The sequence below is a fragment of the Marmota marmota genome, unplaced genomic scaffold, assembly GCF_001458135.2.
Source record: "Marmota marmota marmota unplaced genomic scaffold, marMar, whole genome shotgun sequence".
In the NCBI taxonomy this organism is placed as follows: Eukaryota; Metazoa; Chordata; class Mammalia; order Rodentia; family Sciuridae; genus Marmota; species Marmota marmota.
The window spans coordinates 11584993-11656598 of NW_026000241.1; the positions used below are offsets into that span (position 1 = coordinate 11584993).

The 71606-nt window shown below is 45.5% G+C and overlaps 2 protein-coding genes and 1 pseudogene across 5 annotated transcripts in view; 1 reads left to right on the forward strand and 2 right to left on the reverse strand.

Annotated features, from left to right (window-relative positions):
* Positions 1 to 25819: 25819 nt before the first annotated feature.
* Positions 25820 to 50286, forward strand: Pomgnt2 (protein O-linked mannose N-acetylglucosaminyltransferase 2 (beta 1,4-)). 2 transcript variants are annotated; one of them, XM_048794706.1, is made up of 2 exons: positions 25820 to 26022; positions 47990 to 50286. In XM_048794706.1, exon 2 carries the CDS (start codon positions 48094 to 48096, stop codon positions 49834 to 49836), a length of 1743 nt encoding a protein of 580 aa, XP_048650663.1. In that variant the 5' UTR covers positions 25820 to 26022; positions 47990 to 48093; the 3' UTR covers positions 49837 to 50286. The 2 variants fall into 2 exon arrangements, with proteins under 2 accessions (XP_048650663.1, XP_015344898.1); XM_015489412.2 differs by lacking the exon at positions 25820 to 26022 and adding an exon at positions 27411 to 27939.
* A 2017-nt stretch (positions 50287 to 52303) lies between these two features.
* Positions 52304 to 52740, reverse strand: LOC107145450 (annotated as a pseudogene).
* Positions 52741 to 59742: 7002 nt separating this feature from the next.
* The window catches only part of Gask1a (golgi associated kinase 1A), a 57272-nt gene continuing 45408 nt past the window's right edge, over positions 59743 to 71606 (reverse strand). The window contains exons 3-5 of one of the 3 annotated variants that reach the window (XM_015489413.2): positions 62357 to 62479; positions 61078 to 61181; positions 59743 to 60484 (exon numbers count right to left, since the gene is read on the reverse strand). In XM_015489413.2, the coding sequence (XP_015344899.1) occupies positions 60274 to 60484; positions 61078 to 61181; positions 62357 to 62479 (438 nt within the window). In that variant the 3' untranslated portion in view covers positions 59743 to 60273. Of the gene's footprint in view, positions 60485 to 60544; positions 60739 to 61077; positions 61182 to 62356; positions 62480 to 71606 lie in introns of those variants that run through there. The other 2 variants (XM_048794767.1, XM_048794768.1) reach the window with 2 other exon arrangements.

Genomic DNA, 71606 nt, shown 5'->3' on the forward strand with positions numbered 1-71606 from the left:
TATTGGAAGCAAAATTTTCTCCCTGCTAGCAATTTCATGCCTCCTCTTGGGGTCATAGGAAATGTTTTTGGTTGTGCCATTGTGCCATCTTAGGAATCTTGGGACAGTGTGACAGAGGGTCCTCAGCCACAGTAATACCACTGACATTTCTGCTATGCTGCAGTTGGTCTGATCTTCTAATTCTCTAATTTTCCCTTCAGCTTTGTCCTTTCTTCTATTTAGTCCAGATAGTGAATTTTTTTATTTTGGCAGACAGGTTCACTTTTCCTTCATTACTATTTTTATTTATTTTTGGTACTGGGAATTGAACCCAGAAGTGATTTACCATTGCACCATACCCCCCAGTCCTTTTTTTATTTTTTATTTTGAGACAGGGTCTCAGTAAGTTACTGAGGACCTCTCTAATTGCTGAGGCTGGCCTCAAACTTGAAATTGTCCTGCCTCAGCCTCCCGAGTTGCTGGGATTATGGGATACACTACCATGTCAAAACAAAACACTGTAGACAGAGTTGAAGCAGCATTGCCTTCTTTGCTGATTCCTTTCCTACCCTGTCTCCAAAAGGGAACATTACCCTGAAATCAATTCATCTTTGCTCCACATGGGCTTTTAAAACATGAGTTTTAACTTTAAAATATGTGTGTTTGTCTCCATCAAACTTTATCTACTATTTTAAAAATATTTGTTCTCTATATAGAATATGTTAAATTGTCTCAAAAAGAAACTCTGTTGAGAAAGTTTGTCTTACATCTTTATCAGGGGAGAAATGACATCTTTATATTTTCCTGTTCATGAACATGGTATAGTTTTCTGTTTACTCAATTTTTCCCCCCAATGTCTTTCAATAATCTTTGGAATATTATTCATAAGTCTTATCTTTCTTCTTTTGGTTTTACTTCTGTTTTGTTGTTGTTGTTTTTCCTACTTAACTAATTTCTTTTTTATATTACATTTGTAAGAGTTTGTTGCTGGAATATATAGATGCACTCCTGATTTTCTGTGCTGGGTGAATCTCCCACAGTCTTAGAAGCATGTCTAATTGTCTGCCCAAGGCTTTTCTCTTGGGGACTTTTCTGCTTAAAGTCCTTCAGTGGCCCCCACTTTACCCAGAGTAATATCCAAAGTCCTGATCATGGTTTATAATATCTCTCAGACCTCCTTTCCTAATCCCTCAGCCTCCTTTTCCTTACTCCAGCCACACTAGCTTCTTTACGATTCCTTGAAGAACACCAGGCATGTTCCTGCCTTGGGGCCTTTGCACTAACTAATTCCTTTGCTTGAAATGTTCTTCCCTAGATACCTGCATGGATAGTTCTCTCAGTCCCTTTAAGTTCTCAACCTAATATCACTTTCTCAATGAAACAGTTTCCACATTTAAAATTTCAATTCCACCCCACCACTCCTTGAACATTCTTTATTCCCTTATTCTGCTCTACTTGTTTCACATAGTTTTTATCACCTTCTAACATATGACATCATTGATCTGTTTATTGTGCTTATTGCCTCCTCCACACCCTAAAGAAGTATAAACTCAAAGAATTTTATGTCTGGTTCACTGACATATCCCAAGTACCCAAAAGATGGCCTAGCACATATTAAGAGTTAACTAAAATTTTAAATAAATGGATAGATATAACATATTAGGAGAATGAACAAGCCTTAAAGAAAACTGTCTGCCTTTGTTTAACCCAATGTTTTACAAACTTATTTAACTAGAAATTACTTTTTAATTTTTTGCCTAATACCCACTATTATCCCATGGGGATATTTTAAAATATCATGCTATGATATTTTTCAGTCCACTTGACAACCATTGTTTTTCTTTTTTTAAATTTCTTATTCACAATCATTCCATTGGCCCAGTGTTGGAGAAAAAGCAAGGACATTCTTGGAACTCTAAGGACTATACAATTTGTCTTGCTTGGTGATGTCATAGAGTGAACACAGATATTAGTTTCCGCAACTGAGAAATGGACCTTAAGAATCAAATGGTTCTTCATCAGAGTGCCCATGACACAGGCTGCCCCAGGTCAATCAGGGCAAGTGACTTTTGTAGAACTTTCAGAAAGTTAGATGGCAAATCCCAAACTGTACAGCCATACCAACCATAAGAAAACATGCTTTGATGGCTCAAAAAAAAATCACAGTGGGATATGACAGTGACTCAGGATTTAGTGACTTGGATTTAGATGTCATTAACATAGCTATGCTTGGAAAGGCCTCACCTGGGTTGCACAAATGCTGGCTGTCAGTAAAATGCGAGGTTGTACCTCACAGAGGCTCCAGTGGCATGCAGGACATCCATTCCTAGTTCTGTTGCTAAACAAAGTTGGCAGATACTTAGGATTGAATGAGATCATGAGGGTTGAGTTCTAGAAAGTAGGATTAGTGTCTATTATGGTTCAGATATGAGGTATCCCCTCAAAAACTGTGTTGATGCAGGAGGTGAAACAATTAGATTATGAGAGTTATACCCTAATCAGTGGGTTAATCCATTTGATGAATTAATAATTTGAATGGATTACTGGGTGATAACTGTAGGTGAGTGGGGCATGACTGCAGTAAGTGGGTCACTGAGGCAAACCTTGGGGATTATATGATTTCTTTCTTGCTCTTCACATGCTGAGTGCACTCTCTGCTTCACTGAACACCTTTCTCCACTACACCCTTTCACCATGATGTTCTGCCTCACCTTGGGCTCAGAGCAAGGGAGTCAGTTGACCATGAACTGAAACCTCTGAAACCATGAGCCAAAATAAAACTTTCCTCTTGCAAGTTGTTATTATCAGGTGCTTTGATCACAGTGATGAAAAACTAACACAGTGTCCTTCTAAGAGTTATGAGGGAGTTTATTTCCTCTCTCTGTTCTGCCATGTGAGGACTTTAGCAATTAGACAAGCATCTATAAACCACAAAGTAGATCTTCACCAGACATCTATCTCATTTGTCAGTACCTTGATTTTGGACTTCCCAGACTCCAGAACTGTGAGAAATAAATGTTTGTTGTTAAAGCCACCCAGTCTGGTATTTTCGTTATAGCAGCCCCAATGAACTAAGACAGACACCATGAAGTATATCAATATATGCATAATGAGAGTCACAAAGACAAAGAGAAAGGGTCCTAAAAATATTTGAGGAAATGATAAGTTAAAACTCCTTAAATTTGATGAAAGGCCATCTATACATCCAAAAAGCTCAGCAAACTCCAAGAAGGATAAACTCAAGGAAATTCACACCTACACATGCTGTAATCAAACTGTCAAAAGCCAACAATGAAGAATCACCACCAAGAAAATAAAAAGATAACCCACAGAATAGGAGAAAATTATTTACAAATAATCATACCTTAAAAGGGTCTAGTAGCCAGAATGTATAAAGAATTCTTACAACTGAATGATAAAAAGACAAATGATGTATAAATGATGTATATATATATATATATATATATATATATATATATATATAATGACAAAAAATATGTATATACATGACCAAAAATAAACACACACACACATACACACACACACTTCTCCAAAGAAGATATGCATATAGCCAATAAACACACAAAAATATGCTCAACATCATTAGTCATTAGGGAAATGCAAATCAAACCATAATGAGCTTCATACCCACTTGGATAGCTATAATGAAAGAGATGGAAGATACTACGTGTTGATGAAGGTGTGGGAAAATTGGAATGTTTACACAGCTGGTGGGAATGTAAAATGATGCAGCACCATAGAAAAACAGTTTGATAACGTCTCAGAAAATTATACAGAGTTTCTATGTGCTCCAGTCATTTCATTCCTATATACCTAAGAGAATTAACATAGATCCACACAAAAACCTGTAGACATTGCTTATAGTATCATTATTCATAATAGCCACATGTAGAAATAATTTGAATGTCTATCAACTAATGAATGAATAAATGAAATGTGGTATAACCGTAAATAGAATAGCATTCAGCCACAAAAAGAATCAAGCACAAATGCACTCTGTTACATGGATGAAACCTGAAAATGTTATGTTAATTGAAAGAAGCCAGACACCTAAGTTCGTATATTGAATGATTCCACTTATACAAAATATTCAGAATAGGTAAATTCATTTCTTAAAGTAGGTTATGGTTACCAAAGCTGGGGTGGAGGAAATGAGGAATGATTGCTAATAGGTACAGGGTTTATTTTTGATGACAATGTTCTGGAATTAGTGCAGTGAATATATTACAGCCACTGTTTGATATATTTTTAAAGCATGAGTTTTATTGTATATGAGTTGTATATCAATAAAAATTTTAAAAAATATTAAGTTCCAACAGAAGGCAAATATCCCTGTAATATAAGCTTAAAAAAATAGATCCAAAGCTTCAAATTCACTACAACTATTACAGCATATGTTCACGAGGGGCAAACAGAGTAAAATTAGTAGCTTTAGGGTAGAGGAATTAAAGGAGACTATTTTGGACTATTACTTTCAAAATAGATGGAAATTGAAAAAGGAAATTAAGCATTGCTCTAATTATTTGTTTTGATTTTCTTTGAACATTGCCACGTCATGGCATAGATGCACGATAGTCTTGTATGACTCTAGTATTCGTTGGGATTAGTAGTCAATACTAGCTGATTGTTGCCCTGTCAGATATTTAATACTAACCAGGTTATCAGAAAAAAAATTAAATTAAATAATTAAATAAATCACTTGAAAATGATGTATCCTTAAATGTTTTGCTTATTCAGAATCAGACATATTCTCTAATATCAGCCAACAGTCTTTTAATGAGCCCTAGCTCCGAGTGTACACATGCAATCAGAGACTAGATGGAGAAAAGAGAAAAAAGTGAAAAATGAGAGAGGCAGGAACAACTAAGAAAAGCTCTCAGACTTCAGGTGCTAATTACATGCTCGATGAAAGGTAAATTCCGAGGAACGACTGTGATGAGAACCTGCTGGTGGCTCACTTTTTGCTAAACTAGAGCATCGGCGTGAAGACTCTGGACAGCTCTCATAACCAACATAAAATGCAGCTGCTTTTTATTCCTTTTGGAGCAAAAAATAATTGCTTCCCGTCTCCTAGAACTGTGTAGCCCATATTTCATTATGCAAATCTTCAAACACTCATAAAAATAGAGAGGATAACGCAGGTCCCTAACTACCCAATTTTCGCAGTTATCAGCATTTTGTCAGCCCTGTTTTATCTACACATCTTTTTGGGTGTTTATTTATTTGCAAGAGTAACTTAGTGAAAATGCTAGGTATTATGCCACATCACTCCAAATTACTTCAGAGTGCATTTCTAACGGATAAGGACATTTTAAAAAAATATATGAACATCATGCCATGATCCTACCTAATAAAATTAATTCAAAAAAATTTAAGGCAAATGTTTGGCTGGATTCTAGTTAATTTTTTAAACCAGAATGCCTCCAAGATGATGCTGTATAGTTCCTGCTGTCAGTAAGCACAGGAGGTCTTATTGTTTTAATCTTAGTCTAGCTAAGTTCCATCAGTGGATTTAGCTGATCTAGCCTTATGAAGTTCCTCAACAACATTTCACTCAGGGGTTTCAGCATCCATTGCTGATTGTTACCTAAATGCATTGCTCTGAAAGAATAAGAGTATCCTCCCATCTGCATTTATTAGTAGGAATTGTCTACAAAGAACTTGGATCAACTAGTTGGTTACCATGAAAAGTTGCTATACAAAAGAGACAGGACAGATACTTGATTTTTTTCCCTTTCTTTATCAAGATCCCTAACAATATCCAAAAAAAAATCAACCACTGAACTTTTTTTCCTTTAAGTATCAGTAGAAACTTAAGGATTCCAATTTGGTCAATTGCATTAATTTTTTATGTCCAAGTTGTTCTATTTTTAGCAGTAGGGGACTATTCATACTGATCTCCTGGGGTGCCTCTGATATCACCCTATTAATGTTTGAGAGCTTCTTCCTCTTCTGCACAGCCAGGTCTCCCAGGACCACCTTGTACATTTCCTGCCTCAGGTGTAGAATCAGCCATTTGTTAAGAATCTCTGAGAAACAGTATTTAGAGACTTTAATTCAGCCATGAAAGCTGCTCATTGCTATAAAGAGTTCTAAGAAACGCATATTTCTTTTAAGAAACAAAAGTAATAATGAGGTACGGATATTTCCTATTTAAAGTTAAGATTATGGGGTTTTACCATTATTTGAGTCCCACCTTTTCCTTCTTACCCTTTTCCAGTTTGTTCAGCCTTCCTGGATTTGATAGATGGCCCTAGACCTAAATCCAGTGGGTTTAACTCCATCTCTTATTCCCTTCCCCGTTTTCTCACCTGAACTCCTTCTAGCTCTGAATTGTAATAAGAGTCTGGTTATTCCCCTCCTGAGAACTAATGCAGCCGAAATAAGATGAAATTAAGAGGACATGGTAAAAATCTTCTATCACAGACTAGCCCAAGGTCTTGTGAGCCACTGGACCTCATCACACCCATCATTTCCATATAAGCATCTCTAGCTTTCCCAGGAAATCACTCCTGGCAGAAACTCCTCCCCAGGGAAATCACAAGAAAAAGTAATTAAATGAGCAGGATAGTTAAGAGCATATCACCAGAGAGCCCATCTCTGATGGTCCCCTGAGAAGACAAAATTGAGTTTTTTCACATTCATTTTTTTTTTTTAAATCTGGTCCGGGTTAAATTATGCTCCATGGCAACTTGCGCCAATAGAGTTGTCATGGTTACAGGTGTACCAGAAAGTGAGCTGTGACAGGCTGGACACTGAGTTCCCTGGGCTGCATGTAAGATGCATCCGTTTGTCTTCTTGTCCTGGCTAGAAAAGTAATGAGAATTAGCAGCATTTCCCAATAATATTAGGTTGTGAAAGGATGCAGGACAGGAAAGGATAGAGGCACAGGCATCTTTAAATAAATGTTTTCCAACTAACTGGGTATTTTTTAATTTCAGGTAGTGGGGATTGAACTCAGGGGCAGTTGACCACTGAGCCACATTCCCAGCCCTATTTTGAATTTTACTTAGAGACAGGGCCTCACTTTTGGTGAGGCTGGCTCTGAACTCGCGATCTTCCTGCCTCAGCCTCCTGAGCCGCTGGCATTACAGGCGTGCATCACCATGCCTGGCCTGAGTATATTTTAAATTGTAAATGAGTTAAAACAAATAACATTTAAAATCTTGGTCTTCCATCTCACTAGTCACACTCTAAGGGTTCACTGGCCATATGTGGCTGGTGACTCCTATGATGGACAAAAGGGATCTAAGGCTCTACTACTCAAAGGGATGGTCCATAGACGAGTGTCTAAATTCCCCAACCTATGGAGTTCCTGTGTGGCTGGCTGGTGAGCCTCATCGCTGTGCCACAGATACTGAGATTGCTGTCCAGGCTGAACAGGGGAGGATGCTCTAGACTTTTGTGGTTACTGGATAACCCAACAGGAGCGGCCATCCCAGTCATGCAGGTGGTATCTCAAGCCATTAGAATACAAAGTTCTTAGCTACTCAGGTCACCAAACCAGCTCACCTGGTTCCCATTCATTTGGATGCTGTCCCTATGAGGAAATGACATTGGCCAAAGGGCACAAGTGTCCAGGCTCCAGCATTTATATTTCTCCATGTACGTTATAAAGCTGATCCATGGCTTGTAGACATAACAAGTCATTTATAGGTAAAATTGGTCAGTCAGCCTCTATCTAGTTGCTCATCTCTGGGGCATGAGCAAGACAGAGTTTCTGGACCAGAGGCCTGTGCGGCAATCTCAGAATGTCGGAAGCGTCTCAGGACAGCAAGGACTCTGGCTGTGACTCAGCCTCTTGCTCCTAGCACCCACTTCCCACCCATGTGCCTGCTTCCATGTTCCTGTAAACTCCTGAGCTTTATTTATTTTTTTAAAAAGCTCATCAAGTTTTCATAGGTTAAAACAATAGGATTTCATGAAAGAGCTTGAGAATCTTTGTAAACACACAAAGAGAAACTATTTATGTGAAGAGGCTACAGGTTCCAAGTCACAGTACCACGTCCAAGTGAGAAGTTAGAACAACTTGCAATACTGCAGCTCTGGAACCAAAACACAGAAGGCATAAGACATGAGGGACAACCTGATAAATCACACGATGCAATTACGTTGAAAAAATCTTTCTTCGCCGAATTCTTTTATTTTGACCCCAGACAATGAATGAATACAGATACAAGGTTTAAAAGCTCTTGTGCTATAAGGAGGAAAGCAGTACAAGGGAATGGCATGTAAAATGGATGAGCCAACAAGCTCACCTTTCCCTGAGGTCTGGGCTATCTATGGGAACTAATTATATGAAAGAACAGTGTGGTAGTCTGTCTCCTGGGATTCATAGCCTTGTGTAATCCCTTCCCCTCCAGTGTCTCCGACCTGGTGACTCACTCCTAAACAAGTTAAATAAAACAAAAGTTATGGGATGTCACTTTCTAAATTAGGTTACAAGGATTCTCTCAGAGCCCTTTCCCTGGATGCCAGATGCTAGCTGCCTTATGTAGTCCCAGGAGGCAGAGAACTGATGTCTTAGGACCACAGCTAGAGGATCCAAGACATCCCAGCAGCCACCTGGTGAGCAGGGAAGTGAATCCTCAGTCAAGACTTCAGATCAAAGAGTAAACCCTGGTTCAACACCCCGGAGTCAGAGCCACCAAGCTGCATCCAGATTCCTGTCCACAGACACGAGAGATGATAGATGTGCATTATGTTTAACTGCTCAATTTGGGGGTGATTAGTTATAACACAGATAACTAATACAAATGGTGATGTGAAGGCCAAGACAGTTCTGCCTGCTTCTCAGGCTCATAGTACAGAACATTTATCCTGTGCTCCAGCCATGACCATTTTTTTTTTACCATTTCCTAACAGCTCATTGCTGTGATTCATTGACAAGCTTTTGCCTACTCTGTTCCTTGTTCCTGACACACTCTCCTCCACCACCATCCTTCATCTGTTCAATTCCTACAGATTTTTTAACTGCAGTTTAAATGTCAATTCCCTGGGGAAACCGTCTCCCCCCCACACATTTTTTTGGCACTGGGGATTGAACTCAGGGGCACTCTACCACTGAGCCACATTGCCGGCTCTATTTTGAATTTTATTTAGAGACAGGGTCTCACTGAGTTGCTTAGTGTCTCACAGTTGCTGAGGTTGGCTTTGAACTTGCAATCCTCCTGCCTCAGCCTCTGGAGCTGCTGGGATTACAGGTGTGTGCCACCGCACCCAGCTGGGGAAGCCCTTTTTGACCCCCAAGGTCTGGTTTAGTGCCCATTACATCCTGTTGTATTTGTTTAGCAAATTGTCTGTCAATCAACCCCCCATGGGCAGTGCTCTCTAGGATGGTGGGAACCATTCTGTCTTGTTCACTGTGTCCCCTGAAGCATGCACAGAGCCTGGTATATGGCAAATAGTCAATAAATATTTGTCAAACATTCTTGAGAACCAGGAAAAGAGGACTGTAAAGAAAGAAGGACTGGTTGACAGCTGGGGTAATGAGCCCCTAAAAGCAGCAAAGGAAACAGCTTAGTATATGACTGTAGGTAGACCTCATAAGATAGGAGTTGAGGAGATTTAGCTGTCACTAGAGCAGTTAAAACTGCTCTCTATTTGCATAGGGAAGGGGATTGCTTTCCATGGACTCCCAGGAGGGAGAGGAAACTTAGCCAGATTGTCATGGTCAAATGTGAGGGGTTGGAGGGATCTGCCACAGACCATGTAGCTGCTGTCCTTTAGCCTGACTGTGCATCTCCAGGGGCCTCCTCCTGAACCCCTTCAGAGGTTCTGAGCCTGGTAGAAAGGAGACAGGAGTGATATCCAGAGAGATCAAGAAAAAGAAAGAAAATGAAATAGGTAGTCAGAGGAGCTGCTGAAGATGTAGATCTGCTAAGAGATTGCTGGGGGTGGGAGGTGGAGAAGAAAGGTGGACCTCTGTTTTCACGGAATTTTCAAATAATTGTAAGAAATGCAAGCTCCCACCAACCACTACTGGAAGTGAAAATGCTGAAGGTGAGCAAGATACCTGTGTCCCGAGAGTGTGCCCATGAGACGTGCCTGTTGATGAGAAGGAACAAGTATAGCAAGCACCAGCTCAGAGCTGGTGACACCCCATGTCCTTGACACTCAGCCATGCCAGAGTCTGGGTTTCCTTCAGCTGATAGTTTCTACCTTGATGAAATCTTTGTGATCTTGCACATTGTTGTAGATGACATACCTCCATAAGTTACGATCTATAACTTACATGGTTAATATCATATACGTTTTACGTGACTATCATTCATTCGGAGCTGTGTTTGCCTGCTAGGATGTCGCTCCTCACACACTCACACCTTGGATACCTCTTGCTCTCTCCCTGTGATACCCATAAATCCCATAGGTTTCGTCAAAGGAAAACCCACCTGGCTGGAAGGAAGTGGAAAGTAATGAGCCAGGAAGAGGTAAGGAAGAGACATGAGAAAAATGAGACACTTGGAAATCACTGTGTTATTTATTCTCTTGGTTATAAAGAGAAGTGATCCCCTTTAGTCTCCCCTACCATAGAGGGAAACTGGAAGAGAGATGTCCTAGGAAAGGCTGGGGACCTCAGGCAAGAGCCTCTGATGAGCACAACATTGACCCCCACACACATACACACCGTCCAGCCCTGCCCATTACTCCACCTCAATGGGTCTTACACCTGGTAGCACATTGGAATCACCCGTGGAATTTGGGAGTAGAAATGATAGATGTGATCCTTCCCCTGACCAGTGAAATCAGAATATTTGGGGGTGAGCCCCAGATAACAGATATTTTACAATGTGCCATCCTGGGTGGAGAACATTGAGCTGGACCAGTGCTTCTCAAACTTGTATCCCAACAGAATCACTTGATGGGCTTGTTAGAAAAACAGGCTGTTGTTTTCCAAAGCATCTGGTTCAGTAGCTCTGGGAGGGAACCCAGGTTCCCAGGTAGTGCCGAGGCTCCTAGCCAGAGGGAAACCCACTGAAAATCACTGATGTAGAGATGCATTTCTACCCCTTCCTCCATACCTCATCCCTGGCCTTGCCTGGTGCCTTTCTTCCTGTTTCAGTGGTCACAGGCTCCTGATCATTGGTTGCTCCAGTCTCACCCTCAACATACCCTCCTACGCATGACTCTTAACTGCCCTGCTCCCTCTTCCTCTCTGCCGTCAGCCCCCATGGCCAGAGTTCCCACCTGGTTGTGTGGGTTTCTGCAAAAGCAAGGTCATAGCTAAGGTAGACATGAACAGGATGTTCAACCAAGGCCCCCTCTCTCATCACAGTGTTACAACTTTCTCACATCTTCCCACAAGTTGGAAGCATTTGGAAAACATGCAAAGTTTTCCCGAGGTCAGAAGATGTTGTCATTTGCTAGGTTTATGACCCTCATCCAGTTTTGTCACCTAACTTAGACTTTAATTCTCTGATCCATGAACTAGGGGGATTGGACCAAATCATTGTCAAGGTTCCTTTAACCTCTGTAAAATAAATAATTTCTCTACGATCCCCAAGAGTGAGCAATTAGCTCACTTCACTGGTATAATTAGAGACTCACCTCAATGGAACAAAATACAGTAATCATGAACAAAGTGAAAACATGCACCCATGGCAACAAAGAAAATTATGGGCTTATTAAAAATAGAAAACGATAATTTTAAAATGTCTGTGCTCATTTCTAAGGCACTTAAAGTAAAAGGGTTTTGGCCGCATAGGTGAGTCAATGCCCCCCACTCCCACCCACCTGTGATTCCCATGAGAACTGCTGTCACCCCCAAAAGACCCTCTTGCCTACGCAGCTACCTATTGAAAAGAGGAAAAGACAGATTACAAAAGAAAGCGCACAGTGTGACCTCGCTTTGCTTGCTGATTCGCCCACACAGAGAAAACCTCCTGGCGGAGGTAGACCAGAAGGCTACCTGCAAGACTCTAGAGGGTGAAATGAAGGGAGATCTCAATTACATTTTTACTTTTGTCCACAATGAAAAGCATATTATTACTGCTTCAATAAGAAAACCACAAAAGCCTTTTCAAAACACCTCTTCTTTCCAAACTTCCACTTCCTGAGTAAGTATAATAAGCCTTTCAGGAAGGGACTGTGTCACAGATGCCATCCTATCAGCAGACACCCAGCAATCTCTGATGCTGCAGCCTGGGTTCCCTGGGAATCTGTGCCCAGGTTGTGGTTGCCTGCTCAGTATGGCATCTGTCCACACTGCCCATGGGAGAGTAGAGGGATTATTTTCCTGTTTTCAGGTTTCTGTGTATATGGAGACTTTGATTAGGTGTGGGGGAGGGAGACTTTTTTCAGCTTTTATTATTACGGCACCCTGTGCCTTGATCCTGCACTCAACTATGTGACATTCTTTGGCCAGTGGAATTGCTAGCCGACATGATATGAACAAAGGTGTGTAAAAGTGTTCAGGGGCCTGTGCTCTTGCAGTTTGCCATGTCCATGAAAAATGGATGCCACTCCAAACCTGCTGGACCCAGGAGGAGGGTGAGAGGGTAGAGCAGGGCTGCCAGCTGCACTGCACCTGGGGACACACAAGCACACACAGGGATCAGAGGAGCAGCCCCTGCTGACACAGATGCACAAATCATGATAATAATAAGTGACTGATATTTTAAGCCCCTGAATGTTGGGATGGTTTGTGATGTAGCAATGACTAACTGATAGGAAGTTTTCATTTTGTATGTTTTATAGAGGAGAAACTGAGACTTAGTTCTGACAAATTGATAGCCAATCTCTGTTGCCCACTTCCTTTTCAACAGGCACCTTTCTAAGCATAAAGTTTATGTTATCATATTAAGTGCCCCCCTCCAGTGTCATCTGTGAAATTGGTCCCATTATTATTATTGTTGCCATATTACAGAAAGTAACTTGCCCGAGTTCATGCAATTAGTCTGTGGTGAGTCTGGCATTGAAGCCAGGCTCTTCTTATTGTAAATTCTATTCATCATGATGCTTCTGCTAAAGTAACTGGAATGAGATGCATGTGACATGGATAGAAGGACAAGTTGAAGACCCTGAGCCCATGGAGCTTATAGCCTAGATGGAAAGATAAAGTGCACACACCCAAAATGTGTAAGGTCATCTCATGGTCAGTCAGCACCAGAGGTTTTCAAGGACCTCTCTCCAGCTTAGACCTTTCCTCTGAGTTCCAAACATGGTCATCTGGGGCCTTGGAAGGTAGCTCAGGTGTAGAGTGCATGCTTAGCATGTGTGAGGCCCTGGGTTCAATCCCCAGCACCCCACAAAAAAAGTTTAATTAAAACATGGTCATCTACAACTTCCTGCTCACGTCTCTCTTTCCCACGCTGATTCATCCTCTGTCCAACAGCTATCATATAGACATCTATCTTTTAAAACTCAAAAAATCTCATCATATCGAACCTTGAGGACATTGTGCTAAGTGAAATAAATCAATCACAAAAAGACAGATATAAGTGCCAGATATAAGAGCCACTTATATGAGGCACTTAGAGTAGTCAAAGTCCTAGACACAGGAAGACTGGTTGCCAGGGGCTGAGTTGGAAGCAGGGCATGATGGGAAATTCGTGTCTAATGGGTACAGAATTTCACTGGAGAAGGATGGTTGCACATTATGAATGCACTTAATCCATTGAACTTACCAGTTATTGAGATGGTAAACTTTGTTATGTGTAACTTACCACAATATTAAATTGGAGGAGTAAAATTGAATTATATGAGTTCCTAGCTTAACACCCTTCAGCAACTTCCATTGCTTTAACAACAGAGCCCCAAACCTTAAGCACCACTTACGTGGCTCTTTGCACTCGGTCCCACGTTCACCTCTTTAGTCTCATTTAAGCTAACACTCCCTCTTGCTCCCTGATCATCTCCAGCTTCATCACTGTGATCCCATGTGCCTCAGAGCCTTTGCAAATACTGTATCTGCTTCCTGAAATATGCTTTCCATCTCTCTCCCATCTCTACTGGTGTAACTGCCATGTCTTCCTCAAAGAAGCACTCTGATACCTCCAACTAGAATATGATTTCCTGCCATCCTTTCCCAAAGCACTCAGTTCTTGCTGTCCCTGATTTCATTATATACTCGTGTGCTTATGTGAATATATCGGTCTTACCTCCTACATTCTAAGCTCCAGAAGATCCCAGAGAGCATCTATATCATTCTCCTTGGCAGCTACAGTATCTGTCACAGGGCTTCATTCAAGGTGATGCATTCACGGAGGAGACAGAGTAGAGCAGATGCTGTTGGTTTCTGACCCCACCCCCTCAGCCTTCTGTATGCTCAAGGCTTCCTAAGGCAGACACCAGGGGTTCTTCACCTGAGCCTGTCTCTGGTGTGGGGAAGAAAGAGTTGCTGATGCTCCCAAAAATAGCTTCTGCTACTCCTGCCTGCCGGGTAGAATGCTTCTGAGGAATGGTCTATGTAGCCTCCCCACTGGCACCAAGCCAGATCCCCTCAGGGCTAGTGTCACTCACCTGCACCAGTTTCCTTCCCTTCTTATCTCCCTTCTCTCTCCCTGGTCAGAGCTTTCTGGTACCACCTCTCAAATAAACCCAACTTAAAAGAGCAGCACACCAAATGGAAGTCACAGAGGGGAGAGCACTACCTACAGGTGGGAAAGATCTGGTTTCAGGCATATCTATAAGGCTAATTGGGTTTTGAAATCCTGGAATTGGGGGACATGGAGGGAGCCCTAGGTGCAACGCTTCAAAGAAGTGTGGGAAAATGAGCAGCTCGTGTTGAATTTCCTTCCCTGTCCCAGGGAAGGAATGACTTTTATTGCTCTAACAAGCCGTCTTTGGTCCGATAAGAATTCTCCTCCCTCATCTTCGGGAACAATTTTCCTTTACTGAACTGGTGAATCTTAATGCACGGGTGAGATCATTTGCTCTTTAGGTCACATTGGCAAATCAGCCTTATTACTATTTTTTGCTTTTACAAAATGTCTCATTCACAATCCAGGATCAAGTACTTGACAGAAGAACAAAATATAGGACAGAGCAAATTAAAGAGCCCGGTCTCTGCATCCCCCAAAGTCAAGCCAAGGGCTGGCAATTTTCCCTCTGAGCTAAATGGGGCATAGTGATGGCCATCTGATTAGAGTAGGGCAAACAGAGGGTTTCTTCCCCTCCCGCCCCCAGAATTATTAAGAATGTCAGATGATTGCCCCCATCCAGCTTGGCTGTGAACCAAGTAGATTCAATCAGACTTGAAGAATTTTTCAAAAAATAAAAGAAGCAAAGCCAGCGAGCCTTCCACCTTCTCTTTGGTGGATGTAACAACCAGATGTCTTTCCTGAGGTCATGTGGTCTGAAAATGTGCATTGCAAACCCCCCCCCAATAAATCAATAAATGCCCCAAATGATAGAATACAGCAGGAGGGCAATTGTTGAAGAATGGTGTGCTTCATGCAGAAGAGGAGACCTTAGCCTCCCTCTTCATTCGTGGGAGCTTTCCTGAGTAGGCAATGGTGTTCCACGTGGCATCAGATAGAAATCAACTTGGCCCATAGCTGGGAGCCCACTAACGAGGTGCCGTGCTAATTGACAGATGCCTCTCGGTTTGCATGTGATGCTCAGCAGACTGCTTAGGTGGTTTGTAAAGAAAATGCAGTCTGCGTGGGAAACTCAACAACTGAGGCTTCACGAGGATCTCCAGGCTTTTCAGGGCACCATCCAAGGAGTGGACGTCGTCCATCTTGCTTAACCTCAGAGGTTTCGCCTGGGCATCACAGGTTCTCCAGTCATGATGCCTCTGGACAAGGGACTAGAGAAGACACACAGTGGACACCAAGTCAAGGACTAAACACAGAAGGACAGACTCATTCCTCAGCTTCATGGGGCTGTGTTGATGCTGAGTGAAGCTGGTCATTAGAGTAGAACAAAAAAGCATTTGAACAAAATCAAAAGGGGCCGGGGGGGGGGAATCCTAAAAATCAACTCTTGTTCCCTTTATTCCCTTTTTTTTTCCCGTCTCCTTCTCTCTCTTCCTTCTCCTTAAGCATCTTGGTTGAGAAAATCCTCTCCAACCTGTAGAGGATCCTCCCTAATTAATAGGCACTGAACACCCGTAATGTGCCAATAACTTCACAGACTTATTTGATTTTTACCCGGCCATAGAGTAAGGTAAAAGGGAAGGGAGCCTTAAAATCTGGTGATAGAATTCCTCCTATGCAAGGAACTGCCTTTTAAAACATGAAGCACATGCCACAGCCGGGTTTGCTCAGCTGTCATTCCAGCCGCCGTCTACTGACCATCTACTCTGGACACAGAGAGCTACGAACTCCATCTCCCTGTAGCTAAGGGTCCACCTGAGACCGAGGCTCTCCCAGGCAGATGTGCCCTCTAACTTGGAAGAAGGAAGGAAACTGTGTGTGCTGGTATCCCTCCTGGGGAAAGGATGGCAGAGAAATGTGGCTTCTCTAGGATTGGCAGGGGACCCAGATTCTGGGACCACTGTGGCCGCAAATCCTTTGGTAGTTTTTTGGGACACTGTGGTTGTGGGAATTATTCCTAGAAGCCCAGTCCCCTCTGATCCTTCTTTATCCCAACAGAGCTGTTATTTAATATCCCCCGATCACCCCTGTTATGTGTAAGCCAGCCAGCGTGGATTGTGCTGTCTGCAACTAAGGACCCTTTTGATGCAAGACAGAAGCTGAGGCCTCGTGGTCCTGGGTGTTAGTTGTTATTGGGGTCTCAGAAGTAAGCAGTGGCTGTTCCATATAAGGCAAAGAGAAAGAATTATTGTTTTGGAGAAGCCAAGAGCAGGGGGGAGGAAAGGGAAGAAGGAAGGAAGGGGAAAAGAGAGGAGAGTGGGGAAGGCAGACGGTGCACACAGAGCTTGGAGGGAAGGAAGAGGCAACAGAAAAGCCCCATTCGTGGCTTCAGATCAAGAATGTCTAATGTGGACGCTGTTTGGGTGTGGTGAACAGCACCTCCCAATTCTTGATGTCCGTTTTCTAGCAAAGTCTATTGTTCGGTTCCTTTCACAAATTCTTCTTGTGATGAGGAGTTTTGTTGGAAGCTTGTGAAGGTGCAAAGCTTCTAGCCTAAACTCATTCATTACAGCAGCCCTGGGGACGCAAGTCCACTGAAGTCCCTGGGTGGCCTTGAGAACAGCCAGGACCTGAGACTCTAGGAGTGGGGACGAGTCAGGTAATTTTTCCTGATTCTCAAGGGAGCAAGAAGCTTCCAGGTGACATCTGTGCCATCAGTGTCATGACACCCATTTTCTGAGCCAACATTCTGAGGCTTAGAAAGTTCACACAGCCACTCGGAGCGTTCACGGTCAGGTCTGATTTCAAACCTGAAGTCCAGTGTTGTTTCCCAACAAGTCTGGCTAAAAAGATAAATTAAAGCATCAGGAGAGAACATGTGAGCAGTGTATGAACAGGGGACACTCCTGGTGCCTGTCAGTCCCAATCTGGGGGTGCCTTGATCTCCTCATGGGCCTTGAAGGGTTGAGCAACCAACCTCTCAGAGCTGGCTTTCCCTCACCTGTGCTGCACTCTCTGCTGTGAGTCTCCAAATCTCCACTCCCCTTCCCTTGGGTTTCAGCGGTAGTGCCTCTCTCAGAGACCAACAGCACACTGTGGCCCCAGTCATATCCCTTTGGTGTGTTCTTCTCCCCCTCCCAAGGCAGCCTGGAGAACTTGAAGGATGAGAAAGAGAAAGAAATTTTCTGTCCTTTCTTTCTCAATTCCCTATCTTTATCAGTTTGACTCAACCCTAGCTATGGTGCAAACCTTAGTTAAATTGGATCAAGGAAAGGGAGGAAAAAACAGGGAGGAGAGAAATGATTGGCATGCATTTCTAAAATGCCCAGGGTTTAGCTTCAGGTCCTCACCTGATCCAGGGGCTCAGCTAGTCTGTCTCTCTTACTCTCCTTCACTTCCGCCTCCATTTCTTTACTCTGTTTCTTTTATTCTCCAATAAGGAAGGTGCTGCTTAAGATTCAGGTAGATAGGAAAGATGTCCTGAGCAGGTGACAATGCTGTCCCCTGCCTGCTGAGACCTTTGAGAATTCCGTGGGGAGAGGGGAAGAGGCAAGAGGGACCAGTTATGCTTGCTCACATGAGCCATGTCACAACTCAGTCCTCTTTTTCCAAAAACCTCATGAATTTGGAGAAAGAAAGCATAGTTGCCTCATTCCTCCCCACAGATGGGGCTGTTTCCACACGAATCTCTAAGACTTCCCTTCCAGGGGTCCTCTCAGGCTCTCAGTTAGAAGGAGCACTGAGTGAAGGGCACCACCAGGGGCCCAGAGAGCTGTTTGCTCTGAGCTACTAGTGCTGTGTCTTTGTGGCTGGCCAGGCAGGGCCCTGGCACACAGGCCCAGGTTTCAGGGTTCACCCTTGACACTGGAGCATCCCTCAGCAATCATGAGATGCCTGGCCTGCCCTCTGCCTTCCTGCGGAGTGGGTGCTTGGGGGACTGCAGGAGACACACTTATGCATCCTTCCCTCCTGTCCTGCTTTGGCTCAGAGAGGGGCCCCTACCTCTGTACTTCAGCTCCCAGTCTCTACCCACCTCCTTCTTAGGAAGAGGCACTGACTGTTCATCGGATCAGAGCCTGGCATGTGCTGGGACTTAGATTTACTGACAAATGCATTTCCATGAGTCCTTTCCTGAGCCAGTAATAGGGGGCAGCTTGCAAGTGCATCCACACCTGTGAGAACATATCTCCAGGATACATTCTTAGCAGTGGGATTTTTGCCCCCCAACTTTGGTACCAGAAATTTAACTCAGGGGCACTCGACCACTGAGCCACATCCCCAGCCCTATTTTGTATTTTATTTAGAGACAGGGTCTCACTGAGTTGCTTAGTGCCTTGCTTTTGCTGAGGCTGGTTTTGGACTCATGATCCTCCTGCCTCAGCCTCCCGAGCCACTGGGATTACAGGCGTGCTCCACAGTGCCTGGCTAGCAGTGGGATTTCTGAGTCAATAGTCAATGCATTGAAATTTTTAAATCTCTGACTTTTCCTCCAAAAAGACTTCCTGGGGGAGAGTGCTAGTAATCTACCCCAAATCCATTCTCCCTTAGTAATCAAAAGGCTGGGCTTCCCTTGCAGGTAGGGATGGCAGATAAAATATAGGGAAATGTTTTGAGTGAGCTCCTTTGCTTCCAGCCTTTCCTCCACTTCCTTTGTGGATCTCTGTGGTGATGGCAGGAGCTACAACTACTATGTCATAACTTCAAGGATGGAAGCTGTGTACTCTTAGGATGGGAAAGTAAAGAAAAAAAATAAGTCTAGGATCTTAGAGCCATCAAATAGTTCTGGGCTATTTCTTATAAATAACAAAGACATGATTATTCTAACCTATTTCAGGCAGGACTCAGTTGCTAAGAGCCTGAAGCAGTCCCTAACTGATTCACACTGGTTTTTATTCTCACCAGTAGTAAATGAGAGTGTCTTTCCCTATATACCCTCACCAATATTAGGCATTCCAGTGCACTCTGCATTATTTTATTAGTTCTAATCACTTATACAGGACAGTAGAAAGCTCTTCCTTTCATTGTACACAAATGGAGAATTTTTCACTTCTCTGGTTGTACACGAAGTAGGGTCACACCATTTGTGCAATCATACACATACCTAGGGTAATGATGTCCATCTCATTCCATCATCTTTCCTACCCCCGTGTCCCCTCCCTTTCCCCTGACTTTTGCCCCATCCAAAGTTCCTCCACTCATCCCATGCCCCACCCCCATTATGGATTAGCATCCACTTATCAGAGAAAACATTTGGTCCCTGGTTTTCTGAGATTTGCTTATTATGCTTAGCGTGATGTTCTCCAACTCCATCCATTTACCTGCAAATGCCATGATTTTATTCTCTTTTAATGCTGAGGAATATTACATTGTGTATATATGCCACAGTTTCTTTATCTATTCATCTATTGACAATTAAATTTCCAGTGGAACTATCCTCCAAGAAATTGAAGATATGGGGGAAGTGAAGACACTGAGTTGGAGAATTCAGAAGTAGCCAAATTCAGGGGGTAGCTGCATCTATTTGACAAAATAAACCCCCAGAGAGAGACAAGGAAGTGACCCAAGACAGTCTTGTACGTGTGGTGTGGCCAGTTCCTGGGGTCCTCAGTTGCGTTGTTCCTCAGATGTGTAGACCAACTGCACCTCTTTTCAATGTGATGTTGATGGCATTTACAAAAACAGGGGTGTCTTCCTTCCCTCTCAAGTTTGGAATAAAATCTTCCACAGGCTGCGTGGGCTGGACAGTTCAAATGTCAGCCATTAACGGGAGCAAAAGGAGCAAAGGGGCCCTGTCGGGGTGAGGAGACAAAAGACTGGGGTGATTGGGAATTAGGCAAATGGTGCACATCTTCCTCCACAGCTTAGCATTTATTAAAGGCACCCAATCAGTTAAGTTTTTTTATAATTATTCTCCCCCCAGGTCACATTTAATTATTTATCCAATGCATTGCACAGCAGAGACCTTGACAAAGCCCTGATTCCATCTTCTGCTCCTGCAGGGCAGTGAGTGCCCACCGTGGGAGGGGAAGTGAAGTGTGCCCATGGCCAACCAGCTTCGTAAGCCCAATGACAACAGAACTGCCCATCACACCATCTGCGAACTGGCTGAATAGAACCTTGAATTAAAAACATATGACAGGGAATATTTACGAAACTTACTTTTTCTCCAATGAAATTGTCCTATTTTAAAAAGTACGTTAAAGCCCTTCCAATCTTCATTCTAGGGCTATATCTGGAGAAACTAGCCCTAGATTGATGGATGCAGGAGGAATCCAGTTCTGCCTTTTCAATCAGTTCAGCTATCCCAGACCTTGCCCTGGCCCCATTTTTCTGATTTGGGCACAGATTCCATTGGGATTATCTGCCTTCTTGATTTTCCATTTGCCTTGAATTTGAGGATTCCTTTGAAAGATCCAAATAGATGCATGGGTTTCAAATTGTATAGGGTTACAGTAGACATTCATTTAACAGACAAGTCCTTTTTTGTCATGATTTTTGAAATAGTTAATATGTACAGGCCCACCCTGAACCAGAACAGTGGAATCAAGCCTAGAAGAAGGTGAGCAGGAAGACAGTCCTCAAAGGGATCCATACACCTGGGGAATGGGGAGGAAACAGGATACAGAGGTGAAAATTGGCAGTGGGAAGATGGAAAGGAAGAGAACATAGATAGGAGAGGCTAGGGTGGAGTCTCAGCCAGCTAGGCTCCACCTGCGCTCCTCCCTTTGCTCTGTATGTGGCCTGGGGCAAGAGATTTAATAACTCTGAGTCTCAGTTTTCTCATCTGTAAACTCAGTATGAAAACTATCTGCTGCATAAGGTTCTGGTAAAGATAAACGGGATCCTTCCTCTATAAAACCGAGCACATAATGGGTACTAAGTAGGTGGTCTCTCTTATTAACATTCTTGCAGGCAGCTTCCAAGAAGGTCACTGTGCTTTTTTTTTTTAAAGAGAGAGAGAGAGAATTTTAATATTTATTTTTTAGTTATCGGCGGACACAACATCTTTATTCGTATGTGGTGCTGAGGATCGAACCCGGGCCGCAAGCATGCCAGGCGAGCGCGCTAACGCTTGAGCCACATCCCCAGCCCCTCACTGTGCTTCTTGACTCTGGGTACTCACAGCCTTGCGCAGTTCCCTTCAACAATGCAGTGCTGGCCTATGTGACCAGCAGAGAACCCCAAAAGTGACCGAATGTGAAGCTCTGAGGCTTCACAAAAAGTCTAGCAGCTTCTGCCCTAGTATCTCAGATCACTTGCTTTGGATGAAACAAACTACCTCACCCTGCACACTCCAGCAGCCTCAGGGTACAACTCTTCTAACCTTTTGAGCTCGCTGTCTTTGAAGTTGGTCCTTCAGTCCCAGCCAGACCTTCAGATGACTGTCTCCTCAGCCAACATCTGACTGCAACTTCATGAGCGGCCCTTAGCAGAGACAACTGATTCCCATCCCAAAGAAACTGTTAGATGGGATGAATCAACATTGTTGTTTTATGACACTAAGGTTTGTTGTTCTGCAGCAACGAGTAACTCATCCAGGAGGGTGATATTAATGAATGTTACACAACCATGTTCTAAAACTCAGTGACTTGAAAATAACAGAAATCATTTATTGATAGCAGTTTCCTTAGGTCAGAAAATCAGGTAAGGCACAACAGGACTGCTTATCTTTGTTTTATGATGTCCTGGGGATCAAATGACACTTGAAAGCTGGGTCTGGAATCCTCTGAGGGCTCATTCACTTCATATCTAGTAGTTGATATGGGAGGAAAGCTGAGGGCCTGTTGCACCCATTATTATAGGCTGAATGGCATCCCCCACCAGATTCATATGTGGAAGCCCTAACCCCCAGTACCTCAGAATGTGACTGTATGTGAAGATAAAGTCTTTAAGTAGTAATTAAATTAAAAAGAAGTGGTTAGGTTCGTGTTAGGGGTAAGCCCTGATTCAATCTGACTGGTGGTCTTATAAGGAGACTAGGACCTAAAAGACACCAAGGATGTGCTCAGAGAAAAGACCATGTAGAGACACAATGAGGAGAAGGCAGCAATCTACAAGCCATGGAGAGAGACCTCAGAAGAAATCAACACCTTGATCTTGGACTTCCGGACTCTAGAACTGAGAAAATGAGTTTCTGTTGTCTAAGCCACACAGACTGTGGTATTTTGGTACATAAGCCCTAGCAAACTAACATAGTCAAGCATGTCCTCTGTGTGTGTGTGTGTGTGTTCCAAAAACAATGAGGAGGGAGGAGAGAATCATCATCAGCTGGCCATGGCTGGCTTTCTTGTAGAGAACCATGAACTCAACATAGGAGCTTTTAAAAACTAAGAACAATTTATATCTAAAAATCACAGAACAATAAATGCTCATTGCGGAGATAAATATACACAGATGAAAATGTAAGCACGTGTAATCTCAACACTCCAGGTAATCCATCCTCCACACCTTGCTGACATCCTGCTGAGCTCTTTTCCATAAGCATACTCTTTTATTAAAAGGTACTATATTGAGGCCAGGTGTGGTGGCTCATGCCTGTAATCCTAGCAGCTTGGGAGGCTAAGATAGGAGGATCTTGAGTTCAAAGCCATCCTCAGCAATGACAAGGCACTTAGCAACTCAGTGAAACCCTGTCTCTAAAATAAAAAATAGTGCTGGGGGTATGGCTCAGTGGTTGAGTGCCCCTGAGTTCAATCCCTGGTACCAAAAAAAAAAAAAAAGGTACAATATTGAATGCTTCATGTTGGTTTTATTACATTTGATGCAATTTGAAATGTCTCACAACATTAAGCAAATATTATTTTACAACATAATTTTAATGATTTCTTAGACTGGCCATAATTTTATATAATCAATTCTATTTGAGGAATCAAACTGTTTCCAAGGGTTTTTTTCCTTCTTTAAATTTTGAAGGAATTATATATTCATAAGAAGTCTCAAAAATAGTATAGAGAGGCTTCATAGAACCTCTGTCTAGTTTCCCCCAGTGATTCCATCTTACATAAGTTTTGTACATTACCAAATTCAGAAATTTGATGCTTGTATTAAGTTTGTCTAGTTATATGTCATTTTATTACATGTGTAGATTTGTGTAACCAGCACCATAATCAAGATATAAAACAACTCTATCACCACAAAAATGTCCCTCCTGCTACCCCCTACATTATCACATCTACTACTTACACCCCCCAAACCCTGACAACCACTGATATTTTCTCCATCCCTCTACTCTTAAGAATGCTACATAAATGGAACCATACATTATATAACCTTTTGAGAATGACTTTTTTTTTCACCTAGCACAGTGCTTAATTGTTATATGTCTCAATTGTTTTTGTTATCTTTTTATTGCTGAGTGATATTCTGTGGTATAGATGTATCAGTTTGTCTTTCCAGTCACCGACAGAAGCACAGCTTATTTATTATTGGGAAGTTGTAAATAAGGAAGTCATGAACAAATCGCGTACCAGATTTTTGTGTGAACACAAGTTTCCATTTATCTGGGATAAATTCCCAGGGATATGAATCATATAAGCGTCTGTTTGTTTTTTCTTTTTTCGATGGGAGGGGGTAGAGAAGCAGGGATTAAACACAGGGAACACTTAACCACTGAGCCACATCTCTAACCCTTTTTATTCTGAGACAGGGTCTTGCTAACTTGCTCAGGGCCTTGCTAAATTAAATTGTGAGGCTGGCCTCAAACTTGCAACCCTTCTGGCTCAGCCTCCCAAACCACTGCACTCAGCTCATTTTAAAAAAAGAAATTACCAAACAATTCCCACCAGCAATGTATGAGAGCCCACACTCACCAGCATTTGGAATTGCCATCATTTTTTTTTAAAGTGTAGCTGTTCTAATAGATGTATGATGATATTCCACTGTGGTCTTAATTTGTATTTCCTTAATGGATAGTGATGAACATCTTCACATGTGCTTTTTTTGCCATCTGGATATCCACTTTGGTAAAATATCTATTCATTTCTTTTGCCTATTTAAAAATTTATGGCCCAGGATACAGTTTATCTTTACACACACACACACACACACACCAAGATACTTTAAAATTATGTGTATTCTGTTGTTCAGAGAAATATTTTGTAAATATCTATTAGACCAAGTTGGGCTTTTCTATATTCTTGCTGACCTGTCTAGTTGTTCTTTCAATTGTTGAGAGAAGGATGTTGAAGTTTCCAATTATAATTGCAGATTTGTATATTTGTACCTTTAGTTCTACTAGTATTTGATTCATTTACTTTAAAGGTCCGTTGTTAGATACATTGGCATATTGGTTTATGATGTTTTCTTGACCTTTTTAATCAATTGTCTCTCTTTTTTCCCTAGTAATTTTTATAATTATCTCTTTTTTATCCCTAGTAATTTTCCTTTCTCTTGATTCCACTCTATCTGTAATTAGTCTTTTGATTTATTATCATTATAAACAACACTGTTCTGTCTTTGCAGTCATCCACAATTATTATAATTTCTTGGTTAGAGGCTTTTGACTACTTGTTTTTAAAAGCTTCGGACTATTGAAAAATTGCCCTGAATAAATTTACTGCCTCAACACTTGGACATTATCATCTGAAGATATAAATTACAATTATAAAGTTATAATTATAAATGAACAATTATAAATTAATGACAGGTTTTCCTAACTTGATGTTAGAAAATACAGAAATAACTTTGTGGAGTTGGAGGTCCTGGTTAGTGGATCTCTAAATGACTTAAATTCATAAATCAAACATAGAGACATATGCATATTCTGAGAGCAGCAAATGCCAGTTGCAACATCCATAAGAACTGGGAGCAGTTGCCCTTAGGAGCTGGACGGCCCGGGTGGGATAGGATGGGGTGGATGATTGGAACACTTGGAAAGGAATGGCGTTTTTGTATTCAAGTTCCCTGTAGCACATTTTTAAAAATTATGTCAAGGTATTAGTCATTTTGCCTTTACAAGTGACATTTGGTTATTGTTGTAATTTTCACTTAAATTTATTATCAACTTCTATAATCCTGTATGCCTAACGCCAAGTGTAAGCTTGGGGCATTGACTAACTCCCAAGACTGTATAGGCTGACAGGTCGGGTTGTCCTCCCAGCAAACTACAACTCCCAGGACTCCACGAGCCTAGGGGTGGTCCCGGCCGAGGCTTGGACAGAGGAGTCCGCGCCTNCGAAGCGTTAGATGCCTTCAGGAGCCCGCGAGTTTGCAGAACGGAAAAGTGACGTGTGTGCGGACTGGAGGAGGCGCGGGCGGTGGGCGGGGCGGGGCGGGGGAGGGTCCTCCGGGGCCCGGGGGCCGTGGGTCAGGCAGGGACTGTCCTGCCTAAGCCCTTAGCTCGTGGCGGGCCCTGGCAGCCGGTCCTCACGCCCTTTTCCTTTGGGAAGGATGGTGCGCATTTAATGCGGGTGGCGCGGAGCCAGGCGAGGTGCCTGGAGCGGCCCTGGGCCGCCGGCGCTGCCTTTAAAGGCAATACCTGGGCAGGCCTGCAGCTGACCCCGAGTCCCTTGGGCTCAATAGGACACCAACCGAGAAATCAGTGGTAAGAGCCTGCTGTGGCCTGACTGACAGTGCCAGTGTAGCCATGATGGAGGCACCCCAGTGGGCTCATGTGTAGAAACCCGTCTCCTGGTCACTGACCAGACTTCATTGCTATTAAAGTATGGGACCCTCATCCGGAGCCCTGCAGCAGGTGGTGAGCAACCGGTGTCCACTTACTTTATGCCAGCCAGCTCTCAGAGCTTACTCTTAGGAGAAATGGCCCCGCATGGGAAAAGAGGACTTAAGCTTTATGGAGTGAGCTTGATTAGAGTTCAGTAGCTAAGAGCACAGACAGACCAGGGTTCGTTCACCAAATGTTTATGGTTACATGTGCTGAACATTAAAAAGTTGGCTCATTTACTAGCTGTGTGCCCTTTACCAACTCATTTATCCTGTCTGATCCTGTTTGTTTTTTTTTTTTTTCCTCTGTAAAATTGGGATGGAATACCTTCATCACAAGGTTGCTGTGAGGATTAAATGAATCCTCAAGCAAGTTTTCAGCCCTGGATCTGGAATAGTGTGAGTGCACAGCCAATGTCGGCAGCCATGTTTGCTAACGATAGAGTGTTAGAGGTGAGATTGGGACCCAGGTTTGTTTTTACTGGAACTAGTTGCCATGGATCTTGGAAGTTTTCCAATTCATCTTTTCACATTACAGATGAGGGCTCTGAATCCCAGGTGGTGGCAGAGTCAGGAAAGAACTTAAGTTCCCTCCCTGCATCCTTAGAGAGGCTAGCATGTCAGAGCTTGAGTGTTGAGTCCCTGTGGGAGGAGAGGAGGGAAGAGTGGAGATCCTCAGCAGAGAAAAGGAAGAGTACTTGTTACTGGGTCATGGTGGCCATATGAGCATCCTGATCATCTCAGTGTGTTGGGATATCAGGGCAGCTTCGTGTGTTTCTAACTGGCCTTCTGCTTGGCAAGTGCTTGCTTTGAGCCTTGCTTCAGAAAATAGCAGTAATAGGCTGGGTGCAGTGACTCACATCTGTAATCCCAGCAACTCAGAAGGCTGAGGCAGGAGGATCACAGACAAGTTCAAGGCCAGTGTCTGCAACTTAGTGAGACCCTGTCTCCAAATAAAATTTTAAAAGGGACTGGAGGTATATTCTACTGAATGTTAAGTTTTTTTTTCCTCTGTAAAATTTTCTGGTAAGAAAATTAAATTACAAAATGCCTCATTCCCCAAGAGGCCTCATCTATCTCAGCTTGCTTGTCAGAGGGTATACTCTCCTCCAGGATCTGCTGATCATATAATTCCCAGGGTTTTTCAAATTGGATGACATAATGTTGTGAAAGGAAGAATCCAGAGATATCATCCTGGGCTTTGGAAGCAGACTTGGATTCAAATCCCAAGCCCCCCGCCCCCTTAATAGGAACATCCTTCCTTGAGTGTGAAATGGAATTAATAACACCTCCTTTAGGTGGTGTGTAGTAGGGGGTCATTGAGATCTTCCATGTAAAGTGCTTAGCTTGGCATAGAGTAAGAGCCAGTAAATAGGAATTGTTATATTACTATTATTGTTAATATGATGAGAATAATTGTCAGGTACTGTGCTTTGCTTGTGTTGTCTCTTTGAATTCACAAAGCCAGAACCTCCTTGTGAAGTGAGTATAATTGGGTCTGTTTTCCAGAGCAGGAAGTGGAGGCCTTGTAGGGTTTGAGGTTTGGCCTGTCACGTAGCTAAGTGACAGGTGAGGAACTCAGAAGCTGGCATCTCCAGTCCCAGAACGGGTACCATTTAATCCTTCTGTTCCTCTGCCTGTGTTTTTTGCCATTCTTGAAGCCAATCTGATCCGGGGCAGCCTCCAGTGCTGCAGCAGGGGTCTCCTGGCACCACTTGCAGAGCCCTGCAGCCTGGCTGCTCCTGTGTTTCCTCCTGCTGATGGATGAGTGGCGACAGCCAAGGAGGGCATCCCCTCGGTGAGTTCAGGAGGAGGGGTTAGGAGGAGGCAAACCCTGTGGCCTCTCATCACAGAGACACAGGGTGGGTGTGGCTGCAGTCTGGCTGGGACCTGGAAGGCTTGGTTATGAGAAGAATACCCTTGTTTTGCTGCTGGGACATGTCAGAGCTGCATGGTTTGTCTCTGGGCTGATCTCTGTTTTGAGAAGAAGGCAGCTCTTGAGCATTGGGTATGAGAGAAGGACTCAAGAGCCAGCTGGCCATCATTTTCATTCTCGCTGCCTGTAAGACCTCACACTACCTCTCAAAACCTCTTTGGTGAAATAAAAGAGTTGGAGAAAATCATTTCTAAGGGCTCTTTTAGCTCTAAAAAGCGGTGGTTTTGTAATTGTATATTGATGCTGTAACCATCTCAGCACAGCACCAGGGCACAGCAGCTGGGACAATTATCACCCCGGTGTGTTGCCTAGACTCTCCTTGGGGTGAGAGAATGGCCACAGCTCCTTAAGCCACCTGCCACAGCCTGGTACTCTCGCTGCCTGGCTGGATGGGGAGTAATTACAGCAAGAAGCCTTGGGTTGCTAAGCTACCATCTATGGCCTGTGGATCTGTGTTTCCAGAGCCATCCACACCTACTCTGCCCTTGAGTAATAAAAGCTTACTGCTCTGAGTTCTGTCCTGCTTCTCAGCCACTGATTGTTCCTTCAAGTCTGAAGGACAGATGAACACACTTCTGAAGAACAAGGCGAAGATGCCTAAAGTCAGAGGCAGGTCCTAATCCTGGTGCCTCTGAGACCTTAAGCAAGTACTTAACCCTACTAAGCCTCAGTTTTCTATTATCAAAAGAAAATAGAGGGCTGGTGAGATAGTTCAGTGATAAAGCTCTTGGCTAGAATGTGCAAGATCCTGGGTTTGGTCCCCAGCACCCTCCAAAATAAATAAATTAACTAATTTAAAATTTAAAAAGAGAAAAAGAAAGTGGGGGAGAAATATTTGTACCTGCATTGGAAGGCTTTTGTGAGGCTTAAATGAAATAGGGCATGAAGAGGGCCTAGGATAGTGTCTCAAACATACTAGATGCTCAATAAAATTAAATAGTGGTAGAATTGATATTCCTCCCTGCCACAGAGGCCAGCAGTTTCTTTTCCTTAGCTCTCCTAGACAGGGAACAAGCTTTCCATTTTTTTTTGGCTTCCCATATCTTCACTGGTGCCTAGCTAGTGCCCAGCATCTAAAAGTCAGATTTTTCACTCTGCCACTTGGGACTGTTGGTACAGTCTTATGCTGTTTTGGTCTTTTTTTTTTTTTTTGCTTCTGTGACTGAAGGATCTGACCAGAACAACTGTAAGGAAGAAAAGTTTGAGGGCTCATGGTTTCAGAGGTCTTAGTACATAGAAGGCCAGTTTCATTCCTCGGGGCTCGAGGTGAGGCTGAACATCAGGCAGGAGAAGGTGGCAGGGGGAAGCAGCTCACATCAGGAAACAGAGAAACTCTACTCTCCAGATACAAATATATACCCAAAGCTATGCCCCAGTCCTTACCCTACCACTTCAGTTAATCCCATCAGGGATTAACTCAGGTTAAGGCTAAGGCTGTAACCCAATCATTTCTCCTCCAAAATTTTCTTGCATTGTCTCTCATGTAAGCTTTTGGAGGACATTTCCTATCCAAACCATAACATATGCCAAGAGTTTGTTTCTTTTCTCCATCTTGCAAAACATAGAAGAGGTCCCTTCCTCTATTGAACACAATAAAAATTACCTGGAAGTTTTATTAAAATGTTCTTGGGACCTACTCTCAGAGAGACTCTGATTCAGTAGGTCCATATTTCTAGTATCCCGGGTCATGCAGATACTGCCAGTCTTGTTTAGGAGGATCCCATGACCAGCACTTCTCTCCCCTGTGCAGAAGCCCTGGCAGTTTGATCTTGTTTTGCTGGGCCATTTCCAAGCAGGGGATCACTGGCCCTGCCCTGCTCAAACAGCCCTAACCTTGGAGTTGTGCTGCCTGCCCATGGCTTCTCTCTGTAGTCGCTGGAGCAGCCCTCATGGCTATGCTGGAGCAGGGCAGGGTATGGGAGTTAGTGAACCTGCATTCCATGCTTATGCTTAGATGCCCATATCACATGTGTCACCCTCAAGCACATGCAAGTCCTCACAGATAGAAAGGGTTGTACCCCATCCCTTTGGAGCAGCCTCACTCTTGTCACCCAGCCCCTCAGAGGCTTGAAGAATGCTGTGGGTCTAGAGGCTTCCTTTCTCCAGGGAATCTTCCCTCCTCCTCTGAACAGTCTATATAGTGCAGGTTTCTTGATCTTTCCTCATCCTGGCTGCCCCAAGGTGAGTCTCTCAGAAAGAGCCACATAGAGCAGGTTGTCTGAATGGTTAAGTGGGTAGGCTGATTCCTGACAAAAATGCATACTCTGAACTCGATCATAAGGAAACATCAAGGCAAACCCAAATTGAGGAACATACTAGAAAATAACCATCTTTGACTTAAAAATTGCCAAGGTCATAAAAGTCACAGAAAGACTGAGACACCTGCCCCAGATTAGAGGGGACCAGAAAGACATTGTGGATGTCATGCCTCGTCCTTGATTGGATTCTGTACCACAAAATAGAGACCACAGATTAATAATAGTATGACAATATTAATTTCCTGAATATTCTTGTTCTTTAGAAGTGCTCAGAGTATTAAGGGCTAAAGAGGCAAGATGTCTCCAACTTATTTTTTAATGGTTCAGAGAGTTTGTAGAGAGAGACTACTAGAACAGTGTGTCAAATTAGCAGTTGGTGAATGTGGGTAAGAGTGTGGGAGGTTTTTTTTTGGCACTGTACGTGCAACTTTTTGGTATGTTTGAAATTCTTTCCAAATGGAAAGGAAGAAAAGATTGCAGACACTCTAGCCAGCCTGCTTGGGTTCTTGTGTAAACTTGAACAGCTTTCTGACCTCTCTGAGCCTTGGTTTTACCAACCATACGGTAAAGATTGTCATTGTAAAACACAGAACCCTGCTTCTCGAGCCTGGCCAGTGGATACTAGCCACTAGCTATGATTGTATCATCATTGTTAGGAAAGGGAGGAGTCAAGGGTGACACCATGGTGATGAGACCAACGGAAATCCCAAACTGAGGCCTGTCACCTCCCTCCACTCAACATTGCTGGGCTCCAGGCTCCCTGATCATCTGGCAGGGACTATTGGTCATCTGGCCACAACAAAGCTTTACCCTACAGGGGGCTTCAAGTGATCAGGTGAGCCCATCAGGCTCCATTGGAGAAACCCAGGTCTCCAGGCAGCTTCATCTCTTGCTGTCCATGGTCCTGCCCAGGCCTGTCTCCCAGCCTGGGCTCCCAGGTTCTACCTGTCTGCTCATTGAACTGCACATAGCTTTGGGCCTGGCTGTCACTATCTAGGGTGGAGAAGGACCCCCATGGCATGGAGGCCTCATGACTTACTGGGCAGATAGGAGAACTAGGCACAGCAGTGACCACAAAGGACAGATTTATATAGTCATTTCCAACCAGACACCTTCAAAACATTGCTCAAAGCTCATGCACCCTCTCTCCAGGTAGCCTCTCTGGACAGTTTTGTGCTAGAACTCTGTGTATTATGTACTTCTTTAAATTTCTTTGTGGCCGCCTTACGCCTTCTTATAGAGGGTGTCTTCTTCAGTTCTCCCTCTTGCACAAGGCCCTTGCATTCTGTGTGCATAGGGTTAGGGTCTGAGCTTTCCCTGTACAAAATTGTTTTCTGTTTTGTGTTGTTTTAACTTGTAGTTTTGCTTTGAAGACTTGGCACAATGGGTTCTATGACACCTAGGTGAACCCCATGATAGGCTGTCTTCTTTCTCTTCCCATCTCTTTATGTGACCTGTAGTGCTGCCCTGTGACTCCAGAGAGGACAATACAGACAGATTTAGCTTCCAGTTGACCCACATGTGTCAAGTAAAAGCTAGATGATACGACAGACTGTGTGGTGAGCAGAAGTTTGCATCATTCCAAAGTGGAACACTGGTGAGAGGGACAAAGGCCACAGCAGGGAGGCTGGGCTCACCTCCAGCTCAGCAGAGCCTCCTGCCTCCTGCGCAAGCCTGGGCTTATCCTCAGGAAGACTGACATCACCCTTCAGCAGAGTCATGGGCCTGAATTCCACTAGGGCTTTCCCCTTGAAAGGCATTCCAAACCCATTCTGTCTCCAGCTTGGAGTTTGCTTTGCTCTTTAATCTAAAGCAAGGAGGGCTGGAGATGTAGCTCAGTGGTAGAGTACTTGCCTAGCATGTGTGAGGCCCTGGGTTCTATCCCTAGCACTGAAGAAAAACAACTAAGTAAACTAAAGCAAGGAGGTATTATCCTTGTTAAGGTTTACAGGTACCACTCAGAAGCTGTCGACATTTTGCCAAAGGATAAATACATTTGCTAAAAAATCTGATCTCTGGTACATGTGCAAGTTTATCAACAGCATCCGATTAATGTTTAATTGTGGTACACGTGTTGTTACTACATCTTCCATGTATGCAGTTTATTTGAGGGCTCATGGTTTCAGTTCTGTTACCCAACTTCTGGTAACAGAGTGAGGGGAAGGTGTGAGAGACCATCCTAAGGGCAGACCCAAATTAGTGAAAGTCATTGGCTCCTTATGAACTCAGCGTATGCGACACATCCATGCAGAACCCAAAGCTTCCGTAGTTTAGTACTTGTATATTCAGGCTGCATTTAGGATAAAATCACTTTGCAGTGACAAAATAAGATTCTGTCATTTTCAATTATAAGCCCTTTAAAGTCTAATTGCTATAATATTAATAAAACTATGCCAGTTCCCCGTCTGGACTGGACCTACTGGGTTGTCTGCAAGCCTGGGTCTGACAGGTGCTGGCAGAACCCATTCTCTCGCCTTAGTCCCTGTGCCTGCATGAGTGACCAGTGAACAGCTGTTCCTGTCAGACAAGCAGCTGGGGACCAGGTGCAGGATGCAGGGCCAGCAGGAGTGGGTTTGCCTTAGACTAGCGCTCACAGACAACACACCTGTTTTTACCAGCAGCAGTGAGGCCTGCAGCCCAGTCCTTGGGCCTGAAGGTGGTCTCCACTCCATTTGTATACTTGTTGGAAGTTACAGATTAGGATATTTCACATTTTAAATGGATTTCTGGCTTCTCTGGGAAAATCTGGACAGTATTATTATAGACTAAAATATGATACCCCCATAAAAATTCATATGTTGAACCCCTAAGCCCAACTTATTGTATTTGGACGTGAGCCCTTTAAGGAGGTCATAAGGCCAGAGCCCCAGTGTGGTTGAACTGGTGTCCTTAGAAGAAAGAGGGAAAGGCTCCAGAGAGATCTCTTTTCCATGCACACACACAGAAGGGGTGATGTGAAGTCATAGCAGAACAGCTTAGGTATCCACAGAACAAGGAGGAAAAGCCTTACCAGAAAGCAACCCTGCCAGCACCTTGATCTTAGACTTCCAGCCTCCAGCACTATGAGAGAATAAACTGTTGTTATTTAAGCCACCCAACCTGTGGTGTTTCATTATGGACACCCAAGCCCACTGATACAAGTAGGTCCCACCAGGCTGCTTTCCTACCAGGCCTGCATCAACCTGCTCTTTAACCTAGGTGCCCAGTCTCAAGGTCACATGACCACTCAGCTTTTCTTTCCCTGTTGGCTCCTGACCCTAGTAAGAAGCATGAGTTTACAACCCCTCTTCTAGCCAGGGATTCCAGGGGCTTTTACCCTGGATCAAAAGTTGAGGCCCATGTGGGCTTTTCTGTGCCTGGGTCTGGCCAGAGCACTCCAGAAGTGGACTCTGCACCCAGTGCTGGTTGACCAGCCTCAGCTGCAGGCAAGCAGCCCCACCCCACTGTCCAGCTTGCATTGTGTCTGACAGATGTGGCAGCATTATTGGCACTGTGCTGCAGCACGTCTTAGGACAGATGGGTCCTAGAAAGGAGGATTCACTTAGTCTAGGGGAATCTGATAATATTCAGCTGCTCTGGGAGCTGAGTACAGTGGGTTATGGGGTAGGGGTGAGTTGGCAGTATCCTCTTTCTGCCTCAGTTTCTAAGCAGCTTTTTAAAGCATGATTTTAAGATCTTGTTTATTTCTTGTGTTTTTTCCCCCAAGAGAAAGGAAAACAATCCTTGCTGTGTTATGCTGTATCCTGGCTAAGCCACTAAGCTCTTTGTTCCTCATGCCACTTGGATCCTAAATCTGGTGCCTGAGGTGGAGGAGGCTGGGAATGGTAAGAATGGTGACCATTAGAATACCCTGCACTGCTTTTACCATGGAGCATTGAGAAGATGAGGTCCCAAGTGGTGCCTGGGCTGTCAAGTTTTGCACAATACTTAGGATCCATATCCAAATCCTGATTTCAGTCCATACAGACTAAGGAATCTGGACAAGTTTATTTAGCTTCTCCCAGCCTCTGTCAAATGGGGTAATAGAAATAGTGTCTGTCTTTTAATATTGTTTTGAGGATTAAATGAGGAAATGAATATATTGTTTTTAGTATACTGTCTGGGACATAATATATTAGAGGTGGTGGTTCTGATTACTTTGTGTTGCAAACTGCTCAGGCTGGGAGGAGTTTTTTCTGCACCATCGTAACAGGAAAAGGTCAAGAAGTCATTGAGAGACTGAGCAAACCTGGAAGTCTATAATAGTGTGCCCTCATCCACAAAGCAATTGGGGGTCCAGTCCCTTTAGGAATTGATTTGAAGCTATATGGCTGGTTTGGTTCTTATTTTCCTTTTATTATTAATTTTAGAAACACTAATGGCAAAACAATTTTGGCAGTTAATGAGTGCTGAGACCTGCGTTAGAGTCTTTCCATTCCTTAACCTCATTTAGTCCTTGGAACACCCTAAGGAGGTGATTATTCCCATTGTACAGATGAGGAAGTGAAGGAACCAGCCCAGATCATAAGGCCACTTTACCCCTGAGTCTGAAGGCAGGCAGCTGTGTGTAAGGTCTGTGGCCAGGGAAGAACCCCCTGCCTGCCACCTTTGGGGTTAGAACTTGAATCTGCATGTAGCCTTCTGTGTGCCCTGGTGCCTGCTCTTAGCCCAGACCAAAGTGCACTGAGGTGTTGGAGCCTAAGCAGACTGTCTATACCCACCTGACGGTGGTCCTCCTCAAGGGAGCATTATGGAAGCACTGTGGTACATCGAAGCAGGGGAGGGGTCGTCAGATGAGGAGTTGGGCTGGCCCCACTGAAGACGGAACACCATAGCCTGCGTGATAGAGGGCTCTCCTGATGTCTGTGGCCCACCTTGGCCCCAGCAGCTCAGGTGCTCTCTTCATTACTGCTCCACAGCACGTATTCCTTTCCTATCTGACAGCTGGGTCATATCAGGTATTAACAGTGGCCTTGCATCTCCTCTGTCACAGTGAGAACCTTGAGGACAGGGATGTCATTGTTCGTTTTCGTATCTTTGGCACATACTCTAATTTAGGCCAGTACAGAACCTCATTCCTCCATTCTGTTCTTGTCTTCCTAAGTTTCTGGGCTCAGTTTCGCAGAAAAATATATACTGTTTACTCCGCTCCCTTAGCTTCTCATCAGTGGGAATCGGGATGGCTTGCCCTGGCCCTCACACTGTGCTGCCCGTTGGGGTAGGTACAGCCATGCTGGCTGACATCATTCTGCTTGGCTGGTAGCTGTGCCATGCTGGTTATTAAATAAGTTCAGAGTCATGCATATCCACACTGACTGATGCCTGTTGTCAGGACGACGAAGGTAGCAATCTAAAAACCTTTGCCATGTGAGACTCATGGGCACGGCTTTCCACCACGTGCCACAGATCCAGGCCCCAGCAGATGTTTTCAGAAGAGATTTCTTTTGGGGACCTCTTCAGAGCTTGGCTCCTTGCTGGAAAATGGAAGATGGGAACTCAGGCACATGCCTGTTTGGTGTCCTGATATCCTTAAAGGGAATTTGTGCTCTGACTCAGCCATAGGCATCGAGTCCTTCCCCTGCTCCTTACCTCTCCTGGAAGGAGGTGCCACTGCAATAGACCAGGCTTTGTCTGGAACAAAGTAACACAGCAGGAAACATGAGACAAGGGAGGTCTGGCTGTGATTTTCAGACTCCTACCCTCCTAGGTCCCCCATCAGGGGTGGGAGAGGTTTTCTGAAAACAACACAGTTGAAGCCGTTGATGTATCTCCCAAGTCCAGTGGGGGAGATCTTTGCCATGTAACGAGTCTATTTCCAAAGAAGACAGTTTTACATTCTTACCCCCAAGCAGAGAAGGTACCACTGAGGCCATTTCTAGTGAAGAATGGAATCCATATTTGACTTTATTTAAGTATCTATTAAGTATTTCAGGAATAGAATCAAGATTTGCATTTGTCCTTTTGAGCATCTCTTCACCCCCAGCCAGGCTTGCTTTGAAATAGCCTCCAACGTGAGACGTCATTGGGAAAGGCAGCAGGGACCCCTGACCTCCTTTTCTCACTTTGTACCTCCTGCCTGGTAAAGACAAGTCCCCTCAGCCAGCAGACAGGACTAAGGAGAATCCTTGGGCAAAACAATTACATCTCTTGCATGTAGGGTAAAATGGGAAATTTGAGTTATTTTTTTAAGTCCTGAACAGTTAAAAAAAAAAAAATGGATGTGGAGTCCATTTTGCATAGGCAGATTTTTTTTTTTTTTNATTAGCAGTTGGTGAATGTGGGTAAGAGTGTGGGAGGTTTTTTTTTGGCACTGTACGTGCAACTTTTTGGTATGTTTTGACTTTTTTTGCTGGGGAGGTGTGTTTACTGGGGATTAAGCCCAGGGATAGTAATTACTGAGCCATATCCCCAGCCCTTTCTTTATATTTTATTTTTAGACAGGATCTTGCCAAATTGCTCAGGGCCTTGCCAAGTTGCTGAGGCTGGCTTTGAACTTGGAGTCCTCCTGCCTCAGCCTCTCAAGCTGCTGGGATTACAGGTATGCGCCACTGCACCCAGCTTGGTGTTCACTTTTATGTTCAGCTGTCCTGGCCAGGGCAAGGTTGGCAAACTTTGTTATAGCACCTTTCATGGCCTTGCCTAAACAGGAAAGGGACTGTCAGACTTTTCTTTTCCTCTGCATGGAACGGCCCATGTCAAAGACAACTCCATCCCATCCAGATCCCGTCCCACTGCAGCCCTGGGATGGATTTTTGAAGCCCAGAAGCAATTGTGTCTTTTGCTCCTAACAGACTACCAGACCTTTGTGCTCATCTACAGATCAGGGGTAGGTGTGGTGGCACACACCTATAATCCCAGCTACTCAGGAGGCTAAGGAGAATCACAAGTTCAAGGCCAGCCTGGGCAGTTTAGCAAGACTCTGTCTTAAAATTAAAAAAAAAAAAAGTGCTAGGGATGTAGCTCAGTAGATTGCCAGGGGGAGAGCACCCCTGGGTTCAGTGTTTCAATCCCCAGTACCACCAGGAAAAAAAGAACCAGCATAGGTTTTCAGAAGGAGCCTCATGACTGACCATGACTGGATTCCTCTCTACAGCCCTCAGCTCTAACAGGTAGCACTGGTAAATGTGTGGAGTTGGGTCCTGGACTGTGGACATGCAGCCCAGCCTCAAGCCTCCCTCTGGGTGAGAAATGGAGATAAAGTGAACTGCCCTGCTGAGCAGCAGTGTGGTGAGGCGTGTGTGTGTGTGTGTGTGTGTGTGTGTTTCTCCCCAGGTGTGCACGAAGCTCCTTACATATACAGTAGCTGGCATATCTACAGTCAGATGTGGCAGCTACTGTATAGGGTGGATACGGCCCCACTGCTCAGAAGTGATTTCATTGGGAGAGGGGATGAAAGGCAGCAGGTGAGGGGCAGGCTCTGCTTTTGAGCTTTCGAGGGTTCAGAGGAAGCATGTGAAGAAAAATGAGCTTCTTTTTTTGGAGTGGGAGGGAGGTCCCTGTCACTGCAGAGCAAGGTTCTTTGTGATCTGGCCCCTGCACCTGTTACAGCAGAACCAGATGAAAAAGTGGGCATGAAGGCCTTCAGTCAATGAGTTCTTGCACTCTGTCACTGTTGCCATGGGGAGGCTCCTGGCTCTTGGCTCCTGGAGTTGCCTTGAACGATTAGTCAAACAGCAGGACCAAATAGCATCTGTTGGATCAGCCCAACCACACTCCAGTCCTGCAGAAGGCAGCTGCTTGGCCCCAGGTCCCTCTCAGTCTCCAAGGCCAAGGATGGCAATCTAAGTTCTCTCTCAAGGTCCTTGCCTCCCTGCCCTGTTGTCACCGAGTCTAGCAGCCTCTCCAGGCTCTGGTAACCTCAGGAGCAGTGAAAACTGGCCTGGAGAAAGGGAACATCATTGGGCCTGTTGCCCAGTAAGCAGCTTGGCCCAGTTATTTTCACCATTTTGAATTTTCTTCCTAGAGAACTCTGTACTTATTATCCAGGAGCACTTTGATGCAGTGATGGGGAGAGGCCCGTTTATCTTCTTTAGGGCTGGGGATCTGATTACTGTACTGTTTGCTTCCATCTGTTATCTTTTGCCTGATCCTTCAGTTCTGCTGGCTTACATAGGCTGCAGTGACTTGATGGGGGTAGGGACACTCAGGGGTGTGGGAAAGACTGGAAGGACTTTCTGGTGACCATTGACTGCCCAAGTGCTTGTTGCCTTCCTGCTTATACCTTGGCTATGTTACAGCAGGTCCATGTGTCCCTGCAGTGCTGAAATACAAGCACATCTGTGCTATTTAGGATTTCAAAACTGATCCTCAAACAAGGATTCAAATGCAGGTGGATTTTTTACTAGGTCCCAATAAGCAACAGGAGCATGGGGAAGTGAGATAAGGAAGGAAAGCAGTCGGAATGTGTGGATTGGGACAACTGGAGCTTCCCTGTGTTGGTGAAGCCTGGGAGCCAATGGAGAACAGCCTCAAGCTGTCCCACCTGGGGAGGAGGGGCGTGGGGTGTTTGTGCCCCAAGTCCCATCGTCACACAGCAGCACAGGCTGCCTGCTTCGCAAATTGTGAAGTTGGTTGAAGCCCAGGCAATCCAACCCTCAGAGCCCACTCTGTTTCTAGCAAAATGTTCATTTCTCCATCACCAGGAAAGCTTTCTTCCTGTTCCTCACCTCCTGCCCTTGGAATGGGTAACTCAGGAACCTCAAGTGCCCAGTCTTGATCTGTCCTGCCTTCTGACAACACCATGCTGGTGGAGCCTGAGGGTGGGGTAGGGGACTTAGCATCTAATGTAAAAACCTCTTCCACTGTCCAGCCGTGACTCAGAGACTGGTCTTTGCTACCCCACCCCAGGTTTCCAGATGCCGTGAGCTTCGCCCCATGGCCCTGAGCTCAGTTATTGGCTGGGCTTGGCCACAGCACACACAGCCAGCCAGGTTCAGAGGAGGCCCCTGCCCCACATTTCCATCTGCTCCCAAGCCTACCCTGGACCATAGGGATACCCAGGAGAGGGGCAGATGGGCAGAACAAGTACAGAGAGGTCGGGAGTACCCAGGGCCTGGGGGGTCCGTTCAGGCTGGAGGTGGGTCTTCCCTTTCTACTTTCCTCGTTTTGCTGAGGGTCTTGCTTTCTGATATTCCATGAGTGTGGCCGTTTTAGCTTTAGCTTCTGTTGGAAGCCGTTCTTGTCTCTAATCAGAGCAAAATATGTGTCAGCTTGGGCTACATGCAACTGCCTCTTATCTTTCTAGGTAGGATTTTATTTTTTCTAAATATTAATTTCTTGTCTCACCACCAGAATCCTCATCATTTTTAATAATGATTCATTTAAGGATTGCTTCCTTTTAACCTCTCTCTTATGTTAACCCATCTCTTACATACAGAAGGGGGCCATGTAAAAAACCCCATTATCGTTTTCCACAGTGAGTATCCTCCTGCCAGTTTCTGCCCGTGTCTTCTTTTTGTGCTGGAGTATTTTAAAACACATACATATCACTTCAGCTAAAGAGACCCACGTTCTTGGGTTTCTTTAGTCATCTGACCGTTTTTATAACTTTTTATTTTGCAACAATTTTAGACTTGCAGAAAAGTTATAAAAACCAGTCACCCAGCTTCCCCCAGGTGAACCTGTTACATGGTCATCAGTAGAATGATCAGAAACAAGACATTCACACAACGTGGTAACTAAACCACAGACCTTATTCATATTCTGCCCGTTGTCCCCCTCAGGTCCTGTTTCATGGTCCAGGATGCAAACTAGGATCCCACATTGATTTTTGTGGCTCAGTCTCCTTGGTCTGCTCCCTGGGACAGCCCCTCGAGGTCTTCCCTTATTTTTCATGACCTTACTGCTGTTGAAAGAACTGAGCAGTTAGTTATTCAGTAGACCTTCCCTTGATTTGTGTTTAATATTTTCTCTGTGAACTGGCCAAGGTTCCACACTGGGAAATACAGATTGAAGTGGGTAGTTTGGGCAGAAAACTGCAGAAGTGAGGTCCCCTTTTCACTGCATCGTGTTGGGGCTTATGATGTCAGTGTGTTCTGGCTGGCGATATTGACTTTGATTGCTTGGTTCCGGGGATGTCTGCCAGGCCTTGCTCCTATAGTCTCCATTTTTACCTTTGTAAGTAACATGTCTCTCGTGGGGGGATACTTTGAGACTATGCAAATATCCTATTTCTCTTTATACTTTCACCCACTAATTTTAGCATCTATCAGCAGATCTTTTCGGCAACAGTCATTACTGTGCTATCTGCCAAATGGTGACTTTTCTATTTCTATCATTGCTTTTACATTTATTAATTAGAATCCTAAAAGGAAGATCTGTCTCTTCTTTTCATTCAATTATTCATATCAATATTGACTCATGGATATTTATAGTATTCCACGGGTTATAACTCATTACTATTACTTTTTAATTTTGTTACTCAGATTATCTCAGATTTCTCTACTGGGAATTCTTTTAGGTTGGCTCCTGTATCTTTTGCTGTGTCCCCACTGTTTGGAGCACTTTCTTAGATTCTGGCACTATGTGTATGTTAAATCAGCTTTTTGTCACTGTGACAAAATACCTCAGAAAAACAACTTTAAGGAGGAAAGATTTATTTTGGCTCATGGTTCCAGGGGTTTTAGTCTGGTCACTTGGCTCCATGGTTTCTGGATCCCTGGTAAGGCAGAACATCATGGCAGTTGGGGGTAGCTGTGTGGTAAAGCAAAGTCAAAGTTGCTCACCTGATGGTGGCCAAAAGCAGAGGAATAGAAAAAGGAAGGGGCTGGGGTCAAGATATAGTTCCCAAAGGCCCATCCCTAAAGAGCCACTTCCTTCAAGTGGCCCTACTCCTACAGTTTTCACTACCTCCCTAACAGTCCATTCAACTATGAATCTACACATGGACTAATCTCTATTAATGAGTTTGCTTTTCCAAGCTCATCTGTACCTCCCTTTCCCTCCCTTGGAATCAGCCACTTCCTCAAGGGGCCCTGGTTCCTTGTAGCAGAAAAAGGTGTTTCGAGATCGACACTGGATATGGTTGTGCTCATTACTACTGTGGTGTTCTTGCTTTCAGGCTCTCCCAGGGGACAGAACTAGGGACTGTCCGTAGGATAGTATGTGATCACAGGTGTCCTAGCTGTCCTTCTGCTCATTTTCTTCCTTGTCATTCTGTCCGAGTCTTCAATTCCTTGGACCATATTTGAGCTAAGGACTTCAAAGTGCTCTCTCACATCCTGGTGAGACTTTCTCTTCCCTGACTTTGCATTTCCCTGCTTACCCCTTTTTTTGTACCTTCTCTTATTTTCTGTTTTCCTCTCCTGAGCTTAAGGGTGGATGAGCTCTTTCCTTGTGTCCACTGCTGGTTCCTGGCTGCTCCAGCTGAGATCACATCTTAGTACAGCGTCTCTCTCTTCTGAGCAGGCTTGATACTCTCCAGGTCGTGGTGGCAGTAAGGAGAGCTGGTTCTTGTGGCAGGACCATGGACACTGATCAAAACTGGTCATACATCAGCAGTTTAATGTGGTTCAGATCCATAGTAATAGTTCTTGGCTTAGTGGGACTGGATGGAGAATTTGCAGATGAGGATGTGTATATTTGAAAAAGCACAGGCAGTGGCATGATTTTACATCAGGAAACAGATAAACAGGTATAGGTACAGATAGAAAATACCAACATCAGCTTGATAAAATCCCCTCGTCCTCAGGGGCAGATGTTAAAGAAGAGACTCCCTTGTTACTGAGTCTCTCAGGGAAAGATGTAGACCAATTTGAGGCATGAAGTGTGTGTGTGTGTGTGTGTGTGTGTGTGTTTAACCAGTGGGTACATGGGTTTGAAAAGATTAGGAAATACTGAAGTTTAAGTCAATTTCTCACCCTCAGGGTACCTGGGCTTGTAGAAACCCTCCCCTGAAGATGAACAGGACTGACCAAAAGGTCAAAACTCTTCCAAGAGGGTACCTGTGGCACCCTAGCCTCCCACCTCCTGGCTGGACCAGAAGTTCCCTGCCCTGCATCCCCTCCATGCAGAGTGGGACCCACCAGGCCCTCTGCTCCCTCTTCTGTGTCCACAGCCTAACTCCCAGGCCATCTTCTCCCTTGCCAAGAGGGAGACACACTGAGCCCGTAAGCTCCTAATTAGCTTCTCTGCCTCTAGGCTGCTCTGCTCGAAGATCTATAATAGCTTCCTATTGCCAAGTTCAAGTGCCTTGAGCTGGGACCCAGCCTTTGACATTGCTCTTAGCTGACTCTTCTAAGCTTCTGTCCACTGCTTCATTGTGATCTCTTCCAATCCTGATTGGACTGTTGGTCTCCCTCTTCCTTTCCACCCTTGAGATCATATTCCTGTGTTCCTCCTGAGAGCTCCAGGAAACTGCCAAACCAGGACTCTTACTCAAGGAGTCAGGCACTTGCTGCCTGTAGGGTTCCCTGGAGCCACCTGCTACCTGCACCATGACACTCAAGTTGCCCTAGTCTTCCCTACCAGCAGACGGCACCCTGGTGGGAAACTACAGCTCCTCTCTGGCCCACCATTCATTTTCATTTCTCATGCAAAAGTTTCTTAGGGAGAGGGCTTCATTTACCCACTTTAGAAGGGTCACAGGGAAACCCATGCCAAGTAATTCCCCCTTGCATTTGCTGCACGCTGTACACTACATTTGCAGAGATGCTCCCTTGGTACCAGTCACAATGCTCTTTTCTGTGAGATGCCAAAGCCCCATCGCAGCCTGGCTTTAAGAACAGTAAGAAGAGTTACCTCTCACAGCAGGAAGGCCAGAGGTGGGGCTGGGGATGTCCCCAGGGTCCACTGTGTCTCTCCTGCTGTTCCATTCTGGGCATTCTTTGTCCCCAAGTCAGTTTCCATATGGTCAGCAGGTGGCTGTCAACAGCCACAGGACAATACCTTCTTTGTTCTTTTCATGGGTGGGAATATGGACCATGACTCCTTCCCCTTGGTCCTAGTCTGGCAGTGTACCACACTGGGGTCCACATCTGGCTCCGGGAGCATGCCCTGTGCTGGAGCCGTGTCTGGAGCTACAAAGTCGTGGATTCTCTGAGTCTCGTGGGGAGCGAGGGAGGGGTGGCTGTCTGCAAACACAGGGTTGTGTTAGGAAAGGGAGGATATGGAGTGGATGCTGGGTGGATCAGCAGTGTCTTCAAGGTTGCTGATTAGTGTCCTTGACCTGGGTGCCCAAGAGGCAGAGGGTCACCTCTGACCTGCACCCAACGTGCTACAGTCAGCACAGCCAGTGACATTTGCTGTCTGCTCTCTGCCTCCGTCTTCTTTGGAAAGAATCTTCTTAGGGTTTAAATCCTTTGTTTCCAATGATGGTGATGCAAAGTGACAGTTTCTGCCTCAGCACTGATCAGCTTTTGCTCGAAATCAGATGAAGGCAGCCAAGTGTGTCCAAACTATTTCGAAGTGCCAAATTCTCTGCAGCCCTTTATTAACCATGAAGGTGCCTCAAAACCTCTCTCTCTCCTCCCTGTTATATACTTCACTTGTTAGGTGGAACCTAACTGAATGAAATTGCTATTTTTGCACATCAAAATTGGCCCAAGTATTCATGCATTCATGTTTCAACCTGTATATGAATCCTGACCTCCTCCACAGCCCTGGGAGGAGGGTGCTGTTCCACTTATTTTTACTGTCAAGAAACCAGAGATCAGAGGAAAAGGCCACCCAGTAGGTCAGGGAGCTGGAGTTTGAACGAGTCATGTGGCTTTTTATCTTCAAGCTTCCCCAGACAGCACACACCCTCTTCTGGGGGCTGCCTGCCACCAGGAGTGCACCAGGAGGTCAGTCTGCTGGTTTGGGACCCCATGTGATAACTGATTGATTAGTGGGCCTTTAGGTTTGCTCTTTCAGAGACTTGGCTATCTGTTAAACTAATTTGTGGAGTCGGCTCCTTGAGACATGTTCTGATGGTCCCTGGCCAAGCCAGGGTGGAAGAGATGGCACAGTGCTGGCAAGGGGAGGACTCCAGAGGAATCTCAGAGCAAGCTTCAGGGACTGGAGCAGACCTGCTCTCCATGGCGGAGAGGTGCCCAAGACTGTTCAGAGGACCCAGTGCCCACCTCCTCCTTGTGGCATGGGGCTGGGCTGGAGGCCTGGATTTGTGCCACTGCCTAGTGGCAACAGGTGTACCTCCTCACTGTAATCCCCTTGAGGTGTCATGGACCCTAGGCCCCCGCCCCAATGGTGATGACACCTCCCTCCAGTCAGAGGTCAGTGGAAGCCAGCTGAGGAAACTCAAAAGTCATGACACGCTTCACATCCACCTGGCTAGGGTTGGCAGAGGCCAGGTAGGGATCCTGGACTTCAGTCCCCATTCAAAGAAGAGTCCATGTCACCCTTCCTCCAGCAGCACAGCTTTAGCAGAAGCCTGCTAAAATGGAATACTTAAATAAGATCCAGAGTATCATCACATGAGACTTCCAATGTCCAAAGAAGTCTCAGAAAAGAAATAAGATATAAAAAACTAAATGCATATTTGAAAACTAAAATATACAGCAACCAAACATTTTAAATTATTGGGTGGACTCAGTGAGGCATGGCAATGACAGAAAAGAATCAGTGAACATCAAAGGCAGAACGACAAAATACCCAATCAAGCCACACATGGTGGTCCACACACCTGGAATCCCAGCAAATGGGAAGCCGGAGGAAGAGGATCACAATTTCAAAGCCAACCTCAGCAACTTTGTATTTTCTACTTTAAGAAAAATCTTACCAAGCCTGGGTTGTAGCTCAGTGGTAGAGCACCCCCGGGGTTCAATACCCAGTACTGCAAAAAAAAGAAAAAAAATGGAATTCAAGAATTCAGACAGGGCTGGGGTTGTGGCTCAGCGGTAGAGCACTTGCCTCGCAAGTGCAAGACCCTGAGTTCGATCCTCAGCACCACATACAAAAAAATAAAAAATAAGCAAGTGAAATAAAGGTGTTATTTCAACTACAACTAAAAAAAAATCATTAAAAAACAAACAAAAAATAATTCATTCAGAGGAACAGAGAAAACATACTGAGCCTCAAAGGTCTATGGGACCATAAATTTTGTAATCTGTCAGTGTGATTGGAGACCTAGAAGAGCAGTGTGAGACTGAAAAAAAAGTATCCAAAGAAATCATAGCTGAAAATTCCCCAAATTTGTTGACAGAAACCTACAGATTCAAGAATCTGGTGAACCCCAAACAGAATAAACCCAAGGAAAGACATGCTGACGCTCCATAATCAAAATTCTGAAGACAGAGAAAAAAAAAATCTGAAGAGCAGCAAGAGGCAAATAGTACTTGACCTCTAGAGGAAAAGCAACTCAAATGACAGCCACTTAACCCGCAATCAAGGAGACCAGAGGAAGTTGTTTATCACTTTTCAAATGTTGCAAGAAAAGATTTGTCACCCTCCCACCCGCCCCCTCCCAAATTTATACCCAGAGAAAATGTCTTAGGAGGAAGGTGAAAGACATTTTCATTTGAAGGAAAAACCAAAGGAACTTGTGGCCAGATCTGCCTGAAGAGAATGGCTAGCGAAAGTTCAAAAGAGAGAATATAGTGACCGAAGGACAACGAGAACGTCAGAAATGAAGAAAGAAACGCAGAAGTAAAAATGGATAAATGTAACAGACTATTCTATTCCTCTTGAGGAAATTATATTTAACAAAAATTGTTACATTGTCCAGTATGGGTTCAGATGTGTGTAGAGGAATCCTTACTGTCGTTACATGATAAAGAGGGGAGAATAAACTGGATGGAGGTAGCATTTCTGTATTCACTCAAAAGGCAAAATGTGGAACTAGCAGATTGGCAAGTTCGTATGTAAAATGTAAGACCTTGGAGAAAGCACCACAAATTTTACCAAGAGGTATCCTCAGAAACACGGTAGATGGTAGACAAGTCAAAATGGAATCCAATTAGTGCATAAGAAGGTAGGAAAAGAGAACAACAATGTGGTTGCCTAAACCACACGCCAGACCTACTGAATCGGGACTTCTAGGTTGGTGCCACGATTATGGATTTTAGCATATGTCCCTGGGATCCTGGTAATTAGCAGTTTGAGAACCTCTGGTGTAGACTAGTATTTTTTAAACAGTAAGTGGCCAAACCTATTAGTACGTTGTAAAATCAATTAAGATGATCATGGCCAGCCTTTTTTTTTTTTTTTTAAGAATAAGAAAAAAATACTGGAGTGCATTACACTTGAGATTGGTGGGGGTGCAGGTGGGGGGCATTCTATAACAGATTTGTGTGTGTGCTCAATCCTTGAATGAGGGTAGGTCAGAAGAGATCGTCCCTCAGGAATGTCCTTCAATCAGTGCTGGACAGGAGCTGATAGACACACATCTCAGCTTTCCCCAAGCAGAGGCCAGCTCATCAGCGTACCCTGTGTTGGTTCACCGCCTTTCTCTGTCTCACTTCCTACTCACCTACAAGTATTTCTCAGGATAATTTCTCAAACTATTTGGATTCAAATCCTTCTCTGCCTCTGCCTCTGCCTCTTAGGGAACCTAACCAAAGACACTTTTTCTTTCTGGGTAAGATTGCACTTTGATTCTTTTGGATGTCACAAGGTAGACATTGCATCAGAAGGTAGCTGCAAGGGAATAAAGGGGCGGATAGAGCCTCCCCAGGGAAGTGGCAGTGCATACCACCCATGCTGTTCCTGTGTTGCTGAGGGTGAGCTGCTTCAACCGTCTGAATAGTCCTGATCCCCAGGTCAGGTGTAATACTCTTTCAGTGTCACAAAAAAAGGAGAGTGAATGCCCACCCCAGCCAAGCTTCTCTATAGGTGTGGGGACCTCATTATGCAAAACATTGGTCAGTGGTGACACCCAGATATATTCTTTTGTCAGACCACAGAGGAGGGTGAGTTACTACCCATTCTCCAGAATTCTGAAAACCAGCAGGAGTGATTTCTAAGGGAGCTTTAAGCAGGAGCAGACATTGCCTGATCTTTTCCCTGTGTGTCCACGCACGTGTCTCTCAGAAGGGGTTTTGGTGTGCAGCCTAGGAACAGTGCTCACGGGGCTTCAGTGCCATTTGTTCTCCTGGTGAGGAGCATTATTACCTGACATCTAGGAGTGTCAGGCCACTCCAGGGCATTTTCTCTATGGCCTGCCAATCACACAGACCTTGGTTAACTTTGGCCACGGCAGTGTTTTGTAAACAGCCCCAGAATTTCAATGACATGATAATAAGTACTGCTTGCCCTGATGTCCACATGTTGCCTGATTGGATTCGGCTGATGGCGCTGCTGATCTTGGCTGGGCTCACTCAGGCCTCTGGGGGCCTACTGAGCAGGTCCAGGCATGAGTAGAGTAGCTCTGCTACACACTTCTTATTCCTTTGGAGCCATTAAGTTAGCCTGAACACACAGCAGTGTAAAGAAGCCAAGTATAAAGAGGCCAAGGCAGTCCCAGCACCTTCTGCAACCTTTCATTAGATTCTGCCTACTAACATCTCACTGGCCAGGTCCAAGATCAGGTGCAAACACGCCTATTGTACCTGCGGGAGCCATGGGCTGGAGTGGCTCTTGAACAACAGTCTATTGTTGCAGCTACCCATGTTCACAGTGATTACAAAGACCCAGTGCTATAGCAGGCATACAAAGCCTAGTGCAGTGCCTGGCACATAGTGGGAGCTTGTCATGACTCTGGACTGACTGCGTCAACTCCTTTTCCTTTCTCTACCCTATAGGCTTTCCTGATCCTTGGGGCACCCACAGGGATGGGTGAGGCCCACCTGACCTGTGACACCTCCCAGCAGCCATCATCTCACTAGGGCCCCACAGTGGCATTAGGATGCACCTCTCAGCGGTGTTCAATGCCCTCCTGGTGTCCGTGCTGGCCGCAGTCCTCTGGAAGCATGTGCGGCTACGTGAGCATGCGGCTACTCTGGAAGAGGAGCTGGCCCTGGGCCAGCAGGACCCAGAGCCAACGCTGGCCCTGAGGATCGACTACCCAAAGGCTCTGCAGATCCTGATGGAGGGCGGCACCCACATGGTGTGCACGGGCCGCACACACACCGACCGCATCTGCCGCTTCAAGTGGCTCTGCTACTCCAACGAGGCCGAGGAGTTCATCTTCTTCCACGGCAACACCTCCGTCATGCTGCCCAACCTGGGCTCTCGGCGCTTCCAGCCCGCCCTGTTGGACCTGTCCACCGTGGAGGACCACAACACCCAGTACTTCAACTTCGTGGAGCTGCCCGCCGCCGCCCTGCGCTTCATGCCCAAACCGGTGTTCGTGCCCGACGTGGCCCTCATTGCCAACCGCTTCAACCCCGACAACCTCATGCATGTCTTCCACGATGACCTGCTGCCCCTCTTCTACACCCTGCAGCAGTTTCCCGGCCTGGCCCAGGAGGCCCGGCTCTTCTTCATGGAGGGCTGGGGCGAGGGGGCACACTTTGACCTGTACAAGCTCCTCAGCCCCAAGCAGCCACTCCTGCGGACCCAGCTGAAGACCCTGGGCCGGCTGCTGTGCTTCTCCCATGCTTTTGTGGGCCTTTCCAAGATCACTACCTGGTACCAGTATGGCTTTGTCCAGCCCCAGGGCCCAAAGGCCAACATCCTCGTCTCTGGCAACGAGATCCGCCAGTTTGCACAGTTCATGATGGAGAAGCTGAATGTGAGCCATGCCGGGGCCGCCCTGGGAGAGGAGTACATCCTGGTCTTCAGCCGCACCCAGAACAGACTCATCCTGAATGAAGCAGAGCTGCTGCTGGCGCTGGCACAGGAGTTCCAGATGAAGACGGTGACAGTGTCCCTGGAGGACCACACCTTTGCAGATGTTGTGCGGCTGGTCAGCAACGCCTCCATGCTGGTCAGCATGCATGGAGCCCAGCTGGTCACCGCCCTCTTCCTGCCCCGGGGGGCCACTGTGGTTGAGCTCTTCCCATATGCTGTCAATCCTGAACACTACACCCCCTATAAGACGCTGGCCACGCTGCCCGGCATGGACCTCCAGTATGTCGCCTGGCGGAACGTGATGCCAGAGAATACAGTCACACACCCTGAGCGGCCCTGGGACCAGGGGGGCATCACCCACCTGGACCGGGCCGAGCAGGCCCGTATCCTGCAGAGCCGTGAGGTCCCCCGGCATCTCTGTTGCCGGAACCCTGAGTGGCTCTTCCGAATCTACCAGGACACCAAGGTGGATGTCTCTTCCCTCATGCAGACCATACGGCGTGTGGTGAAGGGCCAGCCAGGGCCACGAAAGCAGAAGTGGACAGTGGGCCTGTACCCAGGCAAGGTGCGGGAGGCGCGATGCCAGGCATCGGTGCAGGGCGCCTCCGAGGCTCGCCTCACTGTTTCCTGGCAGATCCCCTGGAACCTCAAGTACCTGAAGGTGAGGGAGGTGAAGTACGAGGTGTGGCTGCAGGAGCAGGGGGAGAACACCTACGTGCCTTACATCCTGGCCCTGCAGAACCACACCTTCACCGAGAACATCAAGCCCTTCACGACCTACCTGGTGTGGGTCCGCTGCATCTTCAACAAGATCCTCCTCGGACCTTTTGCAGACGTCCTGGTGTGCAGCACGTAGCAAGCAGGCCACTGCCAGGCCCCAGGGAGGGTGGCTTCTCCAGCTCTGTGCCCTGAGCCCGCTGATCCTGCTGTGGCAATGTCTAGGGTTGACTTGTTTATTTATTGGGCAGGCCTGTGTCCCTGTGTCGTCTTATCGCACCTGGGTGTGGTGTTCCCAGGGCTCCTCTTTGTGCTAGAGAGGTGGGCCCCACCCCCTTCTGCTGGCCTGATCATCCATACCCTGGAGAATTCCTTAGTGGGCAGGAGGGGAAGGAGGAAGGACAGTAAGAATCCTAGGGAACCGCTTTGGCTAAGTGATCTTCTAGGTCCTTTGGGTTTTGTCCAGCCTTCTGGGGACTGAGTAACCACCGAGTTGTAGGTTGGGTGGTCCATCAGCTTCATTGCCATGAAATTCACCTGCAGCCCAGTGAAGGGTGTTTGGAACAGTCATTAAATGATTATAAACATCTTGGTCACGTCTTTTCATTGAGTAGTAGGAAGGGGGTTGGTAGTCCTTCAATCCTGATTGTCAACCAAGGAGATGTGGCAGTGGGCACATCTGAGCAGTGAGCAGGCTGGAGAGAGCTCATCTGCCTAGCTGGATTCATGCCACCTGTATTGTGTATGTGGGATAAAGCCCAGAAGTAGGTGGGAGAGGACGGCGATGAGGATGAGCATGGCCACCAGGAGTTTGTCTTAGACTCAAAACCTGGGTAGACGTAGCTGGCGTCAGTTCTGATAGGATGGAGGTCAGTTCACTCATCAGGGTGTGGCAAGCAGTTTTCTTCCTGTGGAGTATCCTCACCTTAGTCCACTGTGCCCCAGGTGACCACTCAAGTGTGAGGATACCAGGTCCACCCCAGAAGCCCCCTAGGAGCCAGTACAGTGTCCACAACCGACAGCCGTAGATCCCAGGGTTCCTCAGTGGACGTGCTCGGTTCTGAGTGTGATCGCCCTGAGGGAAGCCTCATGCAACAGTGGCCCACCAGATACCAGCTTCTCATCTTTCCAGTCTAGCTGTGGTTTTTAATCCCCTTTCCCCCATCAGTAGTTTTGCCCAACACTGCACCCGATATTCCTCTGGCTTCCATGGGAACCGACTGGACCACCAACCCAAGATCAGATTCCACTTGAGAGAAGACACTTTAGTCCTTTATTGGCGAGGAGCCCCTGCTGTAGGTCAGACTTTCATGAAAGCAGTGGGGGAAGGAAAGGGTGGTGGGCAAGGAAGTGGATCCCCCCCCAGGCGGTAGCTCAGTGTCTCCCAGGCTGGTCAGGAGCCCCCAAGCCAAAGCTGTCCATTAGCTGGGCATCCCTGCCACACTAGTCCCCGCCTGAGAGGTGCTGTGGGAAGGCTGGCTTCGGTGCCAGTACAGCAGCAGCCAGGCTGTCCACCTATCACCTCCACAGCAGGAGATCCAAGGGGCGTATTTTCATTGTTGCCATGTGCCTTCATAACATTCCCTTCACCCTGCACATCTTTCTCCCTAACTATAGCCCCCATCTGCCACCACCATAAATTGCCATGTGAGTCCACACATCATGACTCAACCCTAAACCAGAAGTCTCAGATCCTGCGAGGGGGTGGGGGGAACAACCACCTGGAAAACCATTTGGCCACTTCTACAACTGCTGAGCACTTAACTACCCCAGGTCTCAGCTGTTTCATTTCTAGGCAGAAACCCAAAAGGAATGACAGCTTATGACACCCAAAAGATACGTACAAAATGCTCACAGCTCCACTCTTGACAGTCAGCCACTAAATGACCCAAGAACCATCACAGGTATATTCATCAAATGGACACAGCAGTTTGAAAATAAAAGAATGAAATGTGGGTGAATGCAAGAACTTGGATCTCACAGACATGATGTCGAGCGGAAGAAACCAGAAACCTCCCCCAAAGCATGTACTGTGTGACTATTCCTATGAAGTCCTTAGGAAGGGAACCATGGCCAGAGAAGTCAGAATTGTGGTTTCCAGGAAGAGGGTAAAGACTAGGAATGGACACAGGAAACGGGAGGCTGGAAGCATCTTGATCCAAGTGGTGGTTGCACCGTGAGAGTCCACGGAAGCTCTCTTTGAGCTTAAGGTTAGTGCCCTATACGCACTTCCTGCACCACATAGGTTTTATACCTTGATTAAAAAGAAAACCTCTCAGCTTAGGGCCAGCTCTCCTGAAAACCCCCATCTGTGTCTCCTCCAGCTCCCCAGATAACTCAGCCTTTCATGCAATTGACCTCCAACCCTGCAACCCAACCACAGCCTCCCAGGAGGCTTCTTGGTGCCCACAAAGGCTTGCTCCTTGGCTGGGAGCTCAGCGAATGTTCATTGGTTCAATGAGTGAAGGGATTTCTGCCTAAGTCTAAAACTGTTTTTATAAGTTTGGGATACTGCTTTATGTGAAACTTGATGGCATTGTTTCTTTTATTTATTTGTATATAAACAATTAACAGAAAAGGTCTACAGACTCATTCCTTCTTGGACACTACACAGCATGGTCATGGGGGCCAGTGGTCTTGGTGTGCTGGCCTTGGACACGAAGGCCCAGAAAAATTAGAACCACAGCTGTCCGTGGTCCTAATCTTTAGTCACTCCAGGTCTTCACAGAACTTGTCGTCCAGACTGTTGGGCAGAACCTGGCTGTATTTTCCGTCTTTACATCCTCCTGTCTGCTCAGGGCTGGTGTGGGATTCATACTGGTGTGGCTTCTGCATAGCAGTGATGACACATTCCACCTCATCCTCAGGGACCTCCCAGCTCTCTTGGTGAGGTCCACATCCACTCTCCTGACACCACATGAGGACATCTTTGCCCCTCAGCCTTCACAGCAGGGATGGCAAAGGCTAACTTCTGCCATCCATCAATGTTAGTGTCAAATACTTGCAGAATGTGCTAGAACTTCTCAGGGATTGCTAGAGACATGGCGGCGGTGGCATATAGGCCTCCTGTGGAAGAGTGAAGCTTTGTTTTGTTCTTTAATATAATAATATGGACACTCTGTCATGTCACTGAGCATTATTTGAAAACGGACTCTGGGTGTGTACAGAACATTGCGTGGACTCACTGGAAGCTAGCATCTTTTCCCAGGTCACACTGTTGTGCATAGCAGGAGTGGGGCCTTCGTGGGCAGGAGCCCAGGCCACCTTTGTCAGTGCTGAGCAGTACCCGCTCCCCCTGTGCTGCTGCTGCTTTTTGATGTTTTTAAAACATGTTTTATTATGTGTATTTATAGTGAAATGCACAGCTCTTTAGTGTTTCACAGTTTTTGAAAAGTTTACATATCCGTGTAACCTGGACGCCTAACAAATAGATCATTTCCATCAGCCCCATAGTCACAATTGTTTAACTAGAAATTATGCAAAAAATTTATTATAGGAGTTATAAGAGCTAATTTAACATTATAAGAGCTAATTTAACATTGAGTATTTTATCTATGCTATTTATTTTATATTTATTTTATTTTTTAAATTTATTTTTATGCAGTGCTGATGATCAAACCCAGTGCCTCACACGTAGGTGCTAGGCAAGAACTCTACCCCTGAGCTATAACCGCAGCCCCTGCTATTTTAACCCTGTATCTTAACACTCTGCCCCATCAAAGAACCAGGAGAATTTGAGAACTGGGCTTTGGGGTGCACAGGAAGTTCCTCAAAACCTGGTACAAGCCCTTAGTATTAATTATTACATATTCAACCCCTGAGGCCTTGTGTGACTCGGAATTCTGAATTTTTTTAGATTTAGAAAGGTGACATGGCACACAGACTATGCAGCATGCAATACCCTCGGCTGGGTCTGAGGTTAGACCTAAAAACCAAACATACTCAGATTTCTGTAGGGAATTCACACTGAGGGTAACATGGGTTTGGGCACTAACCTATTGATTTTCAGAGCTTTGAGGATTTCTAGAATCACATCTAGAGGATTGTGAACCTGTGTTACTATAGTCAGCTCCTCCAGCTTGGAGACTGCATCATTTTCCTTGGAGCAGCCCTTTGGGTGCAGGAGGGACAGAGTTGGGCCTGGGACGAAGCCAGTTGGGGCAGCATGGAGGCCAGCAGTTGTGGCCCCTCAGCTGGCCTTTCTCAAGGCTGATTTGCCTAAAACTGAGCAGAACCCCAGTCTCTCCCCCATTCCCCACCACCACACTGCAGACACCTTGCAGGGCCTCTCCCGGCAGCCTCTTCAGGTTGATGGGATTGTCCTGATTCCCTGTGCTCCTCAGCATGGCAGAGCATTCTCATTCCAAAAGTAATGTCTTAGGGAGGTTAAGTAGCAAGTACTCAAACTGAGTGGTTTTTTTGTTTTGTTTTGTTTTGTTTTGTTTTGTTTTAAGTGAAAAGTGGATGAAGTTTCCAGTTTGCAGGGAGGATGCAGTTAATAGACTGAGCAGACTTTAACCAGCAACAGCCAAATGCTTATCAATGTGATTGGCCAAGAGTTGCATTGCTGCTCCCCCATTCAGGGTAAATGGCCCTGCCAGACACGATATTGTACACCTAGGATCCCAGCCACTGGGAAGATTGAGGCAGGAGGATCACAAGTTCAAGCCCAGCCTGGGCCACCTAGCAACACCCTGTCTCAAAAATTGAAAAGGGCTGAGGATATAGTTCAGTGTTTGAGCACCCCCTGGATCCAAAATCCCCAGTACCAAAAAAAATAAATAAATAAAAACAGAAAAGAGAAAGAGATGCATCCAAAGGAACAGCCAGGAGAGGAGCTGTCCGTGGCTGGGAGGGCAATGAGAGCATCACTCAGTGGTGGACTTGGGAGTGAGAATTGCTAGCACACTTCCTGCCTGGGTTTGAAGTCTCACCCTTCCAACTACAAGCTGTGTAACCTCAGGTAAGTTACCCCGCTCTGTGCATCATCAATAATATGAAGATAATAATAATCATGTCTATCCATGTAAGCTACCTTTCATGGTGAGCCCACCATGAAATGCTTTATCCATGTAAGCTACCTTTCATGGTGAGCCCACCCCACCAGAGGGAGGAAGAAGCCAGTTGAGAGAAGCATCCAGAAATGGTATCTTCATTGGGTGGGCTGGGCAGGGAGACCTGGGCCCTGTCCCACAGATCATTTCCATCAGCCCCATAGTCACAATTGTTTAACTAGAAATTATGCAATAATTTATTATAGGAGTCATAAGAGCTAATTTAACATTAAGAGTATTTTCCCTATGCTATTTATATTTATTTGTTTTTTTAATTTATTTTTATGCAATGCTGAGGATCGAGCCCAATGCCTCACACATACGTGGTTGATATGCACTGGACAGTCTAGCAGGGGGTTGCTCAGGGTCTGTCCACACATTCCCCTTTCTGTGCTGAACAGAATTTTCTTCATGTCCAGGACACAAAGGGCTTAAATCACCCACAGACAAGAAGAGTCTGGCTTGGTGTTTTCAGGAAAGCTTCCCACCCTCCCCAGCCATCCCACCTGCCAGCAGAATACCCCTCCTTTCCCAGGTTAGATGTAAGGGAACCAGACCCAGTTAGATGTAAGGGAACCTGTTCTCAGAATGTGACTCTGCTGCCCCATAGAGGCCAGATAGCTGCCCGTCACCCAGATTACCATCTCTGTTCAACTCTCAGAGCCATGGTGTGGAATCAACAAAGACTTCCCACACGAGAACAGGCTTGCTCTCACTAGGGAGTCAGGGATCACTTGTGTCTGGCAGAGACTCCAAGACAGGCAGAGGAATGGGAGAGTTTACACTGGAGGAAAAGGAGGGTGTCAGGTGTCCCTGAGTGGATGCTATTGACATGGGGATTCTGAAGGTGGGTTACCTAGAACTGGAGTGCCTATGAGCCAGGTTCGGGGTGGCTTTCTCTGGTAGGTCCTGACCTGGAGAAGGAGACCAAAAAAAAAGTGGAGAAGCTTGACAGCCATCGGCCAAGTCCTCACCCTACTGGGCTGATGCTGAGATGCTGTGGTTTGGTTTCCTGGGCTGGTTGCCCGAGGTTGCGTGTCGTAGTTCTATTGTCAGGTGTGGTCTGGCTATTGACCGTTTGTATATTCAGTCCCCCAGTGTCAGACAGTGTCGGCTAGGTTATTTTTTTCTAAGTAGAATGAGTCTCACCTGATGGGACAGCCCCAACTCTGCTTTGGCAATGAAATGTCTCTTTGTATTCCTCTCTCCTTGCCATTTTCCCAGAGTGGTCAGTGTGTCACTCCCACCTCTGGCTAAGAGTCGGTTCGTTAGGCAGAAGGCAGAGCAGTGTCTAGTAAATAGAAACTGGCTGGGTCCAGACGGAAAGCTTGGCCTGGGTATCCTTGGAAAGAACTTAGAGCAAAGGGAGAAAAGACAAGAAGTCAAAGAAACACGTCTTGGTGACCATCAGATAAACCCCTGAGCGACCTGAAGCCAAAATCCCTCTTCCAAGGGCCTTGCCTTTCCATGCCCACGGAGCAGGTGTGCTGTTTGACTGTAGCCCTCACACCACCTCGCACATTGGGTTGGAAGCTCCTTGAAAAGGTTGTAAAAAAATCCGATAAAAGGCACAGGGACCAGAAGGTTTTATGGGAGAGTTCTGTAAAACCTTTGAATAAATGATTCATATTTAAATTAGTCAAAAAAAAGGACAAGATTCTGTATTCATTTTATGAGACTTGCTTAGATTCAACAAGATGGCCATAGAGTACTGAAGGAAACTTTAGACCATCCATGAATATATATGCAAAGATTCGAAATAAAATATTAGTAAATCAATGCTTCAGTTCCTAGAAGACTAAAATACCTCAGCCCAACAGGTTTATTCTGATAACATAAAAGTTATTTAGTATTAGAAAATAAAGGAGAAAAACAGTATGTTCAATAGACACTGAAGAGACATTTCATAAAATGCCTACAATCTTGATCTTCGATCCCCTAAAATCTTGATTTTTTGGAAAATTCTTAAAGAATAAGAATAAATTTGGCCTTCCTTGACTTGGGGAAAGACATATTTCAGAAATGATGTAAGTCTGATAATAGTCAGTGGTGAAACCGTAGTGTTCTCTCATTAAAGTTAGGAATAAGATGCAGATGTTGCTCTTATTGCTATTATTCAACTTTCTTCCAGAGAGATCCCAACCCAAGTAATAAGACAACAGAAATAATTGACAGGTATACATTCATACACAAAAAAATTTAGAAAGGTAATTTTTATCCTTCTGTGAAAATATTATTTTCTACTAAAACCCCCTAAGACATGCATCTAAATATTTACTTTAAAGATCTAAATAAAAAAGCATTCTCAATTACTAAAAATTATATATTTACAGTGAGCTTATTTGTGGAAGAAAACTTTAAAATTTTATTAAAGAATAAGTGGGGGGCTGGGGTTGTGGCTCAGCAGTAGCAAGTGTGAGTTTGATCCTCAGCCCCTCAGAATGTCACATAAAAATAAATAAAATAAAGGTGTTGTGTCCAACTACAACTAATATTTAAAAAAAGAATAAGTGAACTGATAAACCAAGTCCCTGAATGCTGAGCACTCAATAAATGAGTCAGATTGATGCTAATTAATCTATAATTTGACAGAATCCCAGTCAAAACACCAATGGGATTTTGAGAACTGTGGGAGAAGAGTGGCATACTTCAGGGAAATGAGATCATATTAAAGACAAATGCACAAAAATAGCAAAGAAAAAATTAAAGTAGAACAAAAAGAAGGGAGCTTGCCCTACTAGATAGGAAGAAATCAAACTTTAAATTAAAAGGGTCATATTGATGCAGGAATTAAAAAAAAAAATCAGTGGAACAGAAATCACAAATGGACCGTGGTGGACATGTATTTCGTATCTGCTAAGGTACAACTTCCAGATCAGTGAAGAATAGACTCTTGATGTTGAAACAACTGACTCTCCACTGGAGGGAAAATGAAAGATCTCTAACTCACACCATTTTCAAGTATAAATTTCATTCGGACTGAAAATGAATATAAAATAAGTACTATATGAGTATTTAAATAATCCTCAGAATAGTGACAGCCTAAGAGGACATGAAATGTAGGAGACTCAAAGGAAAAGAAGCAAATTTGATCACATGTGTGGGGAGCCACATTGAGTTACCACGACTTCCAGTCCTGATGCACCACGGGATCGGAAAGAGCTACACTCACCTGTTCTTTTATAATCTTACCCCTTTGCCCTGTTTGGGATAGAATGTTCCATGGAAACTCCCTTTGTGTGTCCCCTTCTTTTGCTCTGCCATTGTGTGTGGCCTTCCTCCTTGCCACAGTCAACCAGCTGATAGCAGACATCAGGAAGCTAGACTCAACCCCCTGAAACCTGACCCCTGGCCTCATTTGAATGGCTTCTCCTCAATAAAAGGGTTCAGCACCTGCTCACTCACTTGCTCTCTTTTTGTGGACCCTTAAGGTCAGAGGAGCTGTCAAAGGACCCCAAAGAGAAAGGTATCTCTGTCTCTTGTGTGGTTATTTCGTGCAGCCCAGTTCACCTGGAGTGACCCTGAGTGTTTTAGTCCTGGAACGCAACACACATGAAAATTAAAATTTTCCAATTGGCCAAAGACTCCATTAACAGATACAAATGGCATACTTGAAGAGAGCATTTATAACATGTTTAACAGGAAAGATTGATTGCACTAATTAGACTGGAAGATCTCTACCAGATTAACAAGGAAATGATAAATACCTTCAGAAGACAAGACAACCCACAGAAAATGCAAATGACAAGCCTAAAAATGGAAAGATCATTTCATTAGTAATAAGAGAAATGCAGCTGAGCATGGTAATCCCAGCAACTCAGGAGGTGAGGTGGGAGGGGTTGCAAGTTTGAAGCAACTTAGTGAGACCCCATCTCAAAAAAATCCTGGGGATGGAGCTCAGTGGTAGAGCATACCTGGATTCAACCCCAGGACAAAAAAAAAAAGAAAAAGAAAAGAAAATGCAGTTTTTAAAATAGGTCTCCATCTTAGATAAAAAAAACAAGTCCAATGAATGGATAAAGAAAATGTGGTATACATACACAATGGACATATTACTCAGCCTCAAAGAATGAAATTATGGCATTTGCTGGTAAGTGGATGGAACTGGAGAATATTATGCTAAGTGAAGTAAGCCAATCCTACAGATCCAAGGCTAAATGTTTTCTCTGATATGTAGATGCTAATTCACAATAAGGGGGTGTAGCTAGGAAAGAATAGAGGTACTTTGGATTACATAGAGGGGAGTGAAGGGAGGGGGCGTGGAGGGGAGGAAGGATAATAGAATGAATCAGATATTATTATCCTATGTGCTACACATCCAGTGTAACTCTACATCATGTACAACCAGAAGAACGAGAAGTTATACTCCATTTATGTATGATGTGTCAAAATGCATTCTATGTTCATGTTTAACCAATTTGAACAAAAACTTTTTAAAAATGTAATACAAGGATATCGGGGCTGGGATATAGCTCAGTTGGTAGAGTGCTTATTTGCCTCGAATGCACAAGGCTCTGGGTTCAATCCCCAGCACCACAAAACAAAACAAAAATACAAAGATATTGGAAAATTGAATACAATAAATTGGTGTTTATAATGAATAAATTTATTTCTTCAAGTGATAAAAAACCAACTGTGAGAATATCAAGTATTAGGGTGTAGGGAAATAATCAGTTCTCTGCCCTCTTAGATTGATAGCACATTTTAGACAGCAATTTCTTTTAAAATCAGTAATGCCCATAACTTGGACCCAGAAACCCACTTCTGGGAATCTAGCTGGCAAATATTTCATGTCATGCAGTGATGTTCACAGCACCATTATTTGTAATTGTTGTAAAAGAAAAAAAAAATTCGAGCCATTTAATGTTCATTATTATGGGAATGTCTAAATAAAATATGACACATTCCTGCCTTGGAATTCCATGTACCCACCAATAAAAATGAAGTCAGTTCAGATGAATATAGAATTTAGTAAAAAGTAAAAAGTGTGATTGAAAAGCAAAGCACAATTCCAATTCTTTATTTGCACGTAGTGTGTATTTAAAGAACATATACACACAAACATCCTCGAGGGAGGTTCTGGTACTTTCAATTATTGTCCTCTTTGCTTCTATTATTCATGGATTTGATTTTGGTGAGCATGATTACTTTTATCACTTTTAAAGAAACAAACAAACAAAAAAACCATAACTGGTAGGAATTAAACCTAAGCATTTGTCTTTATAGGCTTTAAAATCTCAGGCCAGAATCAACCTCGTTTATTTGTGCGACAGGGTTAACAGCCAGAGCCCAGAAGGCAGGGAAAAAATGTGGAGAGATTGAAAATTCAACACACATCCCCTGGCCCAGCCAGGTGGAACAGTCCATGGCGTCCATGTGACCCTCTGGTTTATGGCTTTTCCTGCTTGTCCTCGAGATGGGTGAGCCCAAGGAAATATGGCCATCAGACGGATGCTCCTTGGCTGAGGGTTGTGCTGTGAGGAGTCCACCAGCAACCGGGCCCTGTCTGGGCAGCCATGGGCTCACGGGTCCTTGTCCCTGAAGAGTGTGAGGTTGTGCTTCCGGATGTGTCCCAGCAGGACTTGCCCCCGCCGCTCCAGGGTCTGCAGGACCTGCTTCAGCCCCTGGGCTCCACCTTGGCTCTCCCAGAACACTGGGTCCATCTGCAACGACTTGAGCAGCAGATTCTGTAGGCAGCCTGATGCAAGAACCTGCACAGCAGACTCGGGAAACCTGCAGCAAAGTCCCCAGAACCCCACAATAGAAAGGGAAAGCAAAAGTGATCTCAGAAAGTTCCAGTGAAAGGCGAAGGCAGACTGTCCAAGTTGCACAGCTGGAGAAACCAGGCAAAGTTCCCAGGCCCGCTTCTGCCATCTTGTCCTCAGGGGATTTTTTGACCTGCTGTGCTGTGAAAGCAGAGGGCAGATCTTCTAGATGGGGCCCATCCCACAGAGAAGCCTGGTGGATCAAGTCTGCTCTCCTCTGCTCTGTTTGGCAAAGGCAGAACCAGAATAAGCCCTGGGAGGGCCCAGCTGCCTGCAAAGGGTAAGCAGGGAATCTCAGGCCCCAGGCTAGCTCTCATATCCACAGCAGGGGAAGAACTAGCCTTCCCAGACCCCAGTAGAACTGCTGGTTCTTCAGAAACAGGAGGATATCAGGGTGTACCCCTGTCAGCTTTCCCAGAGCTCCCCACTTCTCCTAAAGCTCAGATCCAACAACTTTGGTCTGATGGACTGTGGCTTTCTCAGTATCCATGGTCCCACAGTCTGCAGCAGGGCCATCGAGCCTCATTCCGTGAGCGTCCACCCAACCCCTCAGATCCTCACCCGTCAATGCCTTCTAGCAGCCGAAAGTTCAGCTTGTCCTCAGGGTGCTGAAGGTTGCCGGCATTATCGATGTAGACCAGATGAGACGGATTGCTGCTCCGAACCTGGGGTGGGGGGAAGGGGGAGAGGATGGACAGAGAGGGGTGGGTAAGGGTGCAGGATAGCTGGCACCTATGGACTGTCAGTCTTAAGGGGCTGGGGACCCTGAGCTGTCAGTCCCCACAATCCATCCTACTTGTCCAAATGGTCCCTGTGACTGAGTGCTTACTCTATAAGGGGTACTATGCTAAGTGTTTTTCAAACATGATCTCAATTAATCCTCCTAGCAACCCTAGGAGGAACACACTAGGATTAGCCTCATTTAACAGAAGCAATAAAAAAGCAATTTGCACAAGATCACAGCTTATAAGTAGCCTGGCTGGTTCACACCTGGACCTAGAGAGTTAAGCCCCAGCACCACCTGCTAACGAACAAGACAAGGAACCGCTTCCTGTTTGCGGGGGCATGAGTGGGAGCTGGGAGGTGCAAAAGGGTCCTACTCCTCAGGTCATCACAAGAAATTGCACATGTGCATGCTCACACTACACACGTGTGTACACCTACACACCTACTTTGCCACCTGCACCCGAGCACCTGGCATTCCCTGAGCATCATTAAAAGCACAAGTGACTCACACCATTTATCCTCAGAAAGCACTGATCAGACTATTTCCAGAGGAGGAGAGCTTAGTGTCTCCAAACCCTTTTCCAAAGTACAACCAGCAACAGAATTCTTTAGTACCTTAAGAGAAATAAGGTGTGGTTAGGACTGGAAGCCATCTTTTCTGGCTCCTACTCCCATGCACACACTCCATCCCCTGCATTATTCTCCAAAATTCCATGCTAATTCCCCACAATCCTCTCTAGCAACCTAAGCTTAAGTCAGATTTTGTTTTCAGGACCCCTGTTTCCCCGCTCTCTGCCTCTTCTCCAGTCCACTCAAAGACCTTGTTCTCAAACTCTGCTTCCAGGAGCCCCCAGGGTTCTCTGGAGTTTCTCTGGGGTGGTGGAGTTCCACCCCCACCCCACTTCAGCCACACCCTCAAAGCTCCATTTGGTCAGTTTTATGCATTCATTGCAGATTCCAGGAAATATACAGGCAAAGGGTTCTGCTGCTAAGAAGAACAGGATTGGGAAACAGTAGTGTCTGATCCTCTGAGACTCGCCAACAGTGCCTTCCGCAAGAGACAGGAAGACCCAGGTCTGGAGTGACAAGGAGCTATTGTGTGGAGGAGACATACCAGGATGTGGACCAGTCGCAGCTCTGCGGGGTTCCGGCATTTCTCTCGGAGTCTTTCTTCCACACAGGGGTCTGAGGGCTCAGGCTCGAAGCCACAGCAGTAGCGATCCAGGCGGTCATGAACCTGCAGGGACAGCCAGTCTCTGAAGGGGTGGCACAGTGCCTGCCTCTAGCAGGCCCAGCTCTGAGGCCACCTGGCCTGCCGTGCCCTCACAACACCGGGGCCTCTCTGGGGCCCATCCTCAGTGGCTCTCTGTGCTGGTCAGCTCCATGGCTGACCTCCAGCTAGGAATGGAGCCTCCAATTTGCTGCTCTGGTCAGCTTGCTCCGTCCAACAGGAGCTGTTTGTTCATGGCTTGGTATGGATTGCACCCGATGCCCACTGCTCCTGAACCCTGGCCTTGAGGACACACCGGGCATTTTAGAGTGGGCCAGAAGGGTTCCATAAGAACACTTGGTATTATCCTCCCTTTAGAAGGCAGGAGTCATGCCTATGGGTCAGGAACCAACAAGATTGTGGGTCAGCCCCTCGCCCTGACCTACAGGAAGATATTGTCTGCTATGAGCCTCAAGAACCAAGAGACTGACAAGAGAGAGGCCTAAATAGAGGTGGCAGAATCCTCTGGAGATAGAGAAGGTTCTGCTAGGGAGAGAAAGACAGGAGAAGGACCATAGTAAAAAGGGGAGGCAATTTTAGAAGGCTTGGGATTGGATGAGAGATGAATTCAGGATGAGTGTCCAGGGAGAATCACCATCACTTACAGGATTCACTAGTAGGGAAGACTCACACTTTTTCCCCCTCTTAGGAAAGGATCTTGATTTAACACATGACCTTGTTGAGCACTTAAGGTAGAAGGAGAGCTCTCAAGAGGTCTGGGTGTGGAAGGACTTGCTTTGCATGAGACAGGAGGAAAATTCAGTTTGTTGCTGTAGAAAGGGAGAGAGGAATGGAGAGGGGTTAGGTGCCGTAGGGAGCCACAGGGGGCAGAGGGGTGAGATGTGCCTTTCGGTCACTCCATCTTGGAGCAAAGCTGTCATCCCTGTAAATTATTTAGTGGGTGCTGGTAATGGGGCTGAGCTTTGAATTCCAGTTGGTATTGGGGGGGGGGGACGGGGAATTAGGGCATGAGGCACAGGAAATACACAAAAAAAGGAAGAGCCAGCTCTCTGGGATTTTTCTGGGTCATTTCCTTAAGTCTCCAGGAGGTGGCAGCAGTAGGGAGGAAGGATTTGAGTTCTGGGCACTGGATAAGTCACATAGGTGCCTAATTCTCCGGCCACAAAGTGTACCAAGTTCCTGAAAGAGCACTGCATGGGGAAGACTATGATCCCATCTTTGCAGAATGGCTGGTCTACACTAAAAAGCCTGGGAACACCACTGGGGAGAAAGACACCAGCGACGGCCCTACAAACCAGCTCCAGTGAACATGCCTGGGGCTGGGGCCACCCAGTAAGAGAGGAAAGAGTCTGGGCAGAGGTGAGGGAAAGACAGCCAAGGGGGGCAGGTACAGGAAGCCAGGTGGCCCCACGCTGGGAGGAAGGGGAGGAGAGCCCAGGCAAAGCTGACGAACTTCCTCCCTCAACAGTCAGGAGGCTCCAGTTCCTTGCAGCCAGACTCATTCCCAACCCTAGTGCTGATGGCACAGAACAGGCCCAGGCTTCCCCTCCACAGAAATGGCAGCCATTTTCATCCAGTGAAGCGATGATGGAGCATCCCTCAGCAGTGATGCTATAGTATGGTGGAAAATACATTTGGTCTTTGTGGCCAATTCCTGGCCAAAGGCTCCTAAAAGCTTTGGAATTTTTCAAGTGATAGCAATATTTTATTACCCACAACGAGGCCCTTTGGGTCACATCTGTGTTTTTGCCAATGTGGCTGCTCAGGGTGAATAGGGGTGGGAACTTTCACGAAGCCCATGACTCCAGCCAAGCGGGTCATGCGGGCTGCAGATGGGATTATAAAAACTTCTGAACAACGCAGAGAGCTTCAAATTCCAAAAACTTCCAGAATGGTGAACACATCTATCACTTCTCGGTGGCAGGGTGGCACTCCCCAAATCCTCAGGGACATAGGCTACACTTAGGGCCCTTCCTGACCTCCCCCTGTCCACCTCTTCATCTGGATGTTTACTTGTACCCTTTACAATAAACCGATAAAAGTAAAGTGTTTTTCTGAGTTCTCAGAGTCATTTTTTTTTTTTTGCACATTTTTTGCACATTGAGGAGGATCCCTTACTTCATAGCTGGTTGCTCAGAAGTACACTGTAACCAGCATCTGAATGGAGACTGACTTGCAGGATTAGATACTGACTTTGGGTAGACAGTCTTGACACCAAATTGGTGTTGCAGAGTTGATTGGATCAGGGAAAAAACCATCATCAGGTGACCATTACCACCACCGCTGTCACCTCTAGCTTGCTTCTTCCTCTTCGCAGCCTTGCAGGGAAGGCATTATTATCCTCACTCTACCCTTGAGGTCCCAGAGCTCAAACATGCCCAAGGTCATAAATGCAAGATGGGTACAGCTGGGATTTGAATTTGATGAGTGAGTGCTTCATTCTGGAGGTGATGGGCTGGGTTCCCCTATTTGTGCAGGGTGGGCTGCAGATGGGCCCAGGGAAACAAGATGGTGGTGCTGGCTAAAGCCCAACCAGGTCTGACTCAGGTTAGACCACAGAAGATAGATTGGACCCTTGAGACACCACCCAGGCCTGCTGCTGCCTCAGCTGTCATGGAGGGTGGTAGGTTCTGGGTCTTCTTCCTCCTTCACAATTTTGAATTCTTTTCTCCAGCCTTAATTAGTAAGACTGAGACCAGATTAATTAATTAATTCCATGATGAGTGACAATGGAGACCTCCTTTGACCTCTGCAAGTGGCTCAGGCTTTCCTGTGCTTCAAGGCGGGGCAGGATAACAGGAGAGCCGGGGCTGCTTGGGCAAGCACACACTCATTAGAGGACCTGGTTTTCCTGTGGGAGAACTTGTCTTCCCTGCTGAATATTGTCTGTTGGCATCAAAGTCCCCCACATTCCCAATCACAAGGTAGAAAGGGGCCAAGTTCCCCTGGCCACTCACCTTCACCCCTGCTCCTGGCTCCCAAGGCTTCCCAGGGCTTTTTTCTTCCATTCTCTGAAGTTCTTAAGTCTTTTTTTTTTTTTTAATAATTTTTAAATTTTTAGTTGTGGATGGACCTTTATTTATTTGTATGTGGTGCTGAGAATCAAACCCAGTGCCTCACACATGCTAGGCAAGTGCTCTGCCACTGAGCTACAACCCCAGCCCCAGTTCTTAAGTCTTACCAAAAACAAATTCTCACATTGCTGAAGTCTGTGGCTTGAGTTTTCTCTTTTGGATGAAACATGCTTAGTTTCTAAGACTATAGCAGATATCTTGGTACCCACCCATGAACCTGGAAAGGTCCCCATCATATAGCTCCCTAGTCTAGGGAAGCCCTCTGGCCCCTGGACAGATATGGCCTCCCAACTCAGCAAACTAAAAATGCCATAAAATTAATATCTTTCTACCATCAACCAATGTCTTATGGGAGTTGGTGACAAATACCATGGCACCTCCCTCCTAGAGGATAATACTCTACAGGAGTGTACTACACAGTCTGTCACGGGTCCCCACCTGCGTTGAGCCTCACTCGCCCACAGTGGTTGCTCGTTCATTACTGCATCCTTGGTGGACTTTTCTTCCTTTCTTCTTTCTCCTCCCCATTTGTTCGCCAGGCTTCCTAGAACCATCTCCAAAATGAACTTCTGGTACACAGATCCTAGTTTCGAGGTCTGTTTTTGGAAGACCCCAAATTTAGGCAGAAGCCCCTCACAGTCTCCATTTGCTGCCATGTGTCCAGGCACTTCTTGATTAATGTTTTAATTAAACTTTAGCATCTAGCACAGGACACGATGCTCCATGGAAGGTCAGATTAGAGCCGGGTGGAAACAGATTCCAGATGCTGAGTCTGGGTAGCATCCTTGCTAGTCTGCTCACATTGCTGATACCTACGGAGCATGCCCCAAGTGAACATATCCAAGTCCAAGACTCTCATTTGTGGCCATCCAACCAGGTCTTCAATTGCAATTAAAATAACTCTGCTTTGAGGAGATTAAGAAAACAATAGTTTATTCTGAGCCAAATCAGTGACCATAACCCAGGAACACAGTTTGAAGAGATATGGAATGATATAGCTCTTCCCTCTGTGGAAGAAGTTACAGGAGCTTTTATAGTCACAAAAGAAAGTAGGTGGTGTCACCAAGCAGATGGACTATAAAGAGGCAGGGGAATCCCTTCTTCAGGACTCAGATGCTGTCTTTAGCAAGGTGGGGAAATCTTTCACAGGATTCAGATATTCTCACATCCTTGGCTTTCGGCTAGGTAGAGACCAAAGGTCTCCCAAGCCCAGTGGGAGAATTAAGATCAGGACTCAGGTTTCTTGCGGCTCTCTACTTTTCCACCCACAATGTTACCAACGTCCCCATATTGCCTTAGGAAGCCTGCAGGGGCCTGCTGTGGGTCCACTTTCCTGTTGGTGGCCAGTAGGAGAGAATGGGAGAGAGATAAAGGACCTGTCCCACCAACAGCCACAGCATAGAAATTCCTCCCTTCTGCCAAAGGGAGCAGCTGACATATATTCATCCTAGTCCAACAACCGTCAGTGGTGACGTACTGATCCCTGAACCCACCTTCTCCCAATCTAGGAGTGGGTGGAAAGTGAGTCAAGTTGGAACAGAGGAAGGAGCATAGAGCAGACAGCTGGGTCTCCTGCAGTGAGGAAGTCCTCATTCAGACAACTAAAAGACCGGCCAGGACAAGCCTGAGGATAGGGCCCTGCAGCAATTCATTCCAAGTCCACTAAAGCTAGTCTCATATCACCATGTGTCTCCATGTTGTCCTTGAACTTAGCAAGGGAGACTCTGAAGGATACGGAAAATAACATCCCCCAAGAAAAGGGGAATGACAGCCCCCAGGGAGAAAGGAGGACAGTGTGATCCAGGAGGGGAGGAGGGGAAGGCAAACAATGGGCTCTGGGCTGTGGACTTTCATCCCAGTAACAGTGGGTTTCACATTTTCGTATTGTCTAAGTTTTCTCAATTTAGACTTTGAACCTGCACAGCTAGTTTCCTGACTACCCAGCTGGCATGTTCTAAGTCTCTAGTGATGAAGACACCCTAAACATTCTGCTATGATTATCATTAAAACCTATATATATATATATAAAAAAAAAAGACCCATCTTGTAACCAGTTGCCATTTTCTCTCCTGAAAATGTGCCATTCCGCCGCTGCTTAATAGAGAAAGCTTTCTGATCTGTCTGAGGTTCCCATTTTGGTTATTTTTGTTTACAGATGGTATTCCATGCTTTCATTCATACTTGTCCTTACATAGCAAGGGTCACTCCAAGGGCTGCCAATGGGGTTGAGTATAGTTTGGCAAACTGCTCCATAAAGGACCAGAGAGCAAATACTTAAAGACTTTGGAAGCTGTGTAGTCTGTCACCACCGCTCAACTCTGCCACTGGTGTGCTTATTGTATGTACCATGGATACATATGGACATGCCCGTGTTCCAATAAAATTTTATGTATACTAAATTTTGAATTTCACAATAATTTGTTATATCAAAAAAATACTATTCTGAGTCGGGTGCAGTGGTTCATGCCTGTAATCCTAGTGACTTGGGAGACAGAATGATCACAAGTTTGAGGCCAGCCTCAGCAACTTAGCAAGACCATCTTACAATAAAAAAAAAAAAAAAAAAAGTTGGGGATGTGGCTCAGTGGTAAAGCACCCCTGGGTTAAATCCCCAGTACCCTGTACAAAATTCTAATTTATTTTAGCCATTTAAAAGTGCTAAAACAATTCTTAGTCTGTTCATTCTAGGGATAAATCCTGGTTCCACTGTATCTTCACTATCTCCACTAAGCCAAAGAAGTATTGGCCTTGCTACACCTCAGTTATCTTATCAACAAGAAGGAGCAGTGACACTCCCAGGGACTTCTCTGAGAGCCACACAGCCACACACACATCTATGACGATAGATGCATAGAGTAGGGGACTGTTGATGGAGAGTTCTCAGTTGTCTCTGGGCTCCCAGGAAGGGCAAGCCTCCCCTAGCTGACACAGAGCTGCAGACCTGAGAGCCAGAGTGTGACACATTCCCACGTTCCTTCTTCAACAGGTGCTTAGCCTAACCAGGACATAGTTGAGGCACTCTGAATTTGAGAACAAATGAAGTGCAGAACAGGGCACAGTGGAGTCTTCCCAAGAGGATGGTACTCACAACATGCCCACTGCATCCCACCTCCCCACCCAGGCTTCAGGGGTGGCCTAGCATGGTCACCTCCCAAACAGGATATCTGAATGGGACAAGGCACTGCAGTCTGCCAAGGAGAGACATCAGGCCCAGCAAGAGCAGGACTACTGTTTTGAGGACAAATGTATTCGTGAGTCAAAAATACCCGAGTTCTCTTATGCTGGGAGAGGAAATGTCAGGGCAACTCCAGTCAGACTAGGATACAGTAACTGCTCTGGTTTTTGCTTCATGCCCTGTGATACAAGGCCAGACAAGGCCCTCTGGTCCTGCCAACCCTCCCTGACCTATCTCCAGGCCATTCCATGCAGGAAATTAACTTGCAGCAGCATTCATTTCCAGAGGAAGCTATAAGGAATGTGGGCCCCTATCATATGTACAGCTTTGGCTTCCCCAAATCTACTCCCATTTGAATGTTTGACAGGAGGAGCTTAGCCGGCAGAACTGCCAGCTTGATTACTTTGCCACGCAGTCTGGTTATTTTTTTCCACTAGGAGAAGTTAGGTTGAGACAGCAGATCAGCAGCCAAACAGGATGGAGCTGAAATTTCATTCCCACATTCTTTCAGGATATGATCCTTTGCCCCCCCCTTTTTTTTTTTTAAATGAGGCATTACTTAAAGAAATGATAACCACCCTTTGCAGTTTTCTTCTGCTGAACCAAACTAGCAGTGTTGCAAAATCATGATGTGAATTGAAGTTTTGTTTAATTTTAGTTAAGACATCCCAAAGCTTTTACGCTGTTCCAAGGTGCCGTTCTGAGCGATTTACCCAGAACAACTTGTTTGATCTCTCCCAGCAACCAAGAAATAGACACTGTTAGTATCCCCATTTCAAGAGGGGAAACTGAGTCACGGGACTGACTATACCTAAGTTCACACAACTAGGAAGTGGTGGTGCCTGGATTGGAACCCTGGGTTGTCTGGATCTGACCACTGAGTCAGACAGTGTGGCAGGAACGTTGTTCTCTAGCATCAGCATCACAAGCTCTTGAGTGTCAAAAATGAACTTGGTTCAATCTGATCCCAACAGGTGCTTAGGCTAACCAGGACATAGTTGAGGCACTCTGAATTTGGGAACAAATGAAGTGCAGAACAGGGCACAATGGACTCTTCCCAAGAGGATGGTACTCACAACCTACCCACTGCATCCCACCTCCCCACCCAGGCTTCAGGGGTGGCCTAGCGTGGTCACCTCCCAAAGAGGATCTCTGAATGGGACAAGGCACTGCAGTCTGCCAAGGAGGGACATCAGATCCAGCTGTGGTGGAAAGGAAGGTCCAGGGGGAAGCTCCGCCCAGGGGATGGGTATGGCCCTAATCCTATAACAAGACCCACCAGGCTCCCCAGCCAACTCTGGGGTCTCTCAGCCAGTGCCGATCCAGGTCTGATAGATTCCAGAGGGATACCTACTGACCCTGGTAGGGATCTTTCCCAAACCTGGGGCAGTCACAGGATCCACAGGATGGAAAGGGTGGCTCTTGGCTGGACAGGCTCACTACCTGGGGTCAGAGGGCTGCATCGTGGCTGGATGTGGGGCTCCCTTTCCAACCCCGATGTCTCTCTCCATGGAGGCAGCAGGCTGGGACCACAGTGACTGACCAGCTGGCAGTGCTGCTTTGACTCTCTCACTCTCCTCTAAAGACCCACCTTGCCATGCTCCTTCCATGAGCAACACAGCATCTTCCCCGACAGGTCCAGGGAAGGAAAAACTGATCCACCTCAGCTCATCAGCCCCATGCCCAACGCCACATTCTCAGCACCAGGTTAGGAATCAGGTGATGGGATTTGAGAGCTATATTAAGAACTACTGCTTATCTAAAAAGCCATCTGTACATCAGTCTAAACTCTAAACACAAAACCAGCAGCCACGAAAAGGAAAATCCACCAGAGCAAGGTAGGTTCCGACTGGGAAAGCTAGAGTGAATTGTCGTCTAAACAGCTTTCACAGAAAGGGCCCAGTGAAACACGGTGAGGGGAAACACTGACCTCCACAAATCCCCAAAAGGCATTCGACTATTCACCCATCCCTGACAATTCTTAACAAGGCAGGAATAAGGAATGCTTTCTCCTATCTCCAGTCAAAGCCAGCATGAGAGCCAGGTGTGGTGGCGCACACCTGTATTCCCAGCAACTCAGGAGGCTAAGGAATGAGGATCAAAAGTTCAAGTCTACCAGGGTGCAGGTGGCACAAGCCTGTAATTCCAGCTGCTTGGGAGGCTGAGGGAGGAGGATTGCAAGTTCAAAGCCAACCTCAGCGAAAGTGAGGCATTAAGCAACTCAAAGAGACCCTGTCTCTATATAAAATACAAAAAAAAGGGAGGGGGGCTAGGGATGTGGCTCAGTGGTCGAGTGTCCCTGAGTTCAATCCCCAGTACCGAAAAAAAAAAAAAAAAAGTTCAAGACCAACTCAGCAACAGCCAGAACCTAAGCAACTTAGCAATCAAAATAAAATCAAAGGGGCTGAGGATCTGGCTCAGTGGTTAAGCACCCTGGGTTCAGTTTCCAGTATTTTTTTTAAACAGTCATGGTTGAAACACTAGAAAGAAGAGGAAATGAGAAGACGGAATTCCTTTCATAACAGATGGAAAACCCCGGAGGGTAAAGTGAACAACCATTAGAAGACCATGTTAGTAGGCAATGGTAATGAAATTAAGATATAGTAATAGGCTTATTTAATCTGGTGATCCACCTGGACATATACTGCAAGGGAAGATCCTACTTGTGGTAACCACAAGATGATGAGGTACCCAGGAATAACCCAACATAAAAATGAAGATCAGCTGAAGAAACAGCAAGACACTTCTGAGAAACACAGACAAATACATATCCTGTTCTTGGCTAGAATTACTCTATTTTAAGATGTAATTTTTTTAATCAGTCCACAAAAAAATTTAATTTGGCTCCAATAAAATCTCAAAAGGATTTAGGAAGGGGATGGAA

Bases quoted from the DNA above. Each gene is read 5' to 3' on its own strand.
- Pomgnt2 (XM_048794706.1), top strand. From the start codon at position 48,094: ATGCACCTCTCAGCGGTGTTCAATGCCCTCCTGGTGTCCGTGCTGGCC.